Source organism: Lepus europaeus, chromosome X, assembly GCF_033115175.1.
Source record: "Lepus europaeus isolate LE1 chromosome X, mLepTim1.pri, whole genome shotgun sequence".
Taxonomy (NCBI): Eukaryota; Metazoa; Chordata; class Mammalia; order Lagomorpha; family Leporidae; genus Lepus; species Lepus europaeus.
In genome coordinates, this window is record NC_084850.1 from 63,596,446 (window position 1) to 63,668,534 (window position 72,089).

Sequence of the window (72,089 nt, forward strand, 5' to 3'; positions counted from 1 at the left end):
CAGCTTTTGTGTTTTAATAGGACCTATCATGCAGACATTAAATAAATCCCCATTCAAAAATAAATTTATAAATGTCTGAATTAATTGCTCCATGCTCATATATGAAGTTTTCAGCACTCCATGGGAAAATACAATTTCATTTTTAAATTATTTTGAACATATTTAAAGAAAAAAAAAGTGTCTGAGTCAATGCTTTAAATTTGAAAAACAACTGCAAGTGTATTGACATCTCATCAACAACTGCAGAAAGTGTGGAAACAGGACCCTCACATTTCAATTTCACAGAAATATATGACAGGGCTTGAGGCAGATTAAGTTGCTCTGGTCTGGATATACCAAGCAACCTACAATCTAGGTCAATTGCTCCTAATCAGCCATTTCCTTGAACACAATGATGCAACACCAGATTTCTCTGACAATGGTTCTTGTCTATTGGTGTCAAGAAGGAATCAATGCTGTTTAGAGGAGACTACAGGCTACCTCCATCACCCCCAAATAAGTGAACAACACTAGATTCTCTTGAGCTGTTTCTCAATCAGAGAAATTTGTGAAAGCAAGGGCAGGGTGGGCTCAAATAAAGATGTTCGGGAGCAGCTCTTATCAATGAGAGGAAATAAATTCTTAATTTATATGTGTTTATTGCATTCTTGTGAAAATAATAGCTTTTGGCTATTAGGTAAATTATCCTTGAGCTTTCCTTTCTTCTTTCTCTCTTATCTACTCTTCTAAAAAGTGCTAAGATTCCTTTCTAATGGAGTCCATCCTAGTAGGAAAATAAATCCTAATATGTTAAACAAACAATCCTTGGGGGTAGAGGGCACATAAGCAGAGAATTGCAAGTAGTGGATACTCAGTAAAAACTTATTAAACAGATGAATGATGCGCCGTTTCCCTTTTATGATGCTGTCATTCATCCAGTGACCCAGGCCCCAAATACGATGTGTGTTGAATCCTTCCTTTTCCCTCACCCTTCAAGCCAGTGAGATACAAAATTCTGTTGCTTCTTCCTTTATGACATCTCTCAAATTCCTTCCATCCAACTGTAACTACCACCGATCCTATTTGCTGCAGTCTCCAGTACAGTGAAGTGTCTTGTCTTCTTGTTTTTCTTCAGCACACATCTTGCTAAACTGAGTTTACTCACAGCCAATAGACAGTAGAAGTTTGGGAATTATTTCTTCTCATGTCACCATCACAATTTTTTCATATTACTTACATAGAATTACTTCTGTATGATGGAATGGGAGACTTAAAAAAGATGCCCATCATTCCCTTCCCCTACTACTTAAACTGTGATTCTGGGACTAATTGAACTGTTAATTTATTTTATTCTCAAAATGATGACTCCAATTTATTTAATTCTCTGTCAAATACTGCAATGATACTATCTATCAATCTTATATTCATTTCTTTATCATCTATATATGTCTCATGCTCAATTCCCCACCCCCCTAAAAAGAAATTTGCAGTAAAATGAAAACAATTCTAAAACATGGCACTTAAAATGAATATTTTTTGACAGGCAGAGTTAGACAATGAGAGAGAGAGAGAGACAGAGAGAAAGGTCTTCCTTTTTCCATTGGTTCACCCCCCAAGTGGCCGCTCCGGCCTGTGCATTGTGGCCGGCGTGCTGCACCGATCCGAAGCCTGGAGCTAGGTGCTTCCTCCTGGTCTCCCATGCGGGTGCAGGGCCCAAGGACCTGGGCCATCCTGCACTGCACTCCCGGGCCACAGCAGAGAGCTGGCCTGGAAGAGGAGCGACTGGGACAGAATCCAGCGCCTCAACCGGGACTAGAACCCGGGGCACCGCAGGCAGAGGATTAGCCTAGTGAGCCAGCCTAAAATAAATATTACAATAGCAGTAAAAGCCTGTCAACTGTTGCTCAGGGTTCCAAGAGTTTTATGAACCTACATAGGGAGGTTCAGGGAATCACAACTAGGATCTCCTAATTTAGATGAAGAGCAGGAGGGGATTATGGTAGAAATATGGAATGAGGAATTTGAAGCCTAAATTTAGCCCTGAATATCAGAGAAACTAGTGTGAAGAAAGCATAAACCTAGACGTCTTCTCAGACATGTGGTTAGGCAGTTCCATTATATGATTTGCATAACCACCTCCTAAAGCAGCTGATCTCCTGACTAATTTCTTTTGATGGAATAACAGTTCAGTCTATTCTTTTCCAATTACCTAACTCACCTTCTGGTGCTGAGTGCTTCTTAACCTTAGCTGACAACTGTCCATGATAGTTCCCAACTCTAAATCCTTATCAATTCATGTTTGGATTACTACGATACTTATGACTCATTTATTTGCCTTCAGACTCACTTCCTCACCAATCTATCCAGATATCATCTTCAGTTTGTCTAAAAATAAAAATTTGATCAGGATCATCTCTACTCTATGTGGCTTCTTTATAAAATTACAGTAAGGAATCCCCTCCGTTCTAACATGGTCTTCTGGTTAGAATAGTTTTGTGATTTGTGAATTAGAAAATTGGACATTTTCTGCCAAGTGAAGCAGCACTGTGAACAGCTTAGAGCACTGCTTGGCTTAAATTTCAACTCCTGTGCACATTTCAAATTTTCATTGTTTTCCACTATATATCCTTATGTAGTGGCCCTGGCTCTGTTTACATTATTCTTCTAAGTTAAACATTTTGAGACCCCATGGATTATATCATGACCATTTGAATTTTCTTCTTTATTTTAAACAGATACAAAATAACCTTTATATATAAAAGGAAAAATACCCCAAAGCAAAAAAAGTCCCTGAGGGCCACTTAAAAGCTTAGATCCTCAAGTTACAACAGCATCAATAGTAAAGTCAACATTTTTGGGAGAAATTAATGAGATATACTTTAAATATTTCACCTACTTTTTGGAATCAAAACTTTTCATTTGCTGCATTTAATGATCTTTTCAGGCAACAGTTTGTAAATGACTGTTGGTTAATCCTACCAAAAGGAGTCAATGATGATGAGATTATGAAATCCTGCATGTTTGTTTTGAAATCCCTTCCGCTCCTTTCTGGTAAGTTTTCCCCCTTTTAGGCATCTTACTGCTCTTCCACCCATGCACATGGCTACCCAGACAACATATTTCCAATATGATGTTAAGAATTTAATGTGGTAAAATTATCATTTTCCAAGACAAGTGTATTCAGAGCAAAATTTTTAAACCAAAAGAATTCCTAAAGGAGTAACTTTAGTCATCTTTATGAGAGGCAATGTTAAGTACAATCTTTCTGGTGACCTCAAATCATTCCATTTTGGAGAGCCAATAAGGTTTGCCCTGATTCCCAATGAGGTTCCTATTATTGCCATGCTTTAACATTTGAAACAAACAATATGGTAGAGTGCAGCAATGTGGCCTAAACATTTTTATATAGATTGGAAAAATTTATTTCATACAGCTAGCTTAGCTATTATATTTGACTCACATGGATGCATGCATGAAAGAAAAAAAGGAAGAAGATGATGATATAGTAAGATGGGCGTGTGCATAGCAGGAAGCTCAGTGCATTTTTGACACATTCTCTTTCCAAGCACCATAGCAAAGACATATGACCTTTCATGTCTTTAGATGGAAACAGCAGTCGTTGTATCCATGTGATATCTAATGGTGTCTGGGAGTATAATATCTTCTATAAGTTTAGCAAGCTATGGAATAGCTAACTAAGACCCTTCAGAGCGATGATGAAAATGAATTCCCCCAGCCTTGCAAGATTGAAGCAGGAAGAAGCCATGGTAAGGAACAAAATACAATGGACAGACAATGGGGGATCAGTGTAAAAATAGATTTTTATTGCTCTCTGTTAAAAAAGTCATTTTTATTTTGAATACATTACAGCTCATTTTTTAAATGACAAAGTAAAATTGTGATAGTTAAGCTGGATTTTAAGTAGTCCAAAATTTAAACTTTCAAAATAGTCTGAGAAAACTATGGTAATACGTGGCAAATTAAAGTCAGACATTCTGTTCCTGATTGAAGAAGTGTACAAATCATGGAAACTCTGAATTTATCAAAGCCAAAATTTGAATTTTCTTTGCCCACAATATCCTCTGAGGGAAATGCTTTCCTAAACAACTGAGTGATGCTGACGAACAGTTCTACCTCCTATTAGAGGTAAACGATTTTGTTTTTTTTCCTGTTTTGCTGAATAAACTACGTTACTTCCTCTTGTAGCTGAACAAGCCTGCACTTCTCTACAGGATATCTGGGTAGAAAGGGTAAGGTTCTTGGCTTTCTCTTTATAGATTTAAAAAAAAAAAACACAGAGCTTAAAAATCTCTGTGAATTGAAACAATGTGAACTTTTCTGCTACTTCCATTGAAAAATGTAACTGTGAATCTGCTAAAATCTTACCTTTTGGGGAATATATTGTTTTGAAGAATGGAGACTCCAGTGAGGTAATATCTATTTATAAATTTAAGTGCTTAAAATGTTCACTGAAACTGCTGCATGCTTTGTGAAAGGAAATGTGGCTGTCTAGATAGAAAGCTCCTTTCTCTACAATTTAATATGGCATTGACAAAAGCCAGGAGTCCAGACTTATATTAAACACTGCTCATAACAATTCTATGTTAAAATTGAGATTGTGGTTGATTAAATGCATTTCTTTTACTGTGAGCAGTGGGGTAAAATAAAGTTAAAATTTTAAATCCATGGTTTATGTCAACCAAATTAAGTGGTAATTAGATAGTAAATACATTTAAATACCTAAATCTTTTCATAAGATGAGATTTGACATGTTTTCTTGGATTGGGACATTTTCCATGTGTACATTCTCGGGTGGGATGTGATGGCTTCAAATAGCACAAAAGGATTTTCGTCAAACTGTAGAAGCTAGCACAGCTGTCCAATCTCAGTGGGGCCGATTCTCAATTTACAATGAACATTTTTTTGAGTGTATTTTTAAGTTGAAAACATGGGAAACATTTCAGAAATGGGCTTCAAGCATTTTGTTGTCTTTTTTTTTTTTAAATAAGGGATTCCCTCCATTTTCCTTATTTGAAATAATAAGAGCCGTTGTTCTTGTTAAAAGTCAGCTAACTTTTAACTTAACAGCTAACTTTTATTTCCAATATGTAAAATTTTATGTAATCCTACAGAAGTTAGTGCAAGCCATTTTAAGATCAGTGAGACCTAGTTATACCACCACATAAATATATGAGCAAATTAATATATTCAGTATATACTGAATTCTTCCATATGAAAAAGTTGGTCATACTAAATTCCCTTTTAGTAAAAGGTGCCTCAATGAAATTTTTCCTGTGAAATATAAGAATAAAGACTTTATTGTATGACTAGCTTATATTTTTTTTCCAGAAAAAAAAAAAAACAAAACTGTTACTAACAGCTGTAGACTACATGAGCATGACTCACAGGATGGCCCTATCTGTATATTATGGTTGCCAAGTGGCACCATAATACTGGATATTGAAAGTAGCTTTGCCTAATCTCTCCGAGCACACGTATAGGTGGAGTTTTTCCTCCCTCAAAGTAGTTCTAAAGTGACTGCAACTTGGGACAGTGTATGAGCCGACTAAGCAGCTGCATGGCTCTGGGGATCTCCAGAAGAGCTGAGGTCAGCAGTACTCCTTGCACAGATTTTCCTCAGAAGTCAGTTTGGGTGGAACTGTATGTAAAAAGGATCTTCTCAGAAGATTTGTAATCTCAGGATGGAATTTTTTTCTTCTCAGTTGGTTCTCCTTCCCCCATCTAATTCAATGAGGAGGAGGCTAGTTATACAATGAAATACTGAGACTGTGTTGGGGGTGGGGGAAATTAATCATCTGTGTATCCTTAAAAGCAAAGTTTAGCTCAAACTTGGTGCTTAGTAGGGACTAGACATTTACTGAATTGTAGAGCCCTAGGGCGAGGGAGGAAGACTGCGAAAGAAATTACTGCTAGAGCTTGAGACATTTTTTCACATGATCAAAATTACTGCTCAAGATTGGAAAATAATACTTGTAGTTTCTAGGGGTATAAACCAATAACATAACACTAGAATTAGACTTCCAAATTGGCAACTGCTTGAGCGTATTATTTTGAGGCACCCCCAGTCTGATGTGTTTCCTTATACTGCCTCTGTCTGCCTTGAACCAGAAATGCCACTATTAGTAATATTTTACCAGAGGTTACTAAAAGCCATTTTAAATTCTTATTTCTTGAAATGCAAATATTCCTGCCACTTGATAAATGTTAAGCTAATGGCAATTCAGTCAATGAGTTTATGAGTTAGGTTTATCAGCTGGCTGTTTCATTTTTTAAACGAGGAAGGTTGGAATTTCCAAACATACTAGGTGATAGAGGGAAATGGGAAATGGGAACGAAGGGGGAGAAGTTACCATGTAGTGGAAAGGGAAATCTTACTACATGCACTGACAATGTATATATATGCTTCACACCTAGCCAAAAACCTATGAACTTACCTATGAACAACCCAAAGAGTGAGATTTCTTTCTTATTTATGTTCTGAGAAGAATCTGATTACTTCTTAAAATTAATCACAAATATGTTTCATATTTACCTTGGTAATGTCTATAGGTGAGTTTACTTTAATTATCTTCTTTTGAGAAACTAGTTTTAATTGACAAATAGTAATTGCACATGCATGATGTGATATTTTGATCCTTGTATACATTGTAGAGAAATTCAATCAAGCTAAGTAACATACCCATCACCTCTCTAACATCTGATCTATTTTTCTGGCTATAATATTTGAAATCTATTATTTTATGAACTTTGAAATGTACAATAAACTTTTATTCTGTGGTCACCATGTAGTGCAATGGATCACTAAAACAGATTCATCCAATCTAACTGAAACTTTGACACTTTGGTGACTATTTTCCCTTTCTTCACAGCTTTCTTCTCTTTCCCAGCCTCTAGGGACCACTTTTCTACCTTATGTTTATATGAGAGCAACAAGATTTAGACTACACATGAACATGAAGCCATGCAATATTTGTCTTTCTGAGCCTGACTTACTTCACTTAGCCTAATTTTCCCTAGTTTTACCCATGTTGTTATGAATGACAGAATTCCTTTCATCTTTATGGCTGTGTAATATACCATTGTGTGTATATATGTATTTTCTTCATCCATTCATCCATCATTGAGTATCTATATTTTATTCATAATATTTTACTCCATTTTCCACTGCTATAAAAATATCTGAGGCTCGATAACGTTTAAAGAAAAGAGGCTTGTTTGGTTTAGAGTTTTGGAGGCAGAAATCCCAAGATCCAACAGCTCGATTGGTTCAGCCTCTGGATAAGGACATAGGGCAGACAGCCTCACAATGGTGGTAGTGAATGCAAAACAGTTTATATAGTGAAGTAGGAAGTTAGAGAGAGCAGGGAGCAGCCAGTTTTGCTCTTTTGTAACAACTCACTCTTGCATGAACTAACTGGAGTTCCATAAAATCTAAATTAATCCCTTCTGAAGCAGTGATCCTAATGCCCTAACCACCTTACATTAGGTTCTATCTCTTCAAGGTGTAATCACCTCCCAGCATTGCACACTGGGGACTAAACTTTCAACACATGAATTATTGGGGGACAAACTCAAACCACATGTGAAGACATATCTTATCTATTGTGAAAAGTGGTGAAAAGAACATGGAGGTGCAGATATCTCTTTGACATAATGATTTCAATTTTTTCAGATCCAAGAATTGGGATGATTGGATCATATGGTGTTTCTATTTTCAGTTTTTTGAGAACCTTCCTTACCATTTTCCAAAATGGCTGTACTAATTTATATTCCCAACTGCAGTCTACAATAGTTCCCTTTTCTGGCTGGATTTTTCTTTACTGGCTTTAAATTGGAGCAATACTGTGCATTTCTGTGGGCAAGTCAGAGTAAAGAGTTGGCCTGGTCTTAACAATCAAACTTTCTGAATGCCTTGCTTTAGAGCTGGCTCTAACAGTGGATTCAGTTCAGTGGCTGAAGAATGACCACATATTTTTTCCAGAGAGGTTTCTGAAGGTTTGTAATTGCACTTCCCAGAGCCAGAGAGCAATTTTTATGCCAAACAAAACCAAAAGAAAAACCTATTTCTTGATTGTGGATCAACATTCGTGACAATAAATACTGTGGAAAGTCAAGATATAGTAAATCTTAAGATAACTTCTGTAAAAGTGTTTTACATATGAAAAATCTGATACATTTTTACTAGTTTCTTCATTGACATCAGTGCAGTTCAACAGGACGTCTTTTAAACTATTTAATTTGGAGTAGTTTTAGTCTCATATTAAGCTGTAAAAATAATATAGAATCATTGAGCACTCTTCATTCAGCTTTCCCAATGATAAGAAATTGTAAGACTATAGTATAATATCAAAATCAGAAAACTGACATTGGTATAACACTGTGTATTAACTAGACTAAATCTTGATGCAAATGGAAGGGGAGAGGGAGCGGGAGAGGGGAGGGTTGCGGGTGGGAGGGAAGTTATGGGAGGGGGAAGCCATTGTAATCCATAAGCTGTACACTGGAAATTTATATTCATTAAATAAAAGTTAAAAAAATTTAAAAAAAGATTTATTTTAGGGGATGGCATTGTGGCATAGCAGCTAAAGCCACTGCCTGCAATGTGGGCATCTCATATGGACATATTTTTGGGTACTGGCTGCTTCACTTCTGATCCAGCACCCTGCTGATGGCTTGAGAGAGAGCTGAATATGGCCCAAGTGTTTGAGCCTCTGACACTCATATGGGAGACTTGGAAGAAGCTCTGGGCTCCTGACTTCAGCCTGGCCCAGTACTGGCTATTGTGGCTATCTGAACCAACAGATAAATGATCTCTTTCACTGTGTCATTCTCTTTCTGTAACTCTGAATTTCAATAAATAAATCTTTAAAGCTATTTTTAAAAGATTGATTTTATTTATTTGAAATACATTGAGACACAGAAAGATGGAGAGGCACACAGAGAAAGAGATCTTTCATCTGTTCACTCACCAAAAGAATGCAATGGCTGAATCTGGTCTAGGCTAAAGCTGGGAGTCTATAATTCCATCTGAGTCTCCCACATGGGTGACAGGGACCTGAGTAATTGGGTCATCATCTTCCTAGGTGAATTAGCATGAAGTTGGGTTGGAAGCAGAATATCTGGGACTGGTGTGGGTATTCTGATATAGGATTCCAGCACTACATACAGCAGCTTAACTCCTTGCCTCACAATGCTGGCCCATTTCATCAGTTTTTACATATATTCTTGTTTGTGTGTCTACAGTTCAAGAAAATTCTGAAATCATTTTATTTAAAAATTATTAACCTGAAATACTTGCATATTTTTGTAGTATACAGTGTAATATTTCAGTACATACACATATAAACTAAACAATTATCCTTTCTATTTCCTTACCATTGATGTATTTGGAGCCTACTAGTTCCTGTCTTCCAATTCTCTATACCATGTATAAAACGTAACCATGAACTACATTCATACCATTCGTCTGTGGAACCCTGGGATTTATTACTACTATGGGACTATGTTAGAGCCCCATTATCCAACCTCCCTCTCTCCTGTTTCTCCACATTTTTCGCAAACTTTAACAAGCACTGTTCTAAGTTAAGATCAATTTATTAAACTTTCACATATAAAAGAGATTGTGAAGTCTTTCATGATTGCCTTTCTGGGTCTAGTTTATTTCACTTAATCATATGATCTTATTTCATCCATTTTCTGCAAGTTTAGGATTATATAATTTTTATAGGTGAATAATATTCCATTGTGTATATATAGCAATCCTATTTATTTCTTTATTTATTTTAAAAGATTTATTTGTTTACTTGAAAGCAAGATAGATGGTAGATCTAGTTGTAGGTTTTTTTTTAGTAAATGACATACTCTTAACTATAATGGCTGTGCTATTTTGCATTTCTTTTAATGGCGTATATGAGTTTCCTTTTCTCCACTTCCTCAGCATTTGTTAGTTTTGTTTTTTTCATGATACCCTTTCTAACCACTCATTGTGGTTTTCACTTGTGCTTTCCTGATACTAATAATATTAATTTTTTCATGTATTGGTTAACCATTTGTATGAGTTCTTTTTTTTAAAATATTTTATGTATTTATTTGAGAGGTAGAGTTACAAAGAGTGAGAGAGAGAGAGACAGAGAGAAAAGTCTTCCATCCTCTGGTTCACTCCTCAGATGGCTGCAATGGCTGGAGCTGCGCCGATCCGAAGCCAGGAACCAGGAGCTTCCTCTGATCTCCCACGTGGGTGCAGAGGCCTAAGAACTTGGGCCATCCTCTACGGCTTTCCCAGGCCACAGCAGAGAGCTGGATTGGAAGAGGAACAGCCGGGACTAGAACCGGCGCCCATATGGGATGCTGGCACTACAGGAGGAAGATTAACCTCCTGTGCCACCGTGCCGGCCCCACGATTTCTTCTAAGAAGTGTTTATTCAGGTCCTTTGCCCATTTCTTTTCTTTAGTTTTTGAGATATTTTTATTTATATAAATGGAACAAATCTTACGTATTTCATATTTATAGTTTTAAGAGAGTAATGATGCCTCTCACCCAAACCTCCCTCCTCCTTCCTTTCTCATTTTTCTTTTAATTTTTACAAGGAAATATTTTCAATTTACTTTATAATCAAAAGCTTAACCCTCTTCTAAATGAAGGATTCCACAAATATAGTCATAAACACCACTGTTCCTCAAGAATATAGACAAGATCTATAAGCAGTAATCATATCTCAAAATGTTGATCTCACTGATATACATTTATTTTTTTGTGTTTGGTATATTAGTTACCACAAACTAGGGGAAAATATGACATTTGTCTTTTTGAGACTTTTTTTTTTTTGACAGGCAGAGTGGACAGTGTGAGAGAGAGATAGAGAGAAAGGTCTTCCTTTTTGCCGTTGGTTCACCCTCCAATGGCCGCCGCGGTAGGCGCACTGCGGCCGGCGCACCGCGCTGATCCGATAGCAGGAGCCAGGTGCTTCTCCTGGTCTCCCATGGGGTGCAGGGCCCAAGCACTTGGGCCATCCTCCACTGCACTCCCTGGCCACAGCAGAGAGCTGGCCTGGAAGAGGGACAACCGGGACAGGATCGGTGCCCCAACCGGGACTAGAACCTGGTGTGCCGGCGCCGCAAGGCGGAGGATTAGCCTAGTGAGCCGCGGCGCAATTATGGGGCTGCTTCTGTGGCGCAGTAGGTTAATCCTCTGCCTGTGTTAATCATATGGGTGATGGTTCTCGTTCCGGCTGCTCCTCTTCTGATCCAGCTCTCTTATGTGGCCTGGGAAAGTAGTGGAAGATGGCCCAAGCACTTGGGCCCCTGCATCCATGTGGAGGAACTAGAAGAGGCTCCTGGCTCCTGGCTTCAGATCAGCTCAGCTCCGGCTGTTGTGGCCATTTGGGGAGTGAACCAAAGGATGGAAGACCTCTCTCTGTGTCTCTCTCACTGTCTGTAACTCTACCTCTCAAATAAATAAATTAAAAAAAATATTTAAAAAGTAAAAGACTTATGTATTTATTTACTTGAGAGGCAGAGTTACAGAGAGAGGGGAAGGTCTTCCATCTACTGTTTCACTCCCCTAAATGGCTGCAATGGTTGGAGTTGAACTGATCTGAAGCCAGGAAACAGGAGATTCTTCCAGGTCTCCTACATTGGTACAGGGGCCAATCATGTGTGCCATCTTTCACTGTTTTCCCAGGCCGTTAGCAGGGAGCTGGATTGGAAGTGGAGCAGGTGGGACACGAAACAACACCCATATGGGATGCTGGTGCTGCAGGCCGAGGCTTAACCTACTACATCACAGTGCTGGCCCTTGGCTTATTTCACAAAGCATAATAGTCTTCCATTGCATCCATTTGTTGTGAAAGACAGGGTTTCATTCTTTTTATGGCTGAGTAGTATTCCATTCTGTATATGTACCAAAATTTCTTTATACTGTCATTGGTTAATGGACATCTAGGTTGATTCTGCATCTTAACTATTGTGAGTTGAGCTACTGTAAACATTGGAATACAGATAACTCATGTGCTGAAGCTATTTTCTTTGGGTAAATTCCCAGGAGTGGGATGGCTGGGTCATATGGTAAACCTATTTTCAGATTTCTGTTGAATCTCCATACTGTCTTCCATAACTGGTGTACTAGTTTACATTCCCACCTACAGTGATTTAGGGTACATTTTTCCCCACATCCTCACCCAGCACAAAATGCTCACCAACTCATTGTGGTTTTTATTTTATTTCCATCCCCCTGATGGTTAGTGATCCTGAGCATCTTCTCACATATCTGTTGGCCATTTGAATTTCATCCTTTTAAAAATGTCTGCACATATCCTTAGACCATTTCTTTTTTAAAAATTATTTATTTATTTGAAAATGAGGAGAGAGAGAGAGAGAGAGAAAGAGAGAGAATGAATTTTCATTTGCTGGTTCATCCCCCAGATGGCTGTACCATCCAGGGCTGAGCCAAGCCAAAGCCAGGAGTCAAGAGTTTCCTGCCTGGGTAACTGAAGCCCAAGCACTTAAGCCATCCTCAACTACTCATCCCAGACTGTTCACAAGTAGCTGGATCAGAACTGAAGCAGTTGGAACATGAACTTTCTTTAGACCATTACTTAACTAGATTGCTTGGCTTGTTGTTGAGTTTCATGAACTCCTTATAATATCTTGGGTATTGATCCTTTATCAGATGTATAATACATAACTACTTTTCTCCCATTCTGTTGGTTGCCTTGTTCCTTTCTTGAGTGGTTTTTTTTTTGTGCTGAAGCTTCTTTGCTTCATGTAATCCCATTTGTCTATTTTCGCTTTGATTGCCTGTGCTTCTGGGGTCTTTTCCAAGAAGTCTTTGCCTATGCCAATGTCTTGCAGAGTTTTCCCTATATTTTCCTCTAGTAAATTGATGGTTTCATGTCTTAGATTTAGATTCCTGATCGATTGTTAGTTGATTTTTTATAGGGTGTAACATACTGATCTTATTTCATACTTCTGCATGTAGGCATTCGATTTTCCCAACACCTTTTGTTGAAGAGATTGTACTTTCTCCAGGGAGTGATTTTAGCTTGTTTGTCCAATTAGTTGGTTCTAGATATGTGGATCAATTTCTGGGATCTCTAATCTGTTCCATTGGTCCACATGTGTATTCTTGTGCCAGTACCAAGCTATTTTGATTAAAACTGCCCAGTAATATGTATTGAAATCTGGTATTGTGATGCATCCAGCTTTATTTTTGATGTTTAGGATTATTTTAGCTATTCAGTGTTTCTTATGATTCCTATGAATTTTACAGTCGTTTTTCGAGATCTGAGAAGAACATCTTTGGTGTTTTGGTTAGGATTGTATTGAATATATAAATTTCTTTGGGTAGTGTGGCCATCTTAATGATATTAATTCTTTAATTCATGAACATTCAAAATATCTCCATTTATGTGTATGTTAATTCTTTCCTTAAAAATTTTGTAATTTTCAAAATCTTTCACATTCTTGGTTAAGTTTATTCCAAAGTATTTAATTTATTTGGGGGGGCTATTTTGAATGGTACTGACTTTATAAGTCCTTTCTCAGCCATGACATTGTTTGTGTATACAAAGGCTATTGATTTTTGTGTGTTGGTTTTATATTCTGCAACTTTGCCAAACTCTCTTATAAGATCTAATAATCTCTTAGTGCAGTCTTTTGATTCCCCTGTGTATAAGATCATATCATTTTCAAGCAGGAATAATTTGACTCCCTCTTTTCCCATTTGTGTCTCTTTGATTTCGTTTTTTTGTTTAATGATTTTGGGTAAAATTTCCAGGACTATATTGAATAATAATGGTGAGAGTGAGCATTTTTGGTTCTGGATCTTAGTGGAAATATTTCCAGCATTTCCCCATTCAATATGATTGCTGGCTGTGGGTTTGTCATATATTGCCTTGATTGTAGCAATTAACATTTGATTGTGTTGAGGAATGTTCCTTCTATAACCAATTTGCTTAAGGTTGTTATCATGAAAGGATGTTGTATTTTATCAGATGCTTTGCATCTGTTGAGATAAATCATATGATTTTTATTCTTTGATTTGTCAATTCTATGTATCACACCTATTGATTTACATATGTTGAACCACCCCTGCATAAATCCTATTTGGTCTGGGTGAATGATCTTTCTGATATTTTGTTATATTCCTTTAGATAGTATTTTGTTGAGGATTTTTGCATATATGTTAGGGATATTGGTTTATGGTTCTCTTTCTCTGTTGTGTCTATTTTTGGCTTTGAATTTAAGGTGATGTTGAACTCATAGAAGGAGTTGGGAGCATTCCTTCCCTTTCAATTGTTTTGAATAGTTTGGGAATAATTGGAAGTAGTTCTTCTTTAAAAGTGTGGTAGAATTCAGTAGTGAAACCATCCAGTCCTGAGCTTTTCTTTGTTGGGAGAGTCTTTATTAATTCAATCCCCATCTTGATTATTGGTCTGTCTCAGTTTTCAAAGTCTTCGTACCTCAATTTTGGTAGATTGTATGAGTCCAGGAATCTATCCACTTCTAGATTTTCCAATTTGTTGATACCCAACTTTTGAATATAATTGAAGAGATTGTCCTCTCTCTCTCTCTCTCTCTCTCTCTCTCTCTCTCTCTCGGGACTTCTATTTTGTTCCACTTGTCAATGCGTTGATTTTTATGCCAGTACTATGCTGTTTTGCTTACAAAAGTTCTACAGTATGTCTTAAAATTAAGTATTGTGATGTTTGTGGGTTTGTTCTTTTGTTCAAGGTTATTTTGGCTATTCAAGGTCTTTTGTTCTTCCATATGCATTTCAATATCTTTTCCCTGTTTCTATGAAAAATACCACTGTTATTTTGATGGATATTGTATTGAATTTGTAAATTACTTTTGGTATTATTAATAATACTGATACTACTAATAATATTCATTCTTCCATTACATGAGCATGTGAAATATTTCCAATTTTTTGGTGTCTTCTTCAAAGGTTTTCACCAGTGTTTTGTAATTTTCAATGGAGAGGCCTTTCACACCCTTGCTTAGATTTATTCCAAGGTACTTCTTACAGCTATGGTGAATGGGATTGCCTTTATAATTTATTTTCTCAATAAGTCCATTATTACTGTATGAAATGCTACTAATTTTTGTGTGATAACTTTGTATTCTGCAACTTACTGAATTTGCCAGATCCAATAGTCTTGTGGTGGGATGCTTTGTTTTCTCGATATAAAGAATCATGATAGCGTGAGTGTCTGGCAGAGCAGTTGCCTGCAATCCATATCAGAGTGTATGGATTTGAGTCTGGCTCCCCTCCTAATTCCAGCTTCCTGTTAATGCAGATCCTGGGAGGCAGCAGCTGATGGCTCAAGTAGTTGTGTCCCTGCCACCCACATGGGAGACCTGGATTAGGTTCCAGGATCCTAGCTTTATATCCAGCTAGGAGCCATTGAAGGCACTTGGGGAGTCAACCGAAAGATGGAAGATCTCTGTCTGTGTTTCTCTTTGCCTTTCATATAAATAAATAGAAAAACATGAATCATGTTATCTACAAAAGATAATGTGATTTCTTTCTTTCCTGTTTATATGCCTTTTATTCCTTTCTCTTTTTTAATTTCTCTGGCTAAAACTTCTGATACTATATTGAATAAGAGCAGTGAGAGTGGACATCATTACCTGGTTCTAGATTTTAGAGAAAATAATTTCAGCTTTTCCCCATTCAATGTGAAACTGACTGTGCGTTTTTCATATATACGTTTTGTTGTATCTAATTAGTTTAAGGGTTTTATAACAAATGGATGTTGAGTTTTATTGGATACTTTTCTGCAACTTTTTTATCCTTCATTCTGTTGCTCTGGTTTATTGTGTTCATTTATTTGCATATGCTTGATCATCCGTACACATTTTAATAAATCCAAGTTGATCATGATTAATTTGATCAAGTGATGTTTACTGAGACAAATTTCCTCCCTTAATCATTCTTTTGGTGTTAAGTCTAAGAACCATTTATTATACACCAGATTCTGAAGATTTCCTCCTATGTTTCATTTTAAAGTTATTTTTCTGTCTTTTTGCAATTAAATATGTCACTCATTTTGTGTTGTTTTCTCTATATTTTGGATAATTATATATAATAAACATTAGGTTTTCTGTTTTCACATGGATCATTATAAAAACATCATTTATTGAAAGATAATGCTTCATTGAATTTTGCATCTGTGTAAACAAATAAGCAGGCCTTTCTTTTGTAGATCCATCTCCATCCTCTATTCGGTTTCCTTGTTCTATTGTCTTCCAAAAATAACGCACACACGTGATTACTCCAACCATACAGATCTTAAAATCAAGTATGGTGATTCTTCCAACTTTATTTTTGTTTTTCATAGTAGTTTTAGCTATTTTAGTTGCTTGTTTTTCCATGTAAGTTTTAGAATAAACTTATTTGTACCTACAAAGCTATGTGCTGAGATTTTGATAGTGATGTTGTTATACTTATCACTTCAGGGAAAATTTAAATTTTTACTTTATTGAATCTTCCAAAAAACATACATATTACATTTCTCTATTTATATAAGTATTTGATTATTTATCAACATTTTATTGTTAGACATACAGTTAGTGTGACTTGTTACATTGACAACAAAATATTTCTTGGATGTTTTGAGCAATTGTAAATGGTATTGTGTTTCTAATTTCAGATTTAACATGTTTGTGGCTATTGTATACAAATAAAATAGATTTTTCTTGTGTTAACATTGTATACTGAAGCCTTTCTAAAAGTGTATGCTATTTCTAAATGTTTTCTTGGTAGATTCCTTGATATTTTCCACCTGTATAATTATGTCATCTGAAAATAGGAATCTGTTTTTTTATTCCTTTTCAATTTGCCCTTTACTCTTTTTCCTTGCCTTACTGCACTGGCTAGAATTTCCAGGATTATCTTTAATAAAAGAGATGAGAATGAAAATCACTACCTTGTGGGTGAATTTTAAGGGAAGATATAAATTTTTCATCCTTAAACATAATAGTTACTGTGTGTTTTTAAAATATATTCCATTCAAGTTGTGGTAGATCCTCTCTTTGTCTAGTTTTCTGAAAGGTTGTTAACTGAAGGGATTTTGAATTTTTTAAATGCTTTTCCTCCATTAGTGGATATGGTCATGTGTTGTTTTCTTCTTCAGCACATTCATATAGTAGGTTACATTGTGTGATTATATTTTTATTTTTGAGAAATTCTGATTTCTTTTTGATTAAAATATTTCATTAACAATTAGACACATTTATGGTGCAGTGTTATATTTCTCTTTTTTTCTTTATGTATCATGGAAATGCTGGCTGCACAAAATGATTTGGGAGTCTTCTCTCTTCCTTTGTTTCTGAAAGTGATTGTGTAGAATTGGTTATTTCTTTACCAATATTTGATAAAATTTGTTGAAACCATGGGGGCCTGGAGATTTATTTTTTTGAAGTTTCTGTCTTATTAATTTGTTTAACAGTTATAGCACTATTAAGATGATCTGGTCTATCTTTGGTGAGTTTGATGATTCGTGGTTTTTGAAAAAAATCTATCCATTTCATATAAGTTATCAAATTTATGTTCATGGCTGGCGCCGTGGCTCACTAGGCTAATCCTCCGCCTGTGGTGCCGGCACCCCGGGTTCTAGTTCCGGTTGGTGCGCTGGATTCTGTCCCAGTTGCTCCTCTTCCAGGCCAGCTCTCTGCTGTGGCCCAGGAAGGCAGTGGAGGATGGCCCAAGTCCTTGGGCCCTGCACCCGCATGGGAGACCACGAGGAAGCACCTGGCTCTTGGCTTTGGATTAGCGTAGCTCCAGCTGTGGTGGCCATTTGGGGAGTGAACCAACAGAAGCAAGACCTTTCTCTCTTTCTCTCTCTCCCTGTCTAACTGCCTGTCAAAAAAAATTATGTTTATAGAATTATTCATAATATCACTGCATGGGCCTGTCTGTAGGGTGTATAGTGACATTTTTCCTTCATCTCTGATACTGGTAGTTAGTATTATTTTCATTTCTGTTTGTTGGTAGTGTTAAGTGTTAACCATTTTAAAAATCTTTGAAAGACTTGTTATTTCTGTTTGATTTATTTCCCCAATTAAATTTATCTTTTCAATTTCAGTGATTTCTCATTATTTCCTTCCTTTTGTGTGTTTTATTCTGTTCTAATTCTTTAGCTCTTTAAGGTGAAAGTCTATATAATAGATTTGAAACCGTCCTTATTTTCTAATATAAGCCCCTAATAATCTCAATATCTCTCTTAGTGTCTTTTAGCTACACCTCACACATTTTGGTATGTTACATTTTGATTTTCACCCAGCTCAATGTGTAATATTATTTTCCTCTAGAAGTACTCTGATTCATGGAGTTAAAAGAAAAGTGCCTCTTTATTTCCAAAGGTTTAGAAAAGTTTTTGCAGTCTTCTAACTTGAGTTCTAGTGTATTATTGATTATTAGTTAAATTTCTAGCTTGATTTTTTATATTGGTTTCACTGTAGTGAGAGAACACACCCTATTTTTTTTAAGAAATGTTAAATATTTTTTCAGAATCTGTTATGCAGTCTGTCTTCCTGAACGTTGAATGGTTGCTATAAAGGAACATAGATTTTGCTCTTGATAGATGATATGTTAAAAGAAAGTTTTATCTGGGACTGGCACTATGATGTAGAGGGTAGGGCCACTGCCTGTAATGCTGGCATTCCAAATGGGCCCTGGTTTCTGTTCTGGCTGCTTCTTTTCCAATCCAGCTACCTGCTGATGGTCTGGGAAGGGCAGTGGAGGCTGGCCCAAGTGCTTGGGCCCCTGACACCCATGTGGGTGACCTGGATGAAGCTCCTGGCTCCTGGCTTCAGCCTGGCCCAGTGTTGGCTATTGTAGTCATCTGGGGAGTGAACCAGTGGATGGAAGATATCTCTGTCTCTGTCTCTCTCTGTCTCTCTGTCTCTGTCTCTCTCTATTTTTCTCTCTCTCTCTGTCTTTCCCTTTCTCTGTGTGTAACTCTGACGTTCAAATAAATAAATAAATAAATCTTTTGAAAAAATAAAACTATCAACAATATTTCTTTTTTTTTTTTTGACAGGCAGAGTGGACAGTGAGAGAGAGAAACAGAGAGAAAGGTCTTCCTTTTTGCCGTTGGTTCACCCTCCAATGGCCGCTGCGGCCAGCACACCGCGCTGATCCGAAGGCAGGAGCCAGGTGTTTCTCCTGGTCTCCCATTGGGTGCAAGGCCCAAGCACTTGGGCCATCCTCCACTGCACTCCCGGGCCATAGCAGAGAGCTGGCCTGGAAGAGGGGCAACCGGGACAGAATCCGGCACCCCGACCGGGACTAGAACCCAGTGTGCCAGCGCTGCTAGGCAGAGGATTAGCCTGTATCAACAACATTTCTAACACCAAATGTATGGGTTTTCTATACCAAACAGTGCTCTAATTCTCCATGGAGAATTTTAAATTTAATTCAATTCTGATATTAACTACCTGGGTTTAGGACAAACCTTATATATTAGATATCCCGTCTCACAAGTCTGCTTCCTTCTTAAAATGTCAGTCACAAGCAGTGAGTCTCTAGATTAGTCATACTTCTGTTTAACTACAAATTGAGTGTTCTCACATACTCTCCAGAGGTTCAATAATAAGTTATAATGGTATAATGGCTCACATAAGTCAGGGAAATACTTTATTTACATTTACCTATTTATCATAAGGGATGCAAATGAATAGCCAGGTGAAAAGGTCGTAAGAAATATCTGGAAGGATTTAGGCTGTGGAAGCTTCTGTCTCCATGGAGTTTTGGATGTGCTACCATCCCAGAAGATCCTCAAAGCTCACTGCTTAGGTTTTTATGGAATTTCCATTATGCAGGGATGCATGTTAATCAATTTTTCATTACCTTAACTAAAATAACTTAGAGGAGCTTCTTGAGAAGGAAAAGGTTTATTTTGGTTTATAGTTTGGAGGTTCCCAGTTCTAAATCAGGCAGCACTATTAGTCAGACATCTGGTGGATGTTGGCAGTGGCTGAGCATGTGTGGAGAAATGATCAAGTTGTGAAACAGGAAGCCAACTCACAGTGACCACACCCTTTTTTACCCTCTATATGATTTTTCCTATAATGTCATCATGACTGTATTATGAGGATCCACCCTAGCAACCCTATCCAATCCAATCACTTACTGAAAGACTTCACCTTCAGATGCCATATTTTGGGGAAAAAACCTTCCAAACTAATCCATGAACTACCAACATTAGTCCATTAACTATTAACACAAGACTGTGGGGCTCAAATATATGCATGAATATGATGAGCCAAGTCCTGTTCAGTTCATAGCAGTCAGAATAATCGGATCATTGGAGTTTCGTTTGGTTATTCAACCCAATCTCCAGCCTTTCTTCACTCTCCAGAGGTTGAGTGTGGGTTGGGGAGCATGTTCCAATCCCCACATTACATAGTTGGTTCCTCTTGGCTACTAGCCCCAGTGATGAAGGATTTAGGGACGCATCACATGCCATTTCATTAGCGTGAATTCACATTTGTTCAAAAGGGGTCTTATTATGGATATCAAAAGATTTCTCTTGCTTCTTATCATTCAAAGTTTTAGAATTTCTGTGCCAGGAACTGAAGATGAAAAACACATACACATTTTTATGAGATAAGGTTATACAAGTTATATAACTTTTTAAAGATTTTGTTGGTTAATGTGAGCATCCAGTTGAACATTTTGCATATTTCTCTCTAGTATTTCTATATATTACAGAGGACATTGAACTCCTCAGGTATCATTGTGAATTTGATTTTCTTCTCAGTTGAATCCATTTATGTTTCATGTAGTTAAAAGCTTTATTTTTTCATAACAAACAGTTAAAATTGCAACATTTTGGTGGATCTATTCTTTTTAATATTTATTTATTTATTTGTTAGGCAGAGTTACAAAGAGAGGGAGAGACAGAGAGTGAAAGAGATCTTCCATTCACTGTTTCACTCTCAAAATGGCTCACTTGGTTAATCCTCCGCCTGCAGTGCTGGCATCCAATATGGGTGCCGGGGTCTAGTCCCGGTTGCTCCTCTTCCAGTCCAGCTCTCTGCTGTGGCCCAGGTGGAGGATGGCCTGCCCAAGTGCTTGGACCCCTGCACCCGCATGGAGACCAGGAGGAAACACCTGGCTCCCGACTTCGGATCGGCACAGCGCCGGCCATAGCAGCCATTTGGGGAGTGAACAAATGGAAGGAAGATTTTTCTCTCTGTCTCTTTCTCTCACTGTCTATAACTCTACCTGTCAAATAAAAAAAATGGCTGCAATGGCCAGGGTTGAGCCAGACCAAAGCAAGGAGCCAGGGGCTTCATCCAGGTGTTCCACACGGGTGCAGGGGTCCAAACACTTGGGTCATCGTCCACTGCTTTCCCAGGCCATTAGCAGGGAGCTGGATTGGAAGCTGGGCAGCAGGATTCAAATCAGCATCCATTTTGGATACTGGCATTGTACGTGGTGGCTTAAGTTGTTGTGCCACGTTATCTCCAGTGGTTATATTATTTTATCATTATGTAATATCTCTCTTTACTCTTATAATTCTTTTCTGAAGTGCGGCTGATATTAATATATCCACTATTGGTTTATTTTGATCAGTATTTTGCAAATTATAATAATGTTTCCAATAATAATTTGTGTTATACCAAGTATCAGTACTTGTATTAATCCATTTATGTTGGCCTTATAAAATAACACAGACAATAGCTTAAACAACAGGAATTTATTTTATCACATTTCTGGAGGCTAGAAGTCTGAGATCCTGCGGTCAGGTTCTGCCGAGGACGCTGTCTTGGAAGATAATCACCTTCTGGCTGTAAGCTTACATAGTAGAGGGAGAGCTCAGGTATTTCTTTCTCTGCTTGAAAGAGTACAAGTTCTATGAGGTGGGAGTTATGCTCTTATAACCTCATATAACTTTATCCACCTCCTTAATGACCCTATATAAAATGAGGTATTATAGCTTCATTCTATCTTGAGAGGACAAAATTCAGTGGATAACAATATCTAGTATCTGTTTATTGCTGGATAAATATCCTATTCTTTAGCATATTACATTTTACTCATCCATTCTTCACTTGATGAACATTTTGGTAATTTCTACCTTTTGACTATCATAAGCATTGCTGCTGCTAATACTCATGTACAATTCTTTTTGCATGGACAAAGTTTTCATTGCTCTGGGTTAGATGAGGGAGATTTGAAACTTTCATGTAAATATGGAGTTAAAGTCTATGTTTTGAAGAGTTCTTTAAAATATTCATGGAAATATGTATTATGAAAAATTTATGCATTTATTTAAATTTTTTGCACCAAAATTGTTCTATATTTTATTTGTTCATGAATTTTTAAATGTCCTCATATACATAGAAATGGAGTTGCTAGTTCATATGGTGACTTTGTGTATAGCATTTTGAGAAAATGCTAACTTGTTTTCCAAAGGAACTGCACCATTTTACAATCTCACCAATAATAGATAAGAGTTCAAATTGGTACTCATGCTCCCTAATATTTGTTATTGTCTGACTTTTTTGAAGATTAGCTATCCTAGTGTACATGAAGCCTTATCTCATGGTTTTGATTTGTATGTCCCTAATAACTAATGCAGCCAGGCATGTTTCATGTGCTCATTTAGCTTTTTGTAGTTTCTTTGGGGAAATGTCCATTCAAATGTGCAGCAGATGCTGCTAACGTCAAGATTTTGTTATTTGTCTTTTTATAGTTCAATTGTGGGAGTTTTTTAAAAAAATATTTTATCTATTTATTTGAAAGTCAGAGTTACATACAGGGGGAGAGAGAGAGGAAGAGAAAGAGAGAGAGAGAGAGAGAGAGAGAGAGAGAGAGAATCGATCTTCCATCCACTGGTACTCTCCCTGAGTGGCCTGGATTGGGCCAGGCTGTGGCCAGGAGCCAGATGCTTCATCTGGATCTCCCATGTGCTTGTCAGGGGCCCAAGACCTCAGTTCATTCTCTGCTGTTTTTCTCAGGCTATTAGCAGGAAGCTGGATGGGAATTGGAGCAACTGTCACATGATCAAGTGCTTATATGAGATGCTGAGGCCACAGGCTGCAGCTTAACCATGACACCACAGCACTGGCCCCAAATTGTGGGAGTTTTTAAAAGGATTTTCTAGGTACAAGTCATTTACCAGATTGTGATTTACAAGTATTTTCTCCCAATATGTGGATGTCTTATCATTTTCTTTATTGGTGTCCTTTAAAGTACAAAGATTTTATTTTTAGTCTCGGTAAAGTCAAATTTATTTACTTTTGTCTATTCTTTTGTTGTTTTTGTATTTGTTATATGTAAGAATTCATTGCATAACCCAAAGACAGAAAACTCGGTAAAATCATTCATCCTGGATGTATAAATAGATAGATAGATAATGGTTTGATCATGGTCTGCTCCCCAAAGGCTCATATATTTGATGCTTGGTCCTCAGTTTTGTAAAGTCAGAGGGGATTAAGCTTTTAAAAGGTAAGGCCTAGGGAGAGGTAATTAGGTCACTGGTGGTCTTCCCTTAGAAAGGATTAGTGTAATTCTTATGGGACACTGAGTTCTCACAAGAGTGAATTGTTATAAAAGGGCAAGGCTGAGCCCTCCCCACACTCTGGCTTCCTGTCTTGCCATGTGATATCCACATACACTCCCACCATTGTGATGCTATCTTCTATGAGGCCTACACCAGAGGATTAATTTATAGAGTTAACCAATCTTGGACTTTCAGACTCCAAAACTGTGAAGCAAACAAACTTCTTTTGTGTATACATCACCTAGTCTCTGGCACTTTGTAATGAAAATTGACTACTAACACGCATATCTGTTTATTATAAGGGAATGGTATACAAAATTGTAGGTGCTGCCTAAACAACTCTAAAATCTGTCAGACAGTTTTTTTAGGAGTAAAAGGTTTGTACTGCTGGGCACAAGTACTTCTGTCCCCAGGTGGAATTGGTTCTTCAGGGAAGGCTAAATTAAGGCTTTTCGACTGATTGAGTCAGGCTCATCCAGGTGATCTATACTAATCTTTCTTAAGTGATGTCAACAAGAAGGTAAAGTTGGAGGTATCTGTGTTCATCATCCTTCAAATAAATGTGTACTTACCAATGAAAATAGCCTTGGGGGGAGTCAGCTGCTGCAACACGGTACAGCAATCAATCGATCAATCAATAGATAAATAAATATCAAATAAACCCAGAGAATAACTGCACAGACAGTATTGCTGAGTAGAGCAGCATATTTTAGACACCTGGCAGTAGGCAGGAACAAAGAAGCAGCAGGGCAACTATCAGTATCAGCCACGTGGCAAGTGCCAACACAGTATCCAGTGGTCTCTGTAGAGAGCACTGGCATCCGTTGTTACTGAGGACCACTGGAGATGGAGACACCACTATAACCCCTTTCAAGAAGTATTCATTATTGCACCATTCCCAATTCCAAGCATGTTCTTGACCTTGAGGTTCCAGCCACTCCACCTAGGCTCACACTTCTGTACCTGTCTTCCCTGGTTGCCCCATCCTTGCCAGTATTTTACACTCAGACTCTGAAGTTTCACAGCACACACCTACACATCAAACACCAGCTCTATCACAGCTAGGGGATAGCCCTATCACAGGTCCTGAAACCAATGACTGCTCTGAGTGCTTCGAACTTAAGGATTCCAGCACTGCAGTCATTCCACAAATGCCTTTGTCTCTGGAGTTTGAGTCTCAATTAGAGATCTAACTCACCCCCTAGTCTCCAGAGCTTCTGTAGTTCCTGGTGTGCCCATGTTCCAAATCCAGGCTCCAAAGATACATAGCACATGCCCACACCTCAGGAATGGAAACACTACTGTGGCTGGTCTGAACCCCACACACTCTGGTAATGTTGTCACTCTACAAACTCATGAGCTCTGTGCATGAGATCCCCACAAACCCTGCATCTTCCTAACCATTAACAATGTGGGAGTAAGTGTGGGTACTTCCGATACCAGTGCCACCATCCTCCTAATCCTGGATCCTGGTGTCTGGACTTCAGATCCTAGCTCTGTAACTACTTCATGAGCACTACACACCGGACACAAGTGCAAGCACACCCTCAAGCCAGACCCATTGTCAAGAGGAATTTCATCGGGTACAGCTATCCAGGTAGTAGAAAAAGAGATAAGAGGATCCCACAACATTTACCACTGAAAACTCCAAAAGCCCTTACTGCTACTATAGACAATCAAAACACTGGATGCTGAGGACCCCTGCAATCTTTGTCAGTGTTGATCCCAGCTACAAGTTGCATCAAGTTGCACCAAGACCATGCCACTGGGTCCTCACTGGAGTCAGAATTGCTGCATACAACTCAGCTAGACTCCTTGCACCCATTAATAGGGGAAGGTCTTTCTCCACCAAAAACTAGCCATAAAGTATTGGCTACTGTGGGCATCTGAGGAATGAATCAGCAAATGGGAGCTCTATGTACCTGTCTTTGTATTTGTCTGTCTGCCGGTCTCTATATCTCTCATAGTAAATAATTAAATAATTTTTAAAACACAAGTATATGGTCAAATTCAGAATACTAAAATGATGGTATGTAAACAACATATCTGTAGTATGATAAAAAACTATTAAAATAGTTTCACAGTAATTCATTTAGTGATATATTCAATATTAAGGACCAATGTAACAATATTGGCAGCAAATACACAAAATGTAGGTAAGGGGAGAGTAAAAAAGTAAAATTTGTATACATAATTTAACTTGTAATAAATTTAAAATATTTCAAAATCAGTTTTATTTTAGTTTTTAGTCAGTTTTATTTTTTATTTAGTTAGTTTTTATTTTATTATTTAGTCAGTTTTATTTTTAGTCAGTTTATTTTAGCATTTAGTCAGTGTTGGTGTTACAGCCCCATATGCCTGGTGTCCTACTTGGTGCTACATTAAAAGCGAATTTCGAGAAGATGTATGACCTAAGAACACCATTATGTTCAGAGGAAAAATTCCAAGTGCAGTTTCTGGTCTGATAACATAATGCTTTTGTGTACAAAGGACACATATTTGATCCTTATTTCCTCACTCTGACAAAAAAAAAAAAACCTAAATGAAAGATCTCCGCGAGTGAGATCCCAGTGGAAAGAACAGGCCATCAAAGAATGAGGTACCTTTCTCTGAAGGGAGGAGAGAACTTCCACTTTGACTATGACCTTGTCTAAATATGATCAGAATCAGTGAACTGAAAAGGTTTCCATAGCCTTGGCAACTCATGACAAGAGCCTAGGGTGATTACTGATGCCATAAACAAGAGTGTCAATTTGTTAAGTCAACAACAGGAGTCACTGTGCACTTACTCCTCATGTAGGATCTCTGTCCTTAATGTGCTGTACATTGTGATTTAATGCTATAACTAGTACTCAAACAGTATGTTTCACTTTGTGTTTCTATGTGGGTGCAAACTGTTGAAATCTTTACTTAATATATACTAAACTGATCTTCTGTATATAAAGAGAATTGAAAATGAATCTTGATGTGAATGGGAGAGGGGGCAGGAGATGGGAGGGTTGTGGGTGGGAGGGAAGTTATGGGGGGGGAAGCCATTGTAATCCATAAGCTGTACTTTGGAAATTTATATTAATTAAATAAAAGTTAAAAAAAGAAAAAAATTTAAAATATCCTATTATAGTACATTTTATGTGAGCCTCATGGTAATCACAAAATAAAAAACAGCTTATAGTAGTCACACAAAAGATAAAATAAAAGGGATTAAGCACATCAGCACAGAAAATCATCAAATCAGAAAGGAAGGTAGTAAGAGTGAAAAAGGAAGGAAATATCAACAAAACTACTACTACAACAACACAAAATATCAACAACTAAAATGTCAATAGTAAGTCTTTACTTGTTAATAATTGTCTTGAATATAAATATAAATTATCCAATCAAAGGCAGACAGTGGCTGAATAAAATTTAAAAATAACTATATACTGCCTGAAAGAAATTCATTTCAGCTCCAAGGATACATAAAGACTGAAGGTGAGAGGTGGAAAAGTTGTTCCATGTAAATAGAATCACAAATATAGCAGGGGTTGCTATACTAATATCAGACAAAATGTGAAAAAAGAATAAGATTTCATACTGATAAAGGATTTATGTCTTTATAGGACTTAAGAACTATAAACATATGCATCCATCATCAGACCACCTTTAAAGAAAATATTAGTAGATCTTATAGGACAGACACACAGTGATAAAACAACAGCAGAGGAATTCAATGTCACAGCATCGACAATGGATAGACAATCCATACCAAAAATCAATGTGGAAAACCTAGACTTGCTTAAAACAAAGTAGACCTAACAGATGCATACAAAGCATTTCATCTAACTGCAGCAGAATACCTGTTCTTCACAGTCACACCTGGACTGTGCTCAAAGTAAGTCATAGGTTAGGCCACAAAACAAGTCTTAACAAAATTAAAATTGATGTCATATCAAGTACTTTTTCTGAACACCATTCTGAACACCATGGTATTAAACTCAAGATCAACAAGGAAGGCATTTGTAAATCAAACTACATGCTTTTGAACAACCAAGGGACCAAAGGAAAAAATGGAAATGAAATTTTTTAAAAAGTGAAAAAAAATGAAAAGCTAAATACAACATAGAAAAATTTTTAGATGCGGCAAACAATTTCTAGAAGGAAATTTTTTAGAAAGACTTTACTTTATCCTAAAAGTATAAAGATCTCCAATAAAGTAAATGTAATATTATACCACAAAGAACTAAAAAAGGAAGAATGCTCTAAGCTCAAACTTAATAGAAGGAAAGAAATAATAAAAATAACAGCAGAAATAAATGCAATAGAGACTGGAAAAACAAAGTAAAGGATCAATAACACTGAATTTTTTTAAAGACTAAGAAAATTGACAAAACTGTCTAGATTTACTAATAAGGCAAGAGGGATGTGATTAATAAAGTAAGAAATGAAACAGGGGAGAGACATTACCAGTGATACAGCAGAAATCTATAGAGTCATTGGATAGTATTTTGAATAGTTACAAACCAACAAATTGAGAGTTGTCTAGTAACAAATAATCAACCATCGTGTAAACATGAAAAAATAGAAAACCTTAACAGGCAAATAAGCTTACGAGGAAAAAGAATCCCAAAACTGGGTGATTTCATAGCTGAATTGAAAAGAATATCAATAGCAAGCTTTCACAAATTTTCTCAAACTTCAAAGCTCATTTTAAAGGCCAGCATTGCTTTCATACCAAAGCCAAGCAAAGACACTAAAAATTTCAGGCCAATATTTCTGATAGGTATAGATTCAAAAATCTCCAATGAAATACTAGCAAATAATATGTTACAGCATATAAATAGAAACATATATCAATATCAAGTGCAATTTATCCCTGGGACTAAAAGATGATTCATCATACCCAATTTAATAAATATGATATGCCACATTAACAGAATGAAGGACAAAGACCACATTATCTCAAAAGATACAGAAAAGCCTTTGAAGAAATTCAACATTCTTTCATGAAAAAAATTCTCAACAAATCAAGTATAGAAGGAATGCACCTCAGAACAATATTGTCCATGTCACAAGCCCATAGCTAACATCATACTTGTCATAATAGTAAAAAGTTGAAAGCTTTTTCTCTAATATCAGGAACAAGATCAAGATTCCCACTCTCATCTCTTTTATTCAGCACAATATATATGTCCTAGCCAGAGCAATTGAGTAAGAAAAAGAAATGAATGAAATTGAAGTCAGAAAACATTCAAAGTATAACAATTAATACTGTTAAACTGTGAATAAAAACCCAAAATTGTATACAAACTCTTTTTAGTCCCTATCAAAATTCCAGAATTCCAGAGATATTTTCAGAGAAATATAAAAAGCATCCTTAATTTATATGAAACCAAAGAAAACCTCATACAACTTCAATAATCCTAAGCAAAAAAACAAAACTGGAGACATCATGTTGCCTGATCTCAAAATCTACTACAAAACTTTAGAAATCAACAGAGTATGGTATTGGCACAAAAATACAAGGAACAGACTAAAAGCCTAGAAGTAAATCCATACATGGATATTAAACTTTTCTTCAACTAAGCTAAGAACACAAAATGGGAAAGAGTGTTCTTTTTAATAAGTAGTATTGGGAAATCTGGATATCCGCATGCTAATGAAATTGAATCCTTACATCACCCTATATATAAAAATCCATTGTATGGGTTAAAGACTTAAATATTAAGGCCTATAAGATACAAATTAATTGGCTCAGAGCAGTACTAGCAGCTAGGGTCCATGTTGGCAAAGACTGCGTGAGTCCTCTTTGGAGAAAATGGCAAAAACCTTGAAGGATGTCAGGGCTGCTAGGGTCCTCTTGTTCTTGAAAGTGGAGCAACCTAGGCCGGCGCCGCAGCTCAACAGGCTAATCCTCTGCCTTGCGCCGGCACACCGGGTTCTAGTCCCGGTTGGGGCACCAGATTCTGTCCCAGTTGTCCTTCTTCCAGGCCAGCTCTCTGCTATGGCCCGGGAGTGCAGTGGAGGATGGCCCAAGTGCTTGGGCCCTGCACCCCATGGGAGACCAGGAGAAGCCATTGGAGGGTGAATCAACGGCGAAGGAAGACTTTTCTCTCTGTCTCTCTCTCTGTCCACTCTGCCTGTCAAAAAACAAAACAAACAAACAAACAAAAAAAAAGAAAGTGGAGCAACCTGAACTCCAACTGGTGCTCTGATATGGAGTGCCAGCATTGCAGGTGGTGGCTTAACCCATTGCACCACATTGCCAGCCATGAATAATTCCCTTTATGGAATAAGGGATGGTGCCCTAATTGAACATACAAACAGGGTGAAGTTTGGGTGGAGTTTAGTGTGAATGATGTTTTTTCTAGGAGCTTTGTGGCTCTTCCATGTGGAATTTAGCTCACACATGTTCCTTATGGTGTCTCCTCCTTCACAATCCTGGATGAGATGCAGACACATCACAGAAAAGTGGGCATACTACATCGATAGGTAATGGGGTATAGTGTCTGGCTACACAGAAAGAAATTGTGGGAAAATATTCCAGCTCATTTATTTCTACCTAACTCCCTGTCTAGTTTTCCATATCACTGTGTGCACACAAATCTATGACTTGAGGGTCAAGCAATAAGTTTTATGATTCATGGGGTGAGCTTGTAGGCCCATGGTTAAATGTTCAGTCTCCACTAAGGCTTGGTACCAAATCAAAGTGTTTTTTTATTTTTTTATTTTTTTATTTTTAACAAAAGAATAGCATTTATCTGCAGAGGATAGCAGAGCTTCTCTCTAAATTCTGAGTATATTATGATTTACAGATAGAGACCCCCAAAGTTTCCACGTATCAGCTTTATCTCCCAATGACATTTCAAAAATCATCAGGTCTGCTGAATTAAATGATCCAAGTGGAGGAACATCTTGCATGCCTGCCTCAACTTGTTGAAGAGCCTCTCTAATTCTGTACTCCACTCAAAACTAGTAGCTTCTTCAATCACTCAATAAATGTGATTATCTCAGTGCATTTAGACAGCTCTAAGAAAATACCATAAACTGGGAAGCTTATAAACAGCCAAAATTTATTTATCATTTTTATACAGGCTTGCAAGTATAAGATCAAGGCACCTTGGTATCGACTGATGATCTCCTCTGTGATCCATAGATGACATATTCTTTTGTAATTAAGTTATTTTTTAAATTTTTGTAAGGAATACATACTTCATACATTCCATATATACAAATTTAGGAACATAGTGATCCTTCCCACCCTAACTTCCTCCTGCCCATTTCGCACCCTTCTTCTTCCTCCTCCCTCTTCCACTTTCATTCTGTCTTTATTAGTTGAAAGCAAACTGATTCTGATAGTCTTTACTAGCAGGTATAAAGAAGAAAATTCATAGATCAAGAGATGTAGGGTAGACATTGTGATACAGCAGGTTAAGTTGCCTCTTGGGACAATCACATCCTATATTGGAGTCTTGGTTAGAGTCATAGCTACTCTGTAGTTTCAATCCAGGTTCCCGTTAATGTAAGAACTTGGGTTCTTGCCACCCATGTAGCAGACCAAGATGGAGTTCTTGGTTCCTGGTTTTAGTCTGGCCTAACCCTGGCTGTTGCAAATATTTGGGTAGTGAGCTGGTGAATACAACATTCTCTCGCTCTCTCTCTTTGCCTCTCTCTCTCTGACTTTCAAATAAAATTTTTTTAAAGATATGCAAATGTACTTATGGAGATGAGCAACCATGCAGCTTTTTTTTAAAATGATTTATTTATTCACTTGAAATTCAGAGTTACACAGAGAGAGAAGGAGAGACAAAGAGAGAGGTCTTCCATCCACTGATTCACTGCCCAATTGGCCACAACGGCAGGAGCTGCGCTAATCCGAAGCCAGGAGCCAGGAGCTTCTTCCTGGTCTCCCACGTGGATGCAGGGGCCCAAGGACTTGGGCCATCTTCTACTGCTTTCCCAGGCCATAGCAGAGAGCTGGATCAGAAGTGGAGCAGCCAGGACTCAAACCAGCGCTTATATGGGATGCTGGCACTGCAGGCAGTGGTTTTACTTGCTATGTCACAGTGCCAACCCCAACCATACAACTCTTAAAGGATATTGTGGTACTCTCAGATAATGTGTTACTTCCAGGTTGATGAAAGTTGTGTAACTTGGACCCTTTCTAGGTTAGTGAGCAGATAGTACATGAAACCACTTTTAAAAGTAAAATCTCTTTTGTTTTCTGGATCACTTCCTGTACATTAAGCCAAGGCTGTTGCAGAATTTGTACTTATGCTAGTATATACTACCTTATAATCAAGGACAGCCAAATAAACAAGTAAAGTCTTAGAGCCCTTTCTAATCTTCTGAACTAAAATTTTGAATCTTGAATCTCCACTTAGTGTAATCCTGTAGATAAATTCAGCCTGTTCCAATGATATACTGCCCCAACAGTTATCACACATCCTTAAGAAACATTTTCATACACATTTCTCCTATTTTTCTCTGGGAAAAACAAATAAATTGGGAAAACCATGTACTTCTTGAGTGTGAACATTGTAACTTATCATGAGCCACATTTTTCATTTCATTCTTTGTTAAGACTTGAATATACTTATAGGTCTAGAAGTAAGAGGCGTTATGGGGGTAGGTGCTGAAGAGAATCAGAAACAACTACCTCAGGGTTGGTCATGACTTATTCTCAAAAGGACAGGAAAATCTTTAGACAGGGCTGGAGAGTCTGTTCCTAATGTGAAGAACGATTTAATGTCTTCAGCTTCATTAGGATCTGCCGATATGTTGCCCTTTTATTACCTAGTGCTTCCTAATCAATATGTTACTTTAATAGAATAGTTAAATTTGGGAGCTTAACTCGTATTATAATTCAGCCAATTGCAGGAGGAAACTCTGTTGTTGGTTTAACTGTGGTTACAGAAAGTGGTAAGAGTTTCTTCCAGGTAAGATAAAAGAAATTCATTCATGTGAAGATTGAGCTGAAAACTTGAATCCCTGGGCTCAATCTTTTCTTTTGACACTTTTTCTAGCTCAGTTAGGAGTAACAAGGCAATTCCATTGTATTTGCTCATTTGATTCAAATCCTCTTAAACAATAAATACATGTCCATCCAGAACCTTACCTTCTATGCCACATCATGCCACACCACAATATTTTTGCCGTGAAAAATAGGATCACTAGTTCCTTTCATTTTAATAAGATTAGAAAAATCCAATTTCAGGTCGGCGCTGTGGCATAGCGAGCACGTTAAGCCACCGCCTGCAGTGCCAGCATCCTATATGGGCGCCGGTTTGAGACCAAGCTGCTCCACTTATGATCCAGCTCTCTGCTATGGCTGGGAAAGCAGTACAAGATGACCCAAGTCCTTGGGCCCCTGCACCCACATGGGAGACCAAGAAGAAGCTCCCGGCTCCTGCCTTCAGATTGGTGCAGCTCCAGTCGTTGCAGCCAATTGGGGAGTGAACCAGAGGGTGGAAGACCTCTCTCTCTCTCTCTCTCTCTCTCTCTCTCTCTCTCTGTCTCTGTCTCTCTTTCTCTCTCTTTGTAACTCTGATTTTCAAATAAATGAATAAATCTTGTTTTAATAAGAGAAAACTCCAATTTCATAACACCCAGATGCAAATCAGAAACTCATCCTTAAGACTCTAATTCTCCAAAAACAACTGTCAGTACTAAAATCTGTGTCAGTCAGCAGTTAGCCAGTGAAACAGAACCAGTAGGAGATATGAATAACATGTATATTACAAGTAATAGTTTATGCATTTGAAGAGGCTGGATAGGCAAGTCAGGAATGCATTGGTCAGGCTGTCAGGCTTTGATTCCAGGCAGAACTTCTGCAGGGAAGCTTCAACTATGCTCTTAGAGCCTTTCAGCTAGTTGAATCAGGCCTATCCTGATTATGAGAAATAATTCGTTTTTACTTGAGGTGAACTGATTATGGGTTTTACGTATATCAATAAAATACCTTCAAGCTTATGTTACCATTTGAATAACTGGTGACTGTAGCCCAGACAAGTTGGCATACAAAAAAGACCATCATCGCTTCCAACTCCATTCTTTTCTGCATGGATATTAAATTGTCCTAGCAGCATTAATTGAAAAGAATCTTCCTTCCTTCTTGCACTTCATTAACACTCCGGTCAATAAATCAGTTGGCCATAAATGCCAGAGTTTATTCCTAGACTCTCAAATAAACTATAAAAATCTATACGTCTATTTTTAATGATTTATTTTATTTATTTGAAAGACAGAGAAAGAAGAGAGAGAGAGAGAGAGAGAAATCTTCCTTCTGCTGGTTCACACCCTAAGTGGCTGCAACAGCTGAAACCAGGATCCAGGAGCATCATCTGGGTCACCCACACAGGTGGCAGAGGCCCAAGCACTTGGGCCATATTCTGCTGCTTTTCCCAGGCCATTAGCAGGGATCTGGATTGGAAATGGAACAGCCAAGACTTGAACTGGAGCCTATATGGGATGCCAGAGTCACAGGTGGCGGCTTTACCCATTATACTACAATGCTAGCCACTAAATGTCTATATGCTAGTGCCACATTGATTTAATTATAAAACTTTGCAATAAGTTTTGAAATTAGAAAGTGTGAGTCCTTCAAGCTTTTTCTTCTATCAAGCAGTCTGTTTTGATATTATATAGCATTTCAATATAATTTTAGCATTGGGTTATCAATTTCTGCAAATAAATCAGGTAGAATTTTCATAAGCATTGCATTTAAACTGTAGATAACTTCATTATATTGCCATCTTAACTATCAAGTCTTCCAATATACAACATGTTATGCTATTTTATTTACTTTGTTTTTTTTTTAAATTTCTCTCAAAAATGTTTAGTCATTTTAAAAATATTGAAACTCTTGGCTAAATTTATTTGAAGTATTTTATTCTTTTTATCGCTATTATAAATATTATTAGTTTCTTAATTTTTTACGATTGTCCTTTTGTTAGTGTATAGAAGTACACAATTATCTTTGTATTGATCATGTGTTTTTTTTTAAGATTTATTTATTTACTTGAAAGTCAGAGTTACACAGAGAGGAAAGGAAAGGCAGAGAGAGAAAGAGAGGTCTTCTATCCACTGATTCATTCCCCAGTTGGCCTCAACGGCTAGAGCTGTGCTGATCCAAAGCCAGGAGGCAGGAGCTTCCTCCGGGTTTCGCACACGTGTGCAGGGGCCCAAGGACTTGAGCCATCTTCTACTGCTTTCCCAGGACATAGCAGAGAGCTGGATTGGAAGTTGAGAGAGAGAGAGAGATTGCCACAGTGCCAGCCCATTGGTCATGTATTCTTAAACCATGCTGAAGTTGTTCACTAATTCAACAATATGTTGCTACATTTTACGAGGATGTCAATATTACCTTAATACCAAAGTCAGGTAAAAATGTGACAAAAAGCACAAATAACTCTAAAAAAAGTTCAAACACTCAGGCCAGCATATAAAAAGGCTAACACATCACAGCTATATAACTATTATATATTACATATAATATATAACATATATTATATAACATATATCATATATTATATATAACATATTATATATATAAAATACGCCATAGCTATGTAACAACAATATGTTGTTACATGTGTTACATTGGTTACATTTGATATTTTGTTACATTTGTTACATTTGGTATTTTTGTTACATTTGTTACATTTGGTATTTTCTATATACAAGATTATGTCATCTACAAATGAACAAAGATTTACTTTTTCCTTTCTTTTCTTGCTTAATTTCACTTGCTACAAATTATGGTGCAACACTTAATGGAAGTGATGAAAGCAAATAATTTTTCTTGTTCCTTATCTTAGTGAGAAAGCACTGAGTCGTTTAGTCTAAAATTAGCTTTGGATTTTCACAGATCTCCTTTTTCTGGTTGGGTGCTATTTTGTACTGTTTGTTGAATGTTTTTAATCACGAAAGAATGTTAGATTTTTCAATTTTTTGCTTTTATTGAGATGATGGTATGGCTTTCGTTTTTTGATTTATTAGTTGTATATACCTTGACTGAGTCTTATGTTAAACCATCTCTAGCTATGGCCTATATAAAATCCTTTTTATATTAGGATATATTTACAATTCCTATAAATCCTCTTCTATATTTGGAACAATTTGTGAAAGATTGGTGTTAATTCTCCTTTAAAAGTTTACTGTAGAGGTTGGCATTTTGGTATGATGAATTAAGCTGCTGCTTGAGACACCTAAATCAAATATCAGGGTGCCTCGTTTAAGTCCTCCCTCTGATCAGCTTCCTGGCCTCCACATGAGAGATCTAGTTTGGGCAGTGAACTAGCAGATAGAATCTCTCTCTCTCTCTCTCTCTCTCTCTCTCTCTCTCTCTCTCATAAATCAAAATAAATAGAATATATTCAGTTGTATAAAAACAATGAAATTCTATCATTTGCAGCCAAATGGTTGGAACTGGAGGACAACATATTGAGTGAAATAAGATGAAGAAATACAAATATATAATCTCCCTTATATGTGTAACTAAAATTTAAAGAAAGAAGAAAGAAAGAAGAAAGAAAGAGAGAAAGAAAGAAAGAAAGAAAGAAAGAAAGAAAGAAAAGTAAATGCCTGCACATATAAGTTTTTCCACAAGTACAGAGTTTTTTCAAACTTTGTTTTTTAAAGTTTGTTCGATTTCTGGCTGCTCCATTTCTGATCTAGCTCTCTGCTAATGCACCTGGGAAGGCAGTGGAAGATGGTCCAAGTATGTGGGCCCTTACCACCCTCTTGGGAGATCAGGATGGAGTTCCTTGCTCCTGGCTCTTGGCTCCTGGCCTCAGCTTGGCCCAGCCCCAACCATTGCGGCTATTTGGAGAGCAAACCAGTGGATGGAAGATCTCTCTGTAACTGCCTTTCAAATAAATAAAATAAGTACTTTAAAAATATTATGTACATAAAAATAATAAATAAAATATTAAGTTCCAAGTAAATAAATAAATAAACTTTAAAAGTTTAATGTCATTCACAGAAGATGCCACCTGGGTCTAGGCTTTTCTTTGTGGCATGGCTTTTAAACCAATTTGTTATAATTCTTCAGTTTTTAAAGTTTCTTTTATATTTATATTCAGTTATTATGTTCATCTATTCATTTCATTTGTTCATTCGCATTGTTCATAATATTCTCATGATTTTTTTAAATATTGGTTGGGTTAGTAATGGTATTTCCTCTTTCAATACTGACTTTAGTAACTAAATCTTTTCTCTCTCAGTTTTGGTCCATCTATTTAAAGTTTTATAAATTTTGTTGATTTTTTTAGCTTTTATTTAATAAATATAAATTTCCAAAGTACAGTTTATGGATTACAATGGCTTTTTCCCCCCCATAACTTCCCTCCCACCCGCAACCCTCCCATCTCCCGCTCCCTCTCCCATTCGATTCATATCAAGGTTCATTTTCAATTCTCTTCATATACAGAAGATCAATTTAGTATATATTAGGTAAAGATTTCAACAGTTTGCGCCCACACCAAAACACAATTTTGTTGATTTTTTTCAGAGAATAAATTTTATTTCAATGATTTTCTCTATTCTTTTTCTATTTTCTATTTGTATATACTCAAATCATTATTACTTACTTCTTGCTTTGGGTTTAGTTTGAATTAATATTTTAGTGTACTAAAAGTGAAGATTATATCATTTATTTGTGATCTCTCTTCTTTCATATATGTCTATAGTCTAACTTTTCTTCACAGATATCTTTACTTCTGTCCAGTAAGTTCTGGAATGCTGTGTTTTAATTTTCACTCATCTTAAAATATTTTCTAATTTCTCTTGTGGCTTTCTCCTTTGGCCCATTTGTTATTTAAGTGCATATTCAAATTTCTTCATAATTGTGAATTCCTAAGATTTCCATACCATTATGTTCAGAGAACATACTTTTTTGATGGCAATCATTTTAAACTTTTCAGATTCTCTTATGGGTTGACATGTGTTATATTGTGGAGAATGTTTCATGTGTACTTGAGAAAAATAAACTCACACACCCTGCTGTTGTTATGTAAATTGCTGTGTTATTGTCTACTAAGTTTAGTTAATTTATAGTGTTGCTCAACTATTACAGATTCTGTCAATCTTCTGCCAATATCCATTGCTGAAAGCTGAATAATAAATCCTCTCACTATTATTATTTCACTTTAAATTTATTCCAGCTTTTACTTCACATATTTCAAGGTTCTATTGTTTATTGCATGTATATTTTTAATTGATATGATTTCCTGATCAAATAATCATTTTATCATATGATGCCCTTTGTCTTTAATAGAAATTGTTGTCTAAAGTGTATTTTGCTTGATATTAGCGTATCCTCCTACCTATTTTTTTGTTTACACAATTTGCAAGACATATCTTTTTTGAAGATCCACACATTTATTTGAAAGCCAGAGTCACAGAGACGGAGAGGGAGAGGGAGAGAGAGAGAGAGAGAGAGAGAGAGAGAGAGACTTCCATCTTACTCTCTAAACAGCCACAACTGCTGAAGCCAGGAGCCAGGAGTCTCATCAGGTCTCCCACGTGGATGCAGGGACCCATGGACTTGGGCCATCCTCCAGTGCCCTCCCAGGTGCATTAGCAAGGAGCTGGATCAGAAATGGAGCATCTGGGACTTGAACTGGTGCCCATATGGGATGCTGATACTGCATGCAGTGGCTTTACCCGCTAAGCCACAGTGGCAGCCTCCACAAGGCGTATCTTTTAACCTCCTTTTGGTGTCAATGTATCAGTTCTTTTGAACATAGTATGTGTATATTTAGGCATCATATTGATTACATATTGTTCTTTATTTTAATCCATTCTACCAATCTCTGCCTTTTTATTGGTGTGTTTAATTTATATAGTTTCATTGTAATTAGGGATAACGTTGAGTGGATATTTATATTGCTATTTGTTTTTTTTATTATTATTATTTTTGACAGGCAGAGTGGACAGTGAGAGAGAGAGAGAGACAGAGAGAAAGGTCTTCCTTTTGCCGTTGGTTCACCCTCCAATGGCCGCCATGGACGGTGCGCTGCGGCAGGCGCACCGCACTGATCCAAAGGCAGGAGCCAGGTGCTTATCCTGGTCTTCCCCATGGGGTGCAGGACCCAAGCACTTGGGCCATCCTCCACTGCACTTCCAGGCCATGGCGTTGCTCAGCAGGCTAATCCTCTGCTTTGTGGCGCCGGCACACCGGGTTCTAGTCCCGGTTGGGTCATCGGATTCTGTCCCAGTTGCCCCTCTTCCAGGCTATTTGTTTTTTTAATGTCAAGTGATATCATGATATCTTTCTTTAATTTCCCATTTCTTAATTTGTGTTACACAGATATTTTATTGTATACCACTTTAATTTATTTGTTTTTTCTTTTTTTTTTTTTCTAAGGCCCGCGAGCTCTAGAGCAGTGCCTAGGGGAGTGAGTGAGGTGTCCTGTTGGGAGGCACACATGCATGGTGCTACGCAGCTCCAGACGGCAAGCTGGGGGCAGGGCTGAGCTCAGGTGCCAGGCCGAATGCAGGGCAGAATGCAGGCCGCGGCTTGAGAGAGGCCTGCGGTCAGGACAGCAGGCCTGGCTGCGCTGGGCTTAGTCTGCCTCTCGCCCGCCCCAGGGCACGCAAGAGCCAGCCTGGCACTCCAAACGGGCCCCAAGTCCTACCTTGAGGCTGAGGCCGGCCTCTGGAGGCCTCAGGAACACGCCTGCGGGCACAAGCGAGCCCGCGAAACCTTCTCTTGCGGAAGCTCTGGGCCCCTGCACCCCCTTTTACTTTAATTTCTGATTTATTTTCTTAGCACTTCCTCTGTGTATTTCAATTAATGTCTGACCTGAAGACAATCAAGTGCAGACTGATACCAATTTTAATAATGTACTCTAATGTTCTAATATAACCCAATTTATTCCCCCGTTTTGTTCTGTTATTGCCATATAAATTACATCCATAGGCATTATAAACCCACCAACACAGTTTTATCATTATTTGTTGCTCTTTGCAATATTTCAAGTTAGAAACTAAAAGAAAAGTGAGTCAAATAAAGGTATAGACTTTGTTTTATATTTCCTCATGTATTAGCTAAACAACAAATAGGTATTTATACTTAATTTTGTACTAAGTTATTATTACCTACACTAGTAATATTTTCTTCCTTCTTTGTGTTTTATATACTGTTTCATTCTTGGTGTTCAAAAGGTTTTATTTTCATTTACTTGGTGTTTTGAAAAATTGCTTTAGCAGTTCTTTTAGAGGACGTCAACTTAGTATTACTTGCCTAGTAATATCTATTTCCAAGAGATATTTTTGCTGAGATTCATGATTTAAGATTATAAATCTGTGTTATTTGAGCAATTGTTCCATCCTGATGATGTATCGTTTCCTTCCAATGCCTCTCAAGATGTGTTTGTAAGTCTTGTTTTCATAAGGTTGATTAAGACATGTGTCTCTGCCCATTTATCCTGTTTGGGGCAAATTAACTTCTTGAATCCATTGATTGATATCCTGAACCAGATTTGAGGAAATTTGAGCCATCAATTTTTTTTTAATAATTTATTTACGGCCGGCGCCATGGCTCAATAGGCTAATCCTCCACCTGCGGCGCTGGCACACTGGGTTCTAGTCCCAGTAAGGGCGCAGGAATCTGTCCCAGTTGCCCCTCTTCCAGGCCAGCTCTCTGCTGTGGCCCTGGAGTGCATTGGAGCATGGCCCAAGTCCTTGGACCCTGCACTCACATGGGAGATCAGGAGAGGTACCTGGCTCCTGGCTTCGGATCAGCGTGATGCGCTGGCCACAGCAGCCATTGGGGGGTGAACCAACGGAAAAGGAAGACCTTTCTCTCTGTCTCTCTCTTTCACTATCCCCTCTGCCTATCAAAAAAAAAAAAAGATTATTTACTTATTTGAAAGGCAGAGTTAGAGAGAAAGAGAAAGGGAGAGATATAGAAATATAGAGATCTTTCATCTCCCGATTCACTTCCCAGATTGCCAGGCCAAAGCAGGATCCAGGAACATCTGGTTTTCTCACATGGGTGGCAAGGGTCTAAAGACCTGTGCCATCTTCTGTAGCTTTCCTAAACACATTAATAGGGAACTGGATTAGTAGTGGAACAGCTCAGACATGAACCAGTACCCATATAGAATGCTGGCATCACAGGTAGCAGGTTAACCCACTGTGCCGTGATGCTACCCCAAACTCAGCCATCATTTTTTTAAAGAAATTTTTTCTGCCTCTGAGCTTCTTCAGTGTCTGGGGCCAAGATTTATAGGAAGGAACACACACACACAATTCACTGTTAAATTGTTCCTTAAGTTTTAAGACACTATTTTTCTTCACAGTTTAGAGTTGTCTGACAGTTGTTTCACATGTCTTACCGAAATTTTCATCATAATTAGTAGTGGGGATAGGGCAGAATGAACTTACTACATATTAACTTATATTGAAAATTCACGGAACAGTATTATCATTAGGTCTTTCTGGAATAATTTGGGAGGAGGAATCAGGATGCAGGCTGCCTGTTTGTAATAATCTTATCTTTTATTTTGTACCTGAAATTACACTATATGTTAATTAATTTAATTGACAGGTATGTTTTGAGTATTTGGTTATTGATTGAAACATTTCTAGATCTCTTTTATTTCTAGTTCTCTTGGTTCAAGTTTTATAAAGATAAACACAGTCTCTGTCCAGGAGTGTACAATTTAATAGGTGATAGAGTCACTAAAGGAAACACAAGGCCCTATGAGAGCTTAAGGATGTGCGGAAATCAGACTTGGAGAGAAGTCAGCAAAGGTGTCCTAGAGGATCATTGGAAGCCAGGAACTGAAAGAAAGTGAATTACCTACATGCAAAATGGGAAATAATATTTCAGGTGCAGAGAATTGTGAAATCATAGCTACAAAGGAAAACATCCATGGAAATGCAAGTACTTCATCATGGTAAGAATAGAGAATGGTGATGAGGAGGACTGTAGAAATAATATTGGAAAGATAGGTCTGCAGGATTTAAATAAAACATAGTAAAATGTGTTCTAATATGGAGAAATCATTGAGGAAAATAAGCGGAAGTGGCACTATAGATTTGGCCTTTAGAAATATCCTTTGGGATGTAAAATCTACTGATTTGAATGGGCAAAATTATAAGCAGAAATAATTTATAGAGGCTGATAATAGTAAGGAATAAACAGATGATATGGTTGCCTGTATTAGAATGAAGATAATGGATAAAGAACTGGCTAAATTTTAAAAAGACATAAATCACAGGATTTGTTGACTGTGAGTAGAGTATTGGCAGATGAATATGCTAAAAATATCACCTAGATTGTGTGAATTGAGTATATTGCAGAGTAATCATATAACATCATCCCAAATCAGATACATTTAAGAGTGAAAGGCTTTGTCATTATTAATTGTAGAGTGGGATAACATGTAAACCAGGAGAGTGACAGACAAATTAGGATATATATACAATTCACCTAACGTATGGTGATAATAGTAAAAAAAAAAAAAAAAGGAGGTGCTTTATATTATGTTTAAAAAGTTTTAATTTGGGGGCTGGCATTGTGGCATAGCTGGTAAAGCCACTGCCTGTGATGCCTGCGTCCCAAATGGACGCTGATTCCTGTCCTGGCTGCTCTTCTTCCAACACAATCTTTGCTAACGGCCTAGGAAAATCAGCGGAGGATGGCCAAAGACTTTGGGCCCCTGCAGCCACAAGGGAAACCCACAAGATGTTCCTAGCTCCTGGCTTCAACCTGGCCCAGCCCTGGCCATTTAAGCTATTTGGGAAGTGAACCATCAGATGGAAGATATCTCTCTCTCTCTCTCTCTCTCCTTCTTTCTTTGTAACTCTGACTTTCAAATAAAAACAATGTAATCTTAAATGCCTATGGGACTATTTTGGAGTACAATAGGTACTTTTACCTATGTATAAGTATGTATGTTAGATTTATATATGTATATATGTATGTGTATATCTAGATTTCTGGAGATAGCTACAGACTGTAACAATGGAATTGAGAATCATGAGGTTATATGCAAGAGCAGATGAGAAAGACTTGAGAAATTAAGCAGTGTGAAAAGAAAAGAATCCTTAGAACAAAACCGGGAACACTGACATTTCTGGAATTATAAAAAGATTCTATAAAAATAAGAATCACTCAGAAAAGAAAAATGGAAAGATGTGGAATCATAAAATCCAAGAAAAGAAAGTCTTCTATGATGTAAGGAGTGGTTAACAGAATAAAATGCTGAACAGAGGTCAGATATGATGGAGTTATACGTGATTCTAGTACATTTAGCAACAAGAACACAATTGGAAATTTTTGTGAGGAAAATACCTGAAATGAATTAGGTCATGGCTTTTTAAAATTTCGTTTATTTTTGAGATAGCATATGGTTGAGACAACATATATTTAGCAGTAAATATATTTTTAGATTTTTAAAAAATTTTAATTAGCTTTTAACAGATTCAGTGTAGTTTGTAGATAACAATTCTATGAACATAATGATATTCCCTTTCCCCCTCCCACCCTGATTCCTTCTCCCTTTCTTTTTTTTAAAGTTTTTGAGATAGCATATTTTAAATTTACGTTACAATAAAAGGATTAATACTTCACCAAATAAGAAGTTTAACATGTAACAATAAAAAAGACCCTAGTTTAGTGGGAATGTAGACAACAGTCATGAACAATAATTGAACAGAAAATATTTTTAATTTACATTATAGTCAAAGGCTTAATGCTCAATAAATAAAAAAGTTAAATGATCATAGTTCAGCAGGTATTTGGGTAAGGGCTATAAACAATAATCAAATGAAAATATGTGTATTTTACTCATATACAGTAAATTTTAAAATATTCACAGATCATTAAAAGTATAGTTGTACACCATTCTTAACAATTATCTCTGCTAAATTACAACCTTCTGGAAGGTATAACAATTCTTTTCAATATTTAGTCTCACAATGAATTACTTTTCATGAAAGTAGGTTTCAGTGAGCTAAGGATAGTAAGACACTATGGACACTAAGAATGAAATGGGGATGAGTGTGATTTTAGATTTTACAATGAATCAATCTATGCTTTCAGAAAAGTTGTATGAGTTCATTCTTATGTATTCCCCAAAGATAGTCTTCAAAGTCAGGATAGTGTTACATTTGAAGTGACCCCAGAGATACCACCTCTTGTGTGACTAAATTATCCCAAAATGTAACCAGCATATTCAAAAGTCTTTACTGGATCCACAGTTTGACAATATTTGGCTTGGATCAGATTACATATGAACAGATATGAAATATGGAATAATTATAGAAATTTATTTTAATTATTGAAAAACATTGTTCAAGCATAAATAGAATTCAATATTTCTAATGTGATATAGTGGGGAAAGTACAATGAACAGAGAGTCATGAGACCTAGATTCTGGACCTGATTTTGTCTTGAGTTCTCTATATGTCTTTCGGCAGGGCTCATCAATTTCTGAGCTTCAGATTACTCATTTTTAGCACAAAAATGATAAATTAGATAATACATAGGCTCTCTTCCAGAGTTATGATTTTCTGAACGTTGTTTAGCCAAAGAAATGCTAAATATGTAGCAAAAGAAAACTTAATAACAAAACAATGTGTGACAATGTTGTAATGTCAAATAAATCCAGAAGTATTACATAAATCCTAAATCTCCCAGGGATAAGGATTATTCCAGATTAAGAGACTAGTCTATTTTGCACTGATGCCTTATTTTTCCTTCTGTAGTGACGTACTACATTTTACCTCAATGTAACATAGCTGTGCCAACTGATCGCAGGCCCAGGCAATTTCTAAATAACAATGATAATAGTTGAAATTTATTAAGTACCTTCTGTGGGCTTGACACTCATGGCAGTTCTGTTAATTCCATTATTAAATGAGAAAATCAAAGAACATGGAAGTTAAAACACTTTCCCCAAATTAGTATGTGGCAAAGCCGGTAACCAAACTCAGTTTTTCAAAAAAGTCTATGCTCCTCATCACAATGCTACATTACCAATGGAATATTAGCCAATTTAGTTCCTTAACAGACTAGATTTGGGCACTCTCATGTCCTTGGAGCCACAGGATAGTGGGCGTGGAGTTAGAGTAAAATATCTTATTTCTCTGTGCTACAGTCATATAAAAGGAAACAAATGAACTATTGGGTTCTGCACAGAGCACTGGAGTTTTGACCATGAAGCTAGTCAGCTGCTTTTCCTGCCTGAGTCTTAATTATACTCCAGGGTCACCCGTCCTGAGTGCAAACAAGAACAAAGAAAGAATGCAATGAACATAGACAGTATAGTCCTTTCTATTACTGAAAGTAGTGGACCATAAACTTTATAGCAGGTCTGAATTTACATGTTCAAGTCCAATAGCTATGATTTGAGGGAGTCCAACAGACCTCTGACCCCCAAAGCATATTTCAGTTTGAGTTCTACTATGTGAAATTTCACCATTCAAATATTTGAATAAAGCTATTATTTTCTTTTAATGTTTTCCCTGAAGTACAAATATCCTTACAGAGGATATTATTAAGTTTTAGGCATTCATTAGCATTTGTTTTGGCATTTCACATTATTGATTAGGCTACTAGGAAGGGATTTCAGCAGGAAGGAAGACTGTGGAAGTTCAGTGCTGGTTGGGAGGCAGTAGAAGCCTTCATTAGGGAGATGTGACATAAATGGAACTTTGATGGATGGGTAATATTTCTTTCAGTGTGAAAGAGGAGCTGCCACAATGCAATGGAGATTGCAACTTTGTGAGGGCAGAGACCATTTTTGTCTGTATACCATGTCATCATCAGTACCTAAAATAATACCTAACACATTGAAGGCATGAGAGATGTTCAATTAATGAGTTAATATCTACTATATTTGAGGATAAGGCTGTGATCTGAGACTCAGATAAGGAAAGCTTTGCATTTAGAAGTAACATGAAAGATATAACTAGGGGAAAGGTCCTAAAAGACTGCATGGACTTAAATATCACTTGTGCAAAGTGGGAGATGATAGAAAACGCTAAATCTGTGTAATAAAAATTCCTATTGATGCCTCTGTGTTCTCCCCACAAAATCACAATTCATCTACTCTGTGACTTCCTTGATCCTTGTAATTTTTGTTGGATGGGGGGCGGGGGGTAGACAGGATATCCTAAACACTTCCTTCACTCATCAAGGTTAGGGCACAGTCAGGTGAATTGGAATGATTCATAGAGTGAGAGGAGTGATTACTGCCACAATTCAAAATCTAGGGTCCTTTATTCTCAGGCAAGTTTTTTGGCCACTTCATGACTGTCCCTCATCAAAAAAGATTACAAATATAAAAATTAAAATGATAATTTTTATTTTCTATGGGTAGAATACTCCAATGATGGGGCCAGTGAGGTGGGCCTTACATAAGTCGATAGTTTACTATAGGTATGTGGCTTAAATATTTCTGAAGAAGTAATGCCCTGAAATAATCTGCTGGTTGAGAAGATGGTAACAAACATGAAATTCAGCAACAGCCTGAGGTGTACAATCAATGGTAGTCAGACTATCCTGTGCTCAACCCTTCTTTATCTGAAACCAGCAGCTTTCTCTTTCCTTACTTAGCAGACATTCCCGGTCCTACAGTTCAAGAAATCAGCACTCATATGGGATGCTAGTGTCACAGGTGGTGGCTTAACCTGCTGCATCTACAACATCAGTCCAGATTTATTAGGTTTAAATTCTTGTTCCATCATGAGCTAGCAGTTTAGCAATAAGAACAAAAAGAAGAATCATTTCTCAAAATTCAAATGGGCATATTTACAATATATCCTTACTTATATGATTTTTATGAAGATTAAGTTTAAATATAGGTTAAACATAAGCTAGATAATGCCTGGCACAAAGCAAATGTAATTGTTATTAAACACTGCTTCTATGTGGTATAAGTTGCTAGATACTTAAAAAATCCCAAGAAAGTTTACGTCAACAAAAACCAAAGAAATCAGGAGCAGCTTCCTGCGTTACATGAATGTTAAGCTGAACTTTGGAATGTATTTATATTTGTCTTATTTCATAACTTACAAAAATTACATGCAATAAAATAGAAAAACAACCACACTAGTTATGATAATATGAAGTATTATATATATATATATATATATATATATGCATTGCTTAACTCTTTGAATGTAAAAAAAGGCAATAGTATAAATTATATAGTTTAAGAAATTGTGGCTCAACTAAGCTAGGAAATATAATTCATACTCTAATTCAGGTCTTTCTGACTCCAAAGATTGTAGTTGGAAGCACTATAGTACATCTACTGTCAATAAAATGTAGTAAATCTAGAAAACTGAATTAAAAACTTGTTGGCATCAGAATAGGAATTTCAAAAAGTGTTTGGGCATGAAAATGTATATGCCTCTCCAATTTCTGGGGGAAAATTAAAGAAAATCAGAACTATGTTTTTCATTTTACAAATGGAAATCAGTCATAAATTAGCAAAGTGCTTATCAGTTATATTTTGCATGCTAATGAAAAGCTTTTTTAAAGCTTTTATTTAATGAATGCAAATTTCATAGGTACAACTTTAGGAATATAGTGGTTCTTCCCCCCATACCCACGCTCCCACCCCGACTCCCGTCCCACTTCCTACTCCCTCTCCCATCCCATTCTTCGTTAAAATTTAATGAAAAGTTTTAAGGCTAATGCACTTTTTTTCTTTGATTGAACTTACTGTTTTCAACTTTCTGATATTCAAGAAGAAAATAGGATTTGTGAGATGATTGCTTATCTCAAAAATTATTTATCTTACTTTAATATGTGAATACTTATAAGTTCATGGAAATGGAATTAAAATAAAAGTTTATTTTGGTGTGAAGAATTTTGAAGTGTGTGCATAGTTGGTTTTTCAAAATATGTACTTTCTATGAACACTTTGAAGACTCCTTGTGTGAATGGATTTCAAAAATTTTGCACCAACATGAGCTTATATTTTAAGCTATTACCTGTGTATTTATTCAATAGGCAGCTGTGTGGGGAGGCTGGTTTCTTATCTGCTGGCTTACTCCGCAGATGGCCACAACAAACATGGGGCTGGTACTGAACAGGGGCCAAAGCCAGTACCCAAGAACTCAATCTAGGTCCCCTACATGAGTGACAAGAACCCAACTATTTGAGCCATCATTGCTACCTCCAGGGTCTGCATTAGCAGAAAGCTGGAGTCAGGAGCTGGAGTTGGTTTATGGAACCCAGGTACACCCACGTGCAATGTGGACGTCCCAACAGGTGTCCTAACTACTATGCCAGATGCCCACCCCAAATTATCTAATGAGTCTATTTTTCCCATGAACATTTTTAAATACCCTTATACATGCTTTGTTTTATAATAGTCTTGAACTTTCAGAAACATTGTTCTTAGAAGTGCATAAGTCACAAAATAGTGATTATTCTTTTTTTTAAGAATTATTTATTTGGAGGGCAGAATTACAGAGAAGAAGAGGCAAAGAGATAGAGAGGAGTCTTCTGTCTGCTCTTTCACTCCTCAAATGACTGAAAAACCTGGAGCTGGACCAATCCAAAGCCAGGATCCAGGAACTTCTTCCAGGTCTCCCACGTGGGTACAGGGGCCCAAGGACTTAGGCCATCTTCAACTGTTTTCCCAGGCCATAGCAGAGAGCTGGATCAGAAGAAGAGTAGCCAGGACTTGAACCAGCGCCCATATGGGATGCTAGCACTGCAAGTGGTGGCTTTACCTGCTACGCCACAGCACTGGCCCCAAAACAGTGGTCATTCTGAAAATTAATAATAATTTTTAAATTGAAATAATTTGGGTAAGAATGTTAGAATATTTTAGCAATATTTTTTAAGCTTTTCTCAAAGATGTAGAGTAGTAAAAAATAACAGTTAAAAGTTTAATTTTTCATTAGGGTATAGAGAGTGATCACATTCTTCCAAATGCAGTGATAAAAGAAAAACCACAGAATCCTGATACTTTGCTTTCTAAAATCTAAGTACAATGCAATGATTTCATCACGGTATTTTGTCTTTTTTAAAAAAAGATTATTTTATTTGAAAGACAGAGTTACAGAAAGAGGTAGAGCCAGAGAGTGAGAGAAGTCTTCATCCGCTGGTTCACTCCCTAAATGACCGCAAAGGCCAGAGATGAATTGATCCAAAGCCAGGAGCTTCTTTCATGTCTCCCATTTAGGTGCAGGGGCCCAAGGACTTGGGCCATCTTCTACTGCTTTCCCAGGCCATAGCAGAAAGCTGGATCAAAGAGGAGCAGCCGGGACTTGAACCAATGCCTGTATGGGATGCTGGCACTACATGCCAGTATTTTTTTTTTAATCTTGATTCATTTATTTTATTTTACTTATTAATTTTAAGCTTTTATTTAATGCATACAATTTTCATAGGTACAACTTTAGGAATATAGTGTTTTTCCCCCCACAACCACCCCCTCCCCCACACCTCTCTAACCTCCTAATCCCTTTCCCATCCCATTCTTCTTTAAGATTCATTTTTAATTAACTTTATATACAGAAGACCAACACTATACTAAGCAAGGATTTCAACAGTTTGCACCCCCCCACACACACACACTGTATAAAGTACTGTTTGAGAACAAGTTTTGCAGTTAACTCTCATAATACAATTCATTAAGAACAGAATTCCTACATGGGGAGTAAATGCACAGTGACTTCTGTTGTTAATTTAACAATTAACACTCTTATTTATGACCTCAGTGATCACCCAAGGCTCTTGCCATGAGCCGCCAAGGCTATGGAAGCTTTTTGCGACCACAAACTTTGTCAGTATTCAGACAAGGCCATAAGCAAAGTGAAAGTTCTCTCCTCCCTTCAGAGAAAATTACATCCTTCTTTGATGGCCCCTACTTTCCACTGGGGTCTCATACACAGAGATCCTTCATGTAGGATATTTTTGCAACAGTGTCTTGGCTTTCTATCAGGCTGGGGTTTTAAGCAGCTGCACCACAGTACTGGCCCCTGTGTTTTGTCTTACTATCACTTTCTTCCCTACAGGACACAGAAATAATTGAATGTAGATGAATAGACCAGATCAGAGTACACAGTGATAAATGTTAGGCCACAAATATTTTCGTGGGTTTTCTTGTGTCTCATGTGGAAAAGAAATTATTAATTATTTTTAATTAAATGAATCACAATATTGATGAAGAGGTAATATGTTGATTTCTCAGATAAAATACAATCCTTGATTTTATTAACAAAGTGTTAAGGTAATAATTTTCTTTTTTTTCGTTTTAAATATTTATTTTATTTATTTCAAAGGTAGAGTTACAGGAGGTTGGGGAGACAAAGAGAGAGGTCTTCCATGCACTGGTCCATTTCCCAAGTGGCCACGATGGCCAGGGCTGGGCCAGGCCAAAAGCAAGGATCTAGGACATTCAACTTGGTCTCCCGCATGGGTGCAGGGGTTAGGCCACCCTCTGTAGCTTTCCCAGGCATTAGAAGAGGACTGGATCAGAAGTCAAGCAGGACTTGAACTGTTGTCCACACGGGAGCTGCAATCAGCAACATAACCTTCTAAGCAACAGCTCTGTCCCAAGGTGTTGTTTTTCAAAGTCTGGGCTCTGGAGCACATGAATATTTATTGGAAATGCAAATTCTCAAGCCCTACTTCAGAACTACTTAATCAGAATTTCTTTGGATAGGATAGCCCGCTGATAATTCTGAGGCATGCTGAAGTTTGAGAACCACTGTTTTGAGATGGGAATGAAAAATATTTTTTGGGTTGGTTTGTGAAAACACAGAAGTTACTTTTCGGTTAGATCTTGAAAAATGAGACATAAATTTTGGAGACCTATCATACATCATAGTGTTAGAATTAATAATAATGTATAGCATACTTGAAAATTGCTAGGAGATTAGATTTAAAGCACTCTCACAAAAATGATAAGTATATGGGTTAACAATGATTTAATCAGCTGGATTTTAACATTGCACACTGTATATGTATCTCAAAACATCACATTGTACATCATAATTATATATAATTTGTTATTTAAAAATTAAAAATGAGTCAGAATTCTCTATCATATTTCTTTTCCCAACTAAGCAAAATTTGTTATATATGGAAAACTCACATATTTGAAAATGTGATGTTATGAGAAAGCAATAGTTTTGAAATTTCATATAAGATGCCTTCCTGGAGACAACGTCGCACTGTGCATCAAAAGCCTCAATATTTTTCTTGTAAGAATTTATCCAAAAATTCACTCAACATGGATTAAAGACTTAAATCTACGACCAGACACCATCAAATTATTAGAGAGCATTGGAGAAACCCTGCAAGATAGAGAGAGGTACAGGCAAAGACTTCTTGGAAAATACCCCAGGAGCACAGGCAGTCAAAAACAAAATTAACATTTGGGATTGCATCAAATTGAGAAGTTTCTGTACTTCAAAAGAAACAGTCAGGAAAGTGAAGAGGCAACCGACAGAATGGGAAAAATATTTGCAAACTATGCTACAGATAAAGGGTTGATAACCAGAATCTACAAAGAAATCAAGAAACTCCACAACATCAAAACAAACAACCCACTTGAGAGATGGGCCAAGGACGTCAATAGACATTTTTCAAAAGAGGAAATCCAAATGGCCAACAGACACATGAAAAAATGTTCAAGATCACTAGCCATCAGGGAAATGAAATTCAAAACCACAATGAGGTTTCACCTCACCCCAGTTAGAATGGCTCACATTCAGAAATCTACCAACAATAGATGCTGGAGAGGATGTGAGGAGAAAGGGACACTAACCCACTGTTGGTGGGAATGCAAACTGGTTAAGCCACTATGGAAGTCAGTCTGGAGATTCCTCAGAAACCTGAATATAACCCTACCATACAACCCAGCCATCCCACTCCTTGGAATTTACCCAAAGGAAATTAATTTGGCTAATAAAAAATCCATCTGCACATTAATGTTTATTGCAGCTTAATTCACAATAGCTAAGACCTGGAACCAACCCAAATGCCCATCAACAGTAGACTGGATAAAGAAATTATGCTATAGAACGCTATACAGCAGTAAAAAACAAGGAAAACCAGTCATTTGCAACAAGATGGAGGAATCTGGAAAACATTATGCTGAGTGAATTAAGCCAGTCCCAAAGGGACAAATATCATTTGTTTTCCCTGATCGGTGACAACTAACTGAGCACCAAAGGGGAAACATGTTGAAGTGAAATGGACACTATGAGAAAAAATGACTTGATCAGCTCTTGTCCTGACTGTTGATGTATGATTTAATACTTTATCCATTTTAGTATTTTTTTGTTCTAGTACTATTGTTTGAACTCTGTAATTAACACACAATTATTCTTAGGTGTTTAAATTTTAACTGAAAGGTGATCCCTGTTAAATATAAGAGTGGGAAAAAGAGAGGGAGGAGATGTACAATTTGGGACATACTCAATCAGACTTGTCCCAAATGGTGGAGTTAAAAACGTGCCAGGGGATTCCAATACAATCCCATCAAGGTGGCATGTACCAATGCCATCTCACTAGTCCAAGTGATCAATTTCAGTTCACAATTGATCACTCTGATAGGTCTAAGAGTCAAAGGGATCACACAAACAAGAATTTTTTTGTCTGCGAATACTAACTGATAGGATCAAAAAGGGAGAGAATGATCCAACATGGGAAGCGGGATACACAGCAGACTCATAGAATGGCAGATGTCCTAAACAGCACTCTGGCCTCAGAATCAGCCCTTATGGCATTTGCATCTGGCTGAAGAGCCCATGGGAGTATGTCAGGCATGGAAAGCCAAGACACTCTGGAAAAAAAAAAAAAGTAGAAGAAGACCTAACTGAAAGATCTCAGCGAGTGAGATCCCAGTGGAAAGAACGGGGCCATCAAAGAAGGAGGTACCTTTCTCCGAAGGGAGGAGAGAACTTCCACTTTGACTATGACCCTGTCAGAATAAGATCGAAGTCGGTGAACTCAAAAGGCTTCCATAGCCTTGGCAACTCATGACTAGAGCCTAAGGAGATTTCTGACGCCATGAACAGGAGTGTCAAATTGTTAAGTCAACAACAGGAGTCACTATGTACTTACTTCTCATGTGGGATCTGTCCTTAATGTGTTGTCCAATGTGAAGTAATGCTATAACTAGTACTCAAACAGTATTTTTCACTTTGTGTTTCTGTGTGGGGACAAACTGTTGAAATCTTTACTTAATATATACTAAATTGATCTTCTGTATATAAAGATAATTGAAAATGAATCTTGATGTGAGTGGAATGGGAGAGGGAGCGGGAGATGGGAGGGGTGCGATTGGGAGGGAAATTATGGTGGGGGGAAGCCATTGTAATCCATAAACTGAACTTTGGAAATTTATATTTACTAAATAAAAAAAGAATTTATCCAAAGGATAAATTTACAAAGATGAGTGCTCAGAAATGTTTATCAAGTCATTGCTTCTAAAAGTAAAACAATGACAATCTACTTCATTGTCTACCAGTTAAATTAATTATAGTATATGAAATTAGATTTGCACATTTATTGACATAGACATTTGTGATTATTATAGAATGAATATAAACCATAATTTTTAAAAGGGTATTTATATATGAGTAAAATTTCATTAAAATAATTACATAGGTAGTCATTTACTGATGCATGTACATAGAAAAAGCTGAAAGGTTGTATACCAAAATGTTAGCAATGAAAATTCTGGAAATGTATATTATATATATATATATATATATATATATATATATATATATATATATAAAATTTGTGTTTCTCTTGCTTATCTCTGTTTTTGAATGTGAAACTCCAACCCTGTGTGAAGAAATACAAAAGTTTCAAAACAGCATAAGCTAAGATTCTTCAACAGGCTTCTTACACGATCTTATCACTAGGGACTAGAAATATTTATTTTAAAAAAGTACTGCGTTTGTCCTAGAATATTTGGAAGCAACTAATCCCACTTCTTATAACAGTTCATAGTCAAGGTTAGTGGTTTAAAATCTGGCACCAGTTCATTTCTGAGCATTTGTATTATTACTAGATAATTGTAAAAATATGGTTTACATTTTAGAAGTTCCTGGAAAAATAGAAACAGCTCTGTAATGGGAGGCGGGATATCCTGGTCAGCATTTGCCACTAACTTTTTGTATGAGTTTGGAAATTTTAGTACGCACCCCCTTTTCTGGCCTTAGTTTTCTCACATAAAAATAACTGAATTAGACGATCTTAATGGCCTTTAGTAGCTCTAACACTTTAGGGATCTACAGTGCATTTCAAAGTCAAACTGTCATTAGAGAGCTGTATGAAGGATGGAGGCTGAGAAACATAGCATAAAATAAACCCAAAGTCTCTCAAATACCCTTTAAAGATGTTTGCTTCTAAAGTTTGACAGGATACTGCTGATACTTCTCTTTCTTAGTAAGATTGCTGTCTTAATGTAATTTTAAAAAATATTATGTTAAAGATCAAAAGCTTTTTGAACGTTGGTATACTTATGACACCTGGTGGTCAAGTCAAACATCACAGCTAAATTCTAATCCCCCAGACACTCATTCCTATGCTCTCAGTGAGAGCTTTTCTTTACTTCTGGATTCATCTGTCAATCATGCATTCTGTGATTCACCCAACAAAAACTTAGTGAACTCCTCATATGTTTAAGGCACTTTTCTAAACACTTTACTATGGAGGAAAGGAAGAAGAGGAGCAGTCTTTGATACGTAAAAGATCGTTAAGTATTTGGAACAACACAATAAATTGCATGGAAAAGTAAATAACCACTGCTTGCTGAATGTGCTAAGTGTATTCTCACTAACGAAAATTTTCAAAATTATGCATCCAATGAGGTCAGAGGAAAGACTTGTGGTTTGGAGAAGTCAGGAAACGTTCCAGGTAGGAAGTGAGTCTTGACTTTCTTGAAGTCTCATCTGTAAGGTAACATCAATATGCTATTATTTCATAGGATTTCTGAGAAGGTTGATTGAGAAAGTATATGCAGAGGACTTAGCAGAGCACCTGGTCAAAAGTAGGCATTCAATGATTGTTAATCATTTTTATAACAAAGCCACAGGTGACTAGGAAAGATTTCATGTACATTAACTGTTCTATAATTCTATCAAGACCACTTCCGATTCATGATTGTGTGCTTTTTAAAAATTTAGATTGATTATACAGAGCATGAAATTATTTTAGTTAGTTCATTTGATAAACAGACAAATAAACCACAATAAAAGATGGCGTGGAGTCTTTAGAGTTTACTAGAATAATTGGTTGATTGAGCAAAACAGTTAACTAAATGCAAAAACTCCAAAAAAAAAAAAAAACCTCATTGAGAATAGCTGTTCGCCTGAATGACCTGGTTGTTTGACTGCAATAAACTGTCAGTTTGGTAAATACAGTGTTTCTGAGAGCCTCACATGGTCAGTGCAAAGGCATCAAGCATGTTGTTTCCCACTGTACAGGCTGTACATAGGTTGGCTACATTTTTCCATTCTTTTTACTGATTGTGTTTGAAGTTGAATAGACACTATCTCATACCTTATATTGTTTTCAAAACTCATATTTGAAGAGTTGTTGCAAAATGTGCATTTACTTTTGTGCTTAAATTTACTTCTGTGCTTCCTTTCCTTTATTTCTGTAAAATATGTACCAAACTAAAATTCCCATTGCAAGCAATAAAGAGTATAAAGGAGTATTAAAATCACACTTATAGTTTTGCTTCTACAATAAGGTGCATAAATAATATTTCTTAAAAGTATCAAACACTTGGGTAATTGACCTAACATTTTCAAGAATAAAATAAGCTATACTGTAGTGGCTCTTGGCCAGAAGCAATAATGTTCTGACACTAAAGAAAACCAAGAACAAGACCCATGTCATGTTAGGAACACATGTTTGCTCTGGAAAAATATTTGATAGGGGACAGAATTGCTGTCTTCAGACATTTGAAGAGATTTCATGTGTAAAGGGAGTAGACTTCAATTTTTGTTTGAGTTTGGCAGGAGGAACTAGGTTGAAATGACGGGAACAAATTTTGACTCATAGAGGGAAGATGTTTATAAAAAGTATGATTATAAAATATAGCCATCTATAGTAATAACTTTTCACCAAAGTTACCCTAAGAGTTGAAGGAAAGATAATCCTTTTCACTCTTATTGTATTATTTATTTATTGTTTGTTTGTTTGTTATTGCATCTAATAGCAAACGCACTCTAGTCCTTCATACACTTTAGTAGCTGAAATGATTACAAACATAGTCTCAGTTTAGCATGATTGTCTGAAAACACCATGATTTTGTTAATAAATACAAAAATTCAGTTGCAGATGCCTCTTAGATGCACCATGAAATACAAGCAAGACTAAGTCTGTCCTCCGTAAAATTCTGAAGGAGAGAGGCAAAGATTATCAGAATTGTACTATCTTTTCCAAGATTCTACTCTTGGAAGGCCTAGTGTGTCCTGTCAACATATCCTCAGGCTCCTATCTCATATCTTGTTCACAAAGTTCACAAATACACCTCAGCAATCATAGACTCCTTTATAATGTTGTAGTTGAAAATGGAGTAAGTTTTTTCTCTTTTAGGTTTGATGATAGGGAACTTAGTTATATTTCAAACTTTGAAAATACAGATGGTAACGACTGGAAAACAGAACTGTGGAACTCCACAAAGGTGTTGGGGTGTATATATCGGGGCTGTTTTGCAGTGAAGTCTTACCAGTTGATTACCTCTGCAAGTTCAATTACTGCCTCTTACAACTAAAAGGAAAATCTGACTGTGGTTATTGCCAAAATGCCAATCTTTTTTTATTCATGGAAATATCTTTGTCAATGCTGTTATCAATTTGTAGATGAGCGTAATATTTTTGGTTTACATAGACATGTTTTCATTTTATTAAAGTTCACACCTAAATGTTTCTATGGTAGGAAATAAATATACCTGCATACTGATATATGGACCGGTTTGCCCTTGACCATATTTTTGTTCTGTTTTCTGCAGATATCATCATTCTAATGCTTTCCCTAAGGAAGGAACATAAATTCTCGAGATGGGAACTAACAGCACAAACAGTACAAGAGCAAAGTGCACTGATCTTCAAATGTCATTTCAATACTCCCTGTATGCTACTACTTACATTCTCATATTCGTCCCTGGTCTTCTGGCCAATACTGCAGCCTTGTGGGTTCTGTGCCGCTTCATCAGGAGGAAAAATAAAGCCATCATTTTCATGATCAACCTCTCCGTGGCTGACCTTGCTCACGTGCTGTCCTTGCCCCTCCGGATTTACTATTACATCAGCCACCACTGGCCTTTCCAGAGGGCCGTTTGCCTGCTGTGCTTCTACCTGAAGTATCTCAACATGTATGCCAGCATTTTTTTCCTGACGTGCATCAGTCTTCAGAGGTGCTTCTTTCTCCTCAAGCCCTTCAGGGCCAGAGACTGGAAGCGTAGGTACGATGTGGGCATCAGTGCTGCCATCTGGGTCGTCGTGGGGACTGCCTGCTTGCCAATCCCTATTCTGAGAAGTGCTGGCTTAGCCAACAACACCAAATTCTGCTTTGCTGATTTAGGGCTTCACAATATTAGCATGGCTTCCTCGATTGGCATGGTAACTGCAGCTGAACTTGGAGGGTTTATATTGCCTGTTATTATTATTACTTATTGCACGTGGAAAACAAGAAAATCTTTACGAGAAGTTCAAGTTGCCCCTCAGAATACCAAAGAGAGGAAAAAGGCTTTGAAGATGGTCCTGATGTGTGCAGTGGTGTTCATTGTGTGCTTCACTCCCTACCATCTTAACTTCCCATTCTTCATGATGGTGAAGCAAGAAGTCTTTTCAAATTGCTCTTTTATTAAGAGCACGTTATGTTTCCATATTATTTCCCTGTGTCTTGCCAATCTGAATTGCTGTCTTGATCCAGTTATATATTATTTTATGACCTCAGAATTTCGTGATCAATTTTCAGAACATGGTGGCTTGGTTCTTCAGTCATGTGTGAGATGCAAGAACAGTGCTTTGGAAATTCATCAAAGGAAGGAGGACCTTCAAACCATCTCTCTTGAATGTTTGGACGATTCCAAGACAATGTAATCACATAATTTGCTAAAGTGATCTATATACCCTATCAATTTAGCTACATTACTTCGAAGACTTATTCTTTAAAAATGGTGCTGTTGAGTGCTTTAATTAAATATGGCCGGGCCCCCTTTCCTTCATAATCAAAAATTATACCACTGAAGGAATTATCCATGCCTGTTTTGTGTAGATGGAAACACACTGTCCTATGAAACATGTGAGAAGGTATGTTTATTTACAAAAAATGATGAACAACAGGATGAATTGCACACCCGTTCCTGAGCAATGGGTCTAACATTTTCACCCTCTTCTGAGAGAAAAAAAATGTGAATTGAACACAGGTGGCCATAGGGAAATTTTCTAACATTGAAAACCACATATCAAAACAATATACTCCTAGCTTTATTTAGAAAATACACACTACTTGAATAGAATATGTTGAAGAGGAAAGACTTTTTAATATTAATTTGAGTTATGAAAATAAAACCCTATAACTTAAAATATCTATGAGACGTTTTTTCTCCTTGGGTAAATAAATAATTCAGGTGACCCCAAATATTTCAAAAGTATCATGGAATTTATGCACAGCACATATACTTTAAACACAAAATAAAATTCTATTATATCATATTTCACAAACTTGAGTTTCAGGAATTCTAATGATGACTCTTAGCTTGGACATCTGAGTGTTTGTGATTGTGATGCATGTTTTTATATAATGACAGTCATTCCGAAATCATTTTGTTATATTTGTTCATTAAAGTCAACTGTACCATGGTCTGTGTCGATTTACTGCTCTAAATACAATCTGAGTCACAACTTCCCTTGATGTGCATGAATCAGTGAGTTAATAAGAGTCAAAAAGCTCTCATACAGAATTCTAGTTGCTAAACACTAGTCAGATCACATTTCTCATAAGTAAAGATATATGTAAAACAAATATAGTTGAATTCAATTCTATTATTGGTAGGGAATGAAAAACTGCTAGTTTTTAAATCTATTAAGTTAGGTCATTTTATAATACTAATCACTGTCTTGAAATTAAAAAAGCGGTAGTTAGCTTCATGAAATTATAAAGGCTTATTTCCTTGCTGGTATCTAATTGGAAATGCACAAAATGTTTTATTTGTGAAATATTTTTGGTAACAGATTGCTTATCAAAACAACAGCAGGTAACACTTACCACACGGGAGTAAACAGGGAGAAACCTAGATTTTCTGAAATCTGGTAGGATACTGTTGTATTCTGTAGAAATGATCATGTAACTCTATAAGCACCCAAATATTTAAAAATACGACGTTAGGTACAAATATTTCTAAAATATATTTTGTACCCACTAAAGCAGTTTGTGTTAAAGAAGGGGAAATGGTATATGAAAGAAGAACTGATCCAGATTCAAAGGGCCAGGATCCTACTTTCAGGTCTGCCAACATTAAGCTATGTATTTTGAGCAAATTACTTCTCTCTAGGTTTCAGCATTATTATCTATATATACAGGGGCTAGAAAATGTTGGGATCAATATGAGGTATATTTTTATAAAATGTTTTCTAATTGCTAAATGAATTCACAAATGTTTGTTGTAGTTGTTATTATTGCTGAAGAATTTGAACATTAACATATAATGTAATCTTTTCAGGTTCACAAAGGATCATTGTTATAAACATCAGTTATTTTACTGTGTCCATTACTTCTCCCAGGGCTATTGAGATCTGTGTTGACATTAAAATGGGCCCATGAGTTTTGTTCTTATTTTTAGATATATGTTTAGTGCTTATATCTCCACATTTTCAAGCTATCAGTTCTTACCTCCTGCCACTGTCAGTGGGCATTTCTTAAGAAGTCCTATCATTTAGATGAATTCTTTCTAATCTTTGGTCGCTTTCAAAGCACTAACAAAACTAGTGAAGGCAGTTGTAACTCAACAAAAATGAGTAAAAGTCTACTTTATTTATTTTATTTGGAGAGGTTATGTGTGGAAAAGGGGAAATCTCCTATGGAACGAAGTGCACAGGGTTTAATTTATAGGTTTTATGACATCTATTTTGGCAATTCAGAGCTATTTAACTTCCTTCCTGGCTCTGTCAGCTGTGTTTGGGTAGGTGAGATTGCCAGGTATTTGAATTCTGGATTACTGAGGTGTGATTAGCTATTTTTGACACTTGAAATTCTTGGAAAATAATTAGTGTCAGATAGATAGAAAGAGACATAAATAGAGAGCTATAGATACAGATTTAAATTTTGGAGATATCCAAAGCCATTATTTGCTTCATCAAGAAATAGTTTAGGGGCCGGTGCCATGGCTCACTTGGTTAATCCTCCGCCTGCATCCCATATGGGCATCGGGTTCTAGTGCCGGTTGCTCCCCTTCCAGTCCAGCTCTCTGCTGTGGCCCGGGAGGGCAGTGGAGGATGGCCCAAGTGCTTGAGCCCCTGCACCCGTATGGGAGACCAGGAGGAAGTACCTGGCTCCTGGCTTAGGATCGACACAGTGCCAGTTGTAGCTGTCATTTGGGGGCTGAATCAACGGAAGGAAGACCTTTCTCTCTCTCTCTCTCTCTCTCTCTCTCTCTCTCTCTCTCTCTTTCTCCCTCTCTCTCTCTCTCTCTCTCTCTCTCACTGTCTAACTCTATCTGTCAAATAAATAAAAAAAAAAGTATATGCCATGAAGTGACTAAGAGTATGCTTGGGTAATGTGTCAAACATATTATTAATCATTTAAAAAAATAAGACTAGAGAAATAATAGAAAAGAGTTGGCTTTCAAAACAACAAAATGGATTAATGTTTAATTTCTACCTAAGATAAAAAGAAGAAATATTCTGATAAAATTATAAATGAGAAAAGAGATATTAGCACTGAGACTAAGACTGGAGACTTGCAAAGGATTAAAAAATCTACTATGAACAACTAAACGCCAATAAGTTGGATGAGTTGGCAGAGATGCATAAATTCCTAGATAGGTACAACCTACCATTTGAGGGGTGAACCAATGGAAGGAAAACTTGAAAAAAAAGAAAAAAAAAGAAATAGTTTATTCAAAATTACTTCATTACTCTTAGTGAGATTATTGTCTATTTTCTGTAATGCTTTCTAGAAAACATTTCAGTCTGGCCATTGTTTCTTTCCTCTTCAGAAGTACTTTGTTGAAATTCCCAGTTTGTATTTAAAGTCTATCTGAGATACATTAATCCATTTTTGGCAATTGTCCTATTGTGATTATGAATGATAAACTTCTGTTGTGTCAGCATCCCATATGGGTGCCAGTTCAAGTCCTGGCTGTTCCTCTTCTGATCCAGCTCTCTGCTATGGCCTTGGATAGCAACAGAGGATGGACCAAGTGCTTGCGCCTCTGCACCCTCATGGGAGACCTGGAAGAAGCTCTTGGCTCCTGGCTTCGGGTCAGCCCAACTCCAGCTGTTGCAGCCATTTGGGGAGTGAACCAGTGGATGGAAGACCTCTCCCTATCTCTTGCTCTCTCTGTCTGTAACTCTGCCTCTCTAATAAAAAAATTAAAATTAAATTAAATTAGATTAAAAATAAAAAGATGTTGCTTGGAATATCCACATCCCATATGGGCATGCTTAGGTTTGGGTCTTAGCTTTGTTTTTGATTCCAGTTTCCTGCTAGTGTGCACCATTGAAAGTATTCCTACAGTCCACATGGGAGACCTGGACTGAGTTCCTCTCTCTTGGCTTTAGTCTGGCTCAGACCTGGGCATTGCAGGCATTTGGGAAGGGAACCAGAAGGTGGATGATCTCTCCTTGTCTCTCTATTTCTTTGTGCCTTTCAAATTAATAAATTTTAAAAATCAATCAAAAATCTAAATTTTCCTCTGCATTTACCACAACAACTACTAGGGGCTAGGGGCCTATAAAAAACTTATTTCGGCTGGCACCGCAGCTCAGTAGGCTAATCCTCCGCCTGCGCCGCCGGCACACCAGGTTCAGGTCCAGGTCGGGGTGCCAGTTTCTGTCCCAATTGCTCCTCTTCCAGTCCAGCTCTCTGCTGTGTCCCGGGAGTGCAATGGAGGATGGACCAAGTCTTTGGGCCCTGCACCCGCATGGGAGACCAGGAGAAGCACCTGGCTCCTGGCTTCAGATCAGCGTGGTGCGCCGGCCGCAGCGCACCGGCCACAGCGGCCATTGCGGGGTGAACCAACGGAAAAAAAGGAAGACCTTTCTCTCTGTCTCTCTCTCTCTCTCTCACTGTCTACTCTGCCTGTCAAAAAAACAAAAACCAAAAAACAAACAAACAAACAAAAAAAACTTCTTTCAATGACTACCTGCCATTGAAGTCTCTATATCTTGGCAGAGTAATTGAAATTTGTGGATTAAAAATAACCCTATTGGAATAGATCTGATTTTTGTAGTTTTGCAAAATATGTTTGTAAGCTGTGCTTTAAAAAATTTCTAAAACATTGCTTGTTTCTTGCTTTGATATTATGTTTGTTGCTATTAAGCAAAGATAACATTCTGCCCTCTTCTCTAGGAAAGTGGAGATTTGATGGGCTAGGTACAGACTAAAGATAATATCACAAGATCAGTTACTCTTTTCAGCTTTCATCTCTGTTGCCAAATGTTGTTTTGTTTTTTGGTAAATCCAATAAAATACTCATAAATACGGACCTGTGTGAATTCCATCCAAGTTTCCTCTAGTAGCAATAGCCTGCTCCTGTTCTCAAATCCACTCCAGTTCCCATTCTAGCTTTCCATTCTCAGGTCACTCCATCTCTTCTGAGCCATTCTTTTCTTTGGGTGATAGTTTCTGCCCAACTAGAATTTCACTGGACTTTAGTAGGTTGTCTTCATCAAGAAAGTTACTGCCCTGATCTCATTCTAGACTCCAAAATTAGTGAAAACACGTAATGGAAAGGAGCAAGGAGAAGACCAAAAATGGAGCACGTACAGTCCAGGGCCATGATGGGAGTGGGTATACAAAGAAAATTTAGGATATGCTATTTGCTATTGATGCAGTAGCTTGTAGGTTCCTTGCTTATGGGCTTCAAATGTATTAAGTGTCTTTCCATTTACCGACCTCAGCACACCTTTGATCCACTTACAATGGTAGACAAACCCAGAATTCTTGGCTTGGAATTTAGTCTAAACACAGATTACTTTACCCATTCCCACCTCCATCTGTTTCTCTACTTTAATCACATTAGATTTTTACACCCCCTAGGAATCCCTTAGGCATTTCAATCTCTGTGCCTCCTAACTCCTCTTTCCAGAATGTATCCTCTACTCTCCAACCTATTTGAATCCCAACATCCATCCATTACCATATGTCTCATTTAGTTTAAGAATGGATTCCAGCTGGCACCATGGCTCAATAGGCTAATCCTCCACCTGCAGCGCCGGCAAACCGGGTTCTGGTCCAGGTCAGGGTGCTGGATTCTGTCCCGGTTGCCGCTCTTCCAGTCCAGCTCTCTGCTGTGGCCCGGGAGTGCAGTGGAGGATGGCCCAAGTCCTTGGGCCCTGCACCCACATTGGAGACCAGGGGAAGCACCTGGCTCCTGGCTTCGGATTGGTGCAGTGTGCCGGCTGCAGCGGCCATTGGAGGATGAACCAATGGTAAAGGAAGACCTTTCTCTCTCTTTCTCTCTCTCTCATTGTCCACTCTGCCTGTTAAAAAAAAAAAGAATGAATTCCAAGGTTGACATTGTGATGCAGTGGGTTAATCTGCTGCCTGCAATGTTTGTATCTCATATTGGTGCCTGACTGCTTCACCTGTGATCCAGTTTCCCAAGAACTTGGGCCCCTGCCACCTAAGTGGGAAACCTGTATGGAGATTCAAGCTCTTGGCTTTGGGCTATTCCAGTCTTGGTCGATGTGGCCATTTGGGGAGTGAATCAGTAGATGGGAGATCTGTGCCTCTCCCACTCTCTCTGTAACTATGTCTTTCAAAAAAAAAACCCATATATATATATATATATATTTATATATATATAATTATAAGACAATAATGACTGTCTTAACAAGATGCAATCCCCAATGTTCATATAAGATCAATTCTAGCTGAATAGACACCAAAAATGGTGGATCAAACTTCCGTTTGTCAAACAAATCAATTTCACTTTATCTCTGTTACTTTTGATTTCCACAAGTGAGACATGATTTATTTTCACTCTTAATACTGAAAGCTGAAAGAATGGTATGGATATGAAAGTTGGGTAAACTTGGGCTTAAATATCAGCTCCTTTATTGACTATTAAACTTTGGATGAGTTACTTGGTCTCTTGAAGATGTGACTTCCTCAATGGAAAGAGAAATGAACAAACTGTACATTACAGAATTATCATGAAGTTGAAGCAAAAATATATGAAAAGTCTTAGTGTGGTTTACGGCATCTATTAGATGTGTAAGGCATTTTAATGATGTCAATCTGTGTCATGCGTAATAGGTATTAGTAAGGTATGGGCTTTATTGTTTTATCTTTTTAATGTAAAGCTAATACTGTATTTCATCCATCTGGAAATTTAGTTTGTGTGATGGGGATGGTGAAAAATCAGGGAATAACCTCTTCACCCGATATCCTGCTTCCCATACAGCCTACCAATTTTAGCTTAAAATTTACATGAGAACGAAGCAAAAGGAGTGAAAGATGGTAGATGTTATGAGGTGTGGCTCAAAATGAAACAGAAGCATGATATCAGTATGTAAGCAATCAAAGGAATTTTTAGGAGCTGGTTCCCAGCACAGGCAGACACTTAAGCCCTTGGGAAAAAACAAAATTCTCAGTATTTAATAATAGATGCTGATTCATGGACACATTTAATCTTGGTCATATATGTAAATAAGTCCTGGTGATACAACTATTTCCGTGGAAATTAAAATTCACTCTCATCTAAATTCCTGAACTCTACTACTGGTAATTTTGTCTTAATAACTGTATGCTTGTTTGACTCAGTTTATAAGTCTGATGTTTGACACTCAAAATTTGACTTTGTGGCCAAAGATAGAGAATTGACATGAGTAGATCTTAAAAAAAGAAAAGGAAAGGAAAAGAAAAGAAAGACAGTGGGGGAACATCTGTCTCAGCAGTTAAGATACTTTTTGGAAAGCTCACATCACATATTGAAGTGCTTAGTTCAAGTCCTGTCCCTATTTCTGATTCACTTTCCTGTTAATGCACATCCCTGGGAGGCAGCAGAGGAAGGTTCAAATACGTGGATTACTACCACCCACATATGTGTTGAGCACCTGGCTTCAGTCTGGCTCAGCTCTGACTGTTGCGAACATTTGGGGAGTGAACCAGCAGATGAAAGATTCTCTCTCTCTCTCTTTCTCTCTCTCTCTCTCTCTCTCTCTCTATATATATATATATATATATATAGCAATATGAAAATAAATAGATACAAAATACGAAAACAGAAAGGAAGGAAAAGGGAAGAGGAAAAGAGGTAAGGAAGGTAGGAAAAAGAGAGAGAAGGCAGAGGGAAGGAAGGAAGGGTGATATAAAAGTCATTAGAGTAAATCAAGAATAAAGGTGTGGAAAGAAACCAATTCACAAGAACTACCTGCACTGTAACCTTGAGACCAAGCTAGTCTCAAGCCAGTAAAATGGCTTTAGATTTACCTGTAATGAAAACTGGACTTGTTTTCACTCCTCTACCCTGTTTTTGTTTCCTCTATGGCTCTGACTCTGTTGATAATGGCTTTGTGCTGGTGGCTGAATTTGCTGATAATTATGAGAGAAAGAGCTGCGGCTGTAGAGAAAAGCACTGGTTTGGGTGTTATGAGACCCAAGACATGTGGTCCTCTACCCATCTACTGGGACCTGACACAAATGATTAGCCCTTTCAGGGCCTCTCTTTCCTCTTCAGACAATGGATGGGTTTGGATTTAATGATAGCTAGTGTCTGCTTTAGTTTTGCTATTCAGTGACAAAAAGGGATCATCAAGCTTTTTCAGAAAACTGCAGGTGTAATGATGCAAGTGTGTGTAGAATGAGGTAATAGTAAGGCAATAAGTGTCTGAGCTGCAGGACAAAACATTACAGAAGATTCAGATCTTCAAGAAATAAAGACTAGAGGATGATGTGTTTTATGCCTGCTGACATAGTAGCCAGGCTCTGTCATTCATTTTCTGTTCACCTGGACACATTTAGCCCATAAAAAAATCTATAGTTCTTCAGGGGAGAGAGTAAGGCATAAAGAATCAACAGATCTAAGTTCAATCAAACTGGGAAGCAGGAAATGCCTGGCCTCTGCTTCTCTTTTGAGAAAGTTGTATTGAAAATTCCTTCAAAACACAGATGAAAAGGCATGTTGCAAATCAATTTGAATCTTAAAATTTTATTTGTCTATATAATCAATAGGAATAACCATGCTAGCAGTTACTAGAGAGCAAAGTTATTTTCTTTTTTATTATATTATTTTATTTTTTTAAACTTTTATTTAATGAATATAAATTTCCAATGTACAGCTTATGGATTACAATGGCTTTCCCCCTCCCATAATTTCACTCCCACCCGCAACCCTCCCCTTTCCCGCTCCCTCTCCCCTTCCATTCATATCAATATTCATTTTCAATTCTCTTTATATACAGAGGATCAGTTCAGTATATATTAAGTAAAGATTTCAACAGTTTGCCCCCACATAGCAACACAAAGTGAAAAAATACTATTGGAATACTAGTTATAGCATTAAATAACAGTGTACAGCACATTAAAGAAAGATCCTACATGATATTTTTAAAAAATTAATTTTTCTATGCCATTTCCAATTTAACACCAGGTTTTTTTTCCATTTCTAATTATCTTTATATACAGAAGATCGATTCTGCATATACTTAGTAAAGATTTCATCAGTTTGCACCCACACAGAAACACGAAGTGTAAAAATACTGTTTCAGTACTAGTTATAGCATCACTTCACATTAGACAACACATTAAGGACAGATCCCACATGAGATGTAAGTACACAGTGACTCCTGTTGCTGACTTAACAATTTGACACTCCTGTTCATGGCGTCAGAAATCTCCCTAGGCTCTAGTCATGAGTTGCCAAGGCTATGGAAGTCTTTAGAGTTCGCTGACTTTGATCTTATTCTGACAGGGCCATAGTCAAAGTGGAAGTTCTCTCCTCCCTTCGGAGAAAGGTACCTCCATCTTTGATGGCCCCATTCTTTCCACTGGGATCTCACTTGCTGAGATCTTTCATTTAGGTCTTCTTCTTTTTTTTTCTTTTCCATGGTGTCTTGGCTTTCCATGCCTAAAATACTCTCATGGGCTCTTCAGCCAGATCCAAATGCCTTAAGGGCTGATTCTGAGGCCAGAGTGCTGTTTAGGACATCTGCCATTCTATGAGTCTGCTGTGTATCCCGCTTCCCATGTTGGATCGTTGTCTCCCTTTTTGATTCTATCAGTTAGTATTCACAGACACTAGTCTTGTTTGTGTGATCCCTTTGACTCTTAGACCTATCAGAGTGATCAATTGTGAACTGAAATAGATCACTTGGACTAGTGAGATGGCATTGGTACATGCCACCTTGATGGGATTGTATTGGAATCCCCTGGCACATTTCTAGCTCCACCATTTGGGGCAAGTCTGATTGAGCATGTCCCAAATTGTACATCTCCTCCCTCTCTTTTCCCACTCTTATATTTAACAGGGATCACTTTTCAGTTAAAATTTAAACACCTAAGAATAATTGTGTGTTAATGACAGAGTTCAAACAATAGTACTAGAACAACAACAACAACAACAAAATACTAAAAAAGATAAAGTATTACATTGTACATCAAGAGTCAGGACAAGAGCTGATCAGGTCATTGTTTCTTATAGTGTCCATTTCACTTCAACAGGTTTCCCCTTTGGTGCTCAGTTAGTTGTCACCGATCAGGGAAAACAAATGATATTTGTCTCTTTGGGACTGGCTTAATTCACTCAGCATGATGTTTTCCAGATTCCTCCATTTTGTTGCAAATGACCGGGTTTCATTGTTTCTTACTGCTGTATAGTATTCTATGGAGTACATGTCCCATAATTTCTTTATCCAGTCTACTGTTGATGGGCATTTGGGTTGGTTCCAGGTCTTAGCTATTGTGAATTAAGCTGCAATAAACATTAATGTGCAGATGGATTTTTTATTTGCCAAATTAATTTCCTTTGGGTAAATTCCAAGGAGTGGGATGGCTGGGTTGTATGGTAGGGTTATATTCAGGTTTCTGAGGAATCTCAGACTGACTTCCAAAGTGGCTTAACCAGTTTGCATTCCCACCAACAGTGGGTTAGTGTCCCTTTTTCCCCACATCCTCTCCAGCATCTATTGTTGGTAGATTTCTGAATGTGAGCCATTCTCATCGGGGTGAGGTGAAACCTCATTGTGGTTTTGATTTGCATTTCTCTGATTGCTAGTGATCTTGAACATTTTTTCATGTGTCTGTTGGCCATTTGGATTTCCTCTTTTGAAAAATGTCTATTGAGGTCCTTGGCCCTTCTCTTTAGTGGGTTGCTTGTTTTGTTGTTGTGGAGTTTCTTGATTTCTTTGTAGATTCTGGTTACCAACCCTTTATCTGTAGCATAGTTTGCAAATATTTTTCCCATTCTGTCGGTTGCCTCTTCACTTTCCTGACTGTTTCTTTTGAAGTACAGAAACTTCTCAATTTGATGCAATCCCAAAAGTTAATTTTGTTTTTGACTGCCTGTGCTTCTGGGGTATTTCCCAAGAAGTCTTTGCCTGTACCTATATCTTGCAGGGTTTCTCCAATGCTCTCTAATAATTTGATGGTGTCTGGTCGTAGATTTAAGTCTTTAATCCATGTTGAGTGAATTTTTGTGTAAGGTGAAAGGTAGGGGTCTTGCTTCAAGCTTCTGCACGTGGAAATCGAATTTTCCCAGCACCATTTATTGAATAGGCTGTCCTTATTCCAGGGATTAGTTTTTAATCTTTGATCAAATATAAGTTGGCTGTAGATGTTTGAATTGATTTCTGGTGTTTCTATTCTGTTCCATTGGTCTATCCATCTGTTTCTGTACCAGTACCATGCTGTTTTGATAACAACTGCCCTGTAGTATGTCCTGAAATCTGGTATTGTGATGCCTCCGGCTTTGTTTTTTTTTTTTTTTTTTTTTTTTTTTTGACAGGCAGAGTGGACAGTGAGAGAGAGACAGAGAGAAAGGTCTTCCCTTTGCCGTTGTTTCACCCTCCAATGGCCGCTGCGGTAGCGCGCTGCGGCCGGCGCACCGCGCTGCTCCGATGGCAGGAGCCAGGTGCTTCTCCTGGTCTCCCATGGGGTGCAGAGCCCAAACACCTGGGCCATCCTCCACTGCACTCCCTGGCCACTGCAGAGAGCTGGCCTGGAAGAGGGGCAACTGGGACAGGATTGGTGCCCCGACCGGGACTAGAACCTGGTGTGCCGGAGCCGCCAGGCTGAGGATTAGCCTGTTGAGCCACGGCGCCGGCCCCGGCTTTGTTTTTGTTGTACAAAATATCTTTGGCTATTCGAGGTCTTCTGTGTCTCCATATGAATTTCAGCATCGTTTTTTCCAGATCTGAAAAGAATGTCTTCGGTATCTTGATTGGTATTGCATTGAATGTATAAATTTCTTTTGGGAGAATAGACATTTTGATGATATTGATTCTTCCAATAAATGAACATGGAAAATTTCTCCATTTTTTGGTATCCTCTTCTATTTCTTTCTTTAAGGTTTTGTAGTTTTCATCATAGAGATCTTTAACGTCCTTGGTTAAGTTTATTCCAAGGTATTTGATTGTTTTTGTAGCTATTGTGAATGGGATTGATCTTAGAAGTTCTTCCTCAGCCGTGGCATTGCCTGTGTATACAAAGGCTGTTGATTTTTGTGCATTGATTTTATATCCTGCTACTTTGCCAAACTCTTCTATGAGTTCCAATGGTCTCTTAGCAGAGTTCTTTGGGTCCCCTAAATAAAGAATCATATCATCTGCAAAGAGGGATAGTTTGAGTTCTTCCTTCCCAATTTGTATCCCTTTAATTTCTTTTTCTTGCCTAATAGCTCTGGCTAAAACTTCCAGAACTATATTGAATAGCAGTGGTGAGAGTGGGCATCCCTGTCTGGTACCAGATCTCAGTGGAAATGCTTCCAACTTTTCCCCATTCAATAGGATGTTGGCCGTGGGTTTTTCATATATTGCTTTGATTGTATTGAGGAATGTTCTTTCCATACCCAGTTTGCTTAGAGTTTTCATCATGAAAGGGTGTTGTATTTTATCAAATGCTTTCTCTGCGTCTATTGAGAGAATCATATGGTTTTTCTTCTGCGGTCTGTTAATGTGGTGTATCACGTTGATTGTTTTGCGAATGTTGATCCATCCCTGCATACCAGGGATAAATTCCACTTGGTCTGGGTGGATGATCTTTCTGATGTGTTGTTGCATTCTATTGGCCAGAATTTCACTGAGTATTTTTGCATCTATGTTCATCAGGGTATTGGTCTGTAATTCTCTTTCAATGCTGCATCTTTTTCCGGTTTAGGAATTAAGGTGATGCTGGCTTCATAGAAAGAATTTGGGAGGATTCCCTCTTTTTTGATTGTTCTGAATAGTTTGAGAAGAATTGGAGTTAGTTCTTCACTAAATGCCTGGTAGAATTCAGCAGTGAATCCATCTGGTCCTGGGCTTTTCTTTGTTGGGAGGGCCTTTATTACTGTTTCAATTTCTGTCTCAGTTATTGGTCTGTTTAGGTTTTCTATGTCATCCTGGCTCAACTTAGGTAGGTTGTATGTGTCCAAGAATCTGTCCATTTCTGATAGATTTCCCTGTTTGCTGGCATACAAGTCCTTGTAATAATTTCTGATGATTCTTTTTATTTCTGTGGGGTCTGTTGTTACGTTTCGTTTTTCATCTCTGATTTTATTGATTTGGGTCTTTTCTTTTTTTAGTTAGTTGGGCCAATGGGGTGTCAATTTTGTTTATTTTTTCAAAAAACCAGCTCCTTCTTTGGCTGATTTTTTGTAATTTTTTTTGGATTCAATCCTGTTGATTTCTTCTTTGATTTTAATTATTTCTCTTCTCCTACTGGGTTTGGGTTTGGTTTGCTGCAGATTTTCTAGATCCTTGAGATGACTTGAAAGCTCATCTATTTGGTGCCTTTCCAATTTCTTGATGTAGGCGCCTATTGATATAAACTTTCCTCTTAACACTGCTTTTGTTGTATCCCATAGGTTTTGGTATGTTGTGCTTTTATCCTCATTTACTTCCAGAAAATTTTTGATTTCTCTTTTGATTTCTTCTATGACCCATTGTTCATTCAGGAGCATGTTGTTCAATCTCCATATGTTTGCATGTGCTCTAGGGATTCCCGAGTTGCTAATTTCCAATTTCATTCCTTTGTGGTCTGAGAAGCTGCATGGTATGATTCTAATTCCTTTGAATTTGCTGAGACTTGCTTTATGGCCTAGTATGTGGTCAATCCTAGAGAAGGTTCCATGTACTGCTGAGAAGAATGTAAAGTCTTTATGTGTACGATGAAAAGTTCTGTAGATATCTGTTAGATCCATTTGGGCTATAGTGTCATTTAAATCTACTGTCTCCTTGTTGGTCTTCTGTCCTGTTGATCTGTCTATCTCTGAGAGTGGAGTATTGAAGTCCCCCAGAACTATTGTATTGGGTTCTAAGTCTCCCTTTAAGTCCCTTAATAAGTCTTTTAAATAAACTGGTGCCCTGTAATTAGGTGCATATACATTGATATATCGTTATATCTTCCTATGGAATGGATTCCCTTAATCATTATATAGTGCCCCTCTTTGTCTCTCCTAACAGTTTTTGTGGTAAAGTTTATGTTGTCTGATATTAAGATGGCTACACCCACTCTTTTTTCATTTCTGTTGGCATGGTATATCTTTTTCCAGCCTTTCACTTTCAGTCTGTATGCATCATTGTTGGAAAGATGTGTTTCTTGTAAGCAGCAAAAAGATGGGTTTTGTTCCTTAACCCAATCAGCCAATCAGTGTCTTTTAACTGGACAGTTCAGGCCATTAACATTCAATGTGACTATTTAGAAGGAGTAACGTTGCCCTGTCATTTGCCAAAGATATTTTCTAATATATGGTTTGAGACTCCTGTGATCTTTTGCTGTGAGGTTTCCTTCCTTTACCTTCTTTCATATTGGTGACAGTGTTTCTGTGTTTCTGTGTGTAACACATCTTTAAGCATCTTTTGCAGGGCTGGACGAGTGGCGACAAATTCTTTCAATTTCTGTTTGCTGTGAAAGGTCTTTATTTCACCTTCATTCACAAATGAGAGCTTTGCAGGATATAATATTCTGGGCTGGCAGTTTTTCTCTCTTAGTACCTGGGCTATATCTTGCCATTCCCTCCTCGCTTGTAGGGGTTCGATGAGAAGTCAGCTGTGAGTCTAATTGGAGATCCTCTGAGAGTAATCTGACGTTTCTCTCTTGCACATTTTAGGATCTTTTCTTTATGTTTCACTGTGGTGAGTTTAATTGTAATGTGTCGTGGTGATGATCTCTTTTGGTCATGTTTATTATGGGTTCTATGAGCTTCCTGTACTAGGATGTCTCTGTCCTTCTCCAAACCTGGGAAATTTTCTGCTAGTATCTCACTAAAATGC

The 72,089-nt window shown here is 37.4% G+C and overlaps 1 protein-coding gene across 1 annotated transcript; it reads left to right on the forward strand.

The window, feature by feature from the left end:
* The first annotated feature begins 3,539 nt into the window (after positions 1-3,539).
* Positions 3,540-58,457, forward strand: LOC133753139 (putative P2Y purinoceptor 10). The gene is made up of 2 exons (XM_062183544.1): positions 3,540-3,746; positions 56,462-58,457. Exon 2 carries the CDS (start codon positions 56,511-56,513, stop codon positions 57,552-57,554), a length of 1,044 nt encoding a protein of 347 aa, XP_062039528.1. The 5' UTR covers positions 3,540-3,746; positions 56,462-56,510; the 3' UTR covers positions 57,555-58,457.
* The last annotated feature ends 13,632 nt before the right edge of the window (positions 58,458-72,089 follow it).

Coding starts and splice junctions, on each gene's coding strand:
- LOC133753139 (XM_062183544.1), top strand. CDS start 56,511: ATGGGAACTAACAGCACAAACAGTACAAGAGCAAAGTGCACTGATCTT.